Source organism: Epinephelus fuscoguttatus, linkage group LG2 (assembly GCF_011397635.1).
Source record: "Epinephelus fuscoguttatus linkage group LG2, E.fuscoguttatus.final_Chr_v1".
Classification (NCBI taxonomy): domain Eukaryota; kingdom Metazoa; phylum Chordata; class Actinopteri; order Perciformes; family Serranidae; genus Epinephelus; species Epinephelus fuscoguttatus.
The window spans coordinates 7425604-7495360 of NC_064753.1; the positions used below are offsets into that span (position 1 = coordinate 7425604).

At 41.1% G+C, this 69757-nt stretch overlaps 2 protein-coding genes and 1 pseudogene across 7 annotated transcripts in view; 1 reads left to right on the top strand and 2 right to left on the bottom strand.

Moving 5' to 3' along the window:
* The first annotated feature begins 27892 nt into the window (after positions 1-27892).
* LOC125880566 (NLR family CARD domain-containing protein 3-like) lies at positions 27893-53440 on the top strand. Of its 6 annotated transcripts, none has more exons than XM_049563157.1 (11): positions 27893-28089; positions 29472-29615; positions 30786-30870; positions 33241-33351; positions 38110-38188; positions 38298-38517; positions 38741-40535; positions 40643-40816; positions 45507-45680; positions 45822-45868; positions 50952-53440. In XM_049563157.1, the coding sequence occupies exons 3-11, from the start codon at positions 30803-30805 to the stop codon at positions 51488-51490; spliced, it is 3207 nt and encodes a 1068-aa protein (XP_049419114.1). In that variant the 5' UTR covers positions 27893-28089; positions 29472-29615; positions 30786-30802; the 3' UTR covers positions 51491-53440. The 6 variants fall into 6 exon arrangements, with proteins under 6 accessions (XP_049419114.1, XP_049419106.1, XP_049419133.1 ...); XM_049563149.1 differs by having other exon boundaries at positions 30789-30870; XM_049563176.1 differs by having other exon boundaries at positions 29472-29602.
* Positions 53441-56712: 3272 nt separating this feature from the next.
* Positions 56713-59783, bottom strand: LOC125879261 (uncharacterized; annotated as a pseudogene).
* Positions 59784-64340: 4557 nt separating this feature from the next.
* Positions 64341-69757, bottom strand: part of LOC125879269 (hatching enzyme 1.2-like) — a 7872-nt gene continuing 2455 nt past the window's right edge. The window contains exons 4-9 of the mRNA XM_049561028.1: positions 69429-69560; positions 69098-69218; positions 67435-67613; positions 66444-66525; positions 65140-65264; positions 64341-64970 (exon numbers count right to left, since the gene is read on the bottom strand). Of these exons, the coding sequence (XP_049416985.1) occupies positions 64963-64970; positions 65140-65264; positions 66444-66525; positions 67435-67613; positions 69098-69218; positions 69429-69560 (647 nt within the window). The 3' untranslated portion in view covers positions 64341-64962. The remainder of the gene's footprint in view (positions 64971-65139; positions 65265-66443; positions 66526-67434; positions 67614-69097; positions 69219-69428; positions 69561-69757) is intronic.

Sequence of the window (69757 nt, forward strand, 5' to 3'; positions counted from 1 at the left end):
CATATATATATGTGTGTGTGTATATATGTCTGTGTGTTAGTCAGTGGTCTGCACGGGCACTGTGCTGCACTGCTCCGAGGTTCAGCGATGAGCTGGCAGGGACAGATTTGTGGACGAGCGTCTTCATACAGGACAGTGTAATGAAAAGCCTCAGAGTCTCTCTGTGCTAAAGAGTTCATTACGCCCCGTCATCAATCCTTCCTCTTTCTGAAGCATTACATTCATCAGGAAAATTAAAAAAGTGTCATGTCTGCAGTGATTTGTATTCTTCCATCAAAAACACACACCGTCGAGCTGCTTCAATTTGCATATTCCCAGGATGTAATAATAACTCATTGGGGCCTGGCTCAGCCTGCACAGAGCCGGGGATGAGATGAAGTCTCTCAGCAGGACCGGGTGGAGAAGATGAGAAGACAGACCCGGCAAGATTGATAAAACCACCGAGACTGGAGTCTAAGAGGAAAAATAATCCCCACAAACTACGTTAAAAACTGTGACTAATTCATGTTTTTTATATTCCTGTCTCCTGGTGTGGTGTATGCTTGTTTTATCTGTGGATGACTGTTCAAAAATAGGATGCTTTCACACTTAACCTGTTTGGTTTGGTTCAAATAAACTCTGGTGTGTTTGTTCATTCAGGCTGTATGAAATGAAACAAACTGCACAATGGCACAAAGATATCCTTGAAATCTGACAGCATGAAACGCAGATGTCTCCTGTACAGACTAATTGATTCCTACTGTTGAGTTTTGTTAGAGTTCAGCTGGACATCAAACACCATATTAAAGGCTCTGAAACTATTGGACCCACAAAGGTAATTTGACATATTTTGGTAGATTAGTGTCAGGCGTTTGTGGGCATGTACAGGCTGTATAAGGGGCCATATACATGCTGCCCTAAAATCCATTGTCCTCAATGTAGATGCATGGCAGGCAAATGCCAGAGTGACCCTGTCACAGCACGCACACGTCCCTCAGCACCTAACTTTCAGGGCTGCGCCCTGAGATAAACTGAGTTCAACTTTTGGAACACAGCAGTGCGCACCACGTGTCATGTGATGAGGCCCAACCAATCACAGCCAACAGATAAATTTCCCTTCTACCATAAATATCATTCTGTGTTAAATATGGAAAAGAGGTTGATCATTTCAGTGCAGAGACGTACATACAAACAACGCCTGGATCAGATCAGCTCTGCACTCAGGATTTCAGGTAAATAGGCTATGATATGGTGCTTGTTGAGGTTGCTTTGCAACCTGAGACGCAGCCTGCCACCAGCTGGTACAGAAAAGGCACAAGAGTAGCACCCAGCCCCTGACCTCATGTTTTCCAGGCGGTTAAAGACCCAGCATGACATCTCCGAGACCCTCTTGTTAGCTTTTTCACAAATTACTTGTTTTACCTTCCTTTCAGTTAAACAGTATTTTGAGCCTCCATGGATGGCAATGCCAGTCAGTTGATCCACCTTTGGTCTATGCTGAAATATCTCAACAACTATCAGATGGATTGGCATTTCATTTTGTACAGATATTTGTGTTCCTCAGAGGACGAATCCTACTTTTTCTTTCACTTTTCATCTAGCACCACCATGAAGTCAATGTTTTCATACTTTAGTAAACAACCAAATGGCTGCAAAACTAATGATAATCCTATCAGCCTCAGCTGTACTTTGTGTTTACTGCTAATTAGCCAATGTTAGTATGTTAACACACTAAAATAAGATGGTAAACATGGCTAAAATTTTACCTGCTAAACATCAGCATGTTAGCATTGTCATTGTGATCATGTGAACGTTTAGCACAGTGCTTTCACCAAAGGACTCCAGCTATAGCTGAAATCAGAGTTCTAGATTAAAGAAGCTAATGTCCCTCCCCTTCCAGTCACCCCCATGGGACCTTATTTCAGAAAAAAAATATGTACAGTAGTTACATCCACAGACAAAGAATTTTTTGATCCTGTTTAAATCATGCCAGGAATGACACATAGGATGTGTCAATGTAACCACCAGGATATACTCACACGAGCAACACATTTTGCTCATTCTTTAGCTTCCCAGCTAATAAAAAGACAAGGAATCACTGGATAAAATCATAGACTGTATAAAATAAAGCATATAGCTTCTGTGACGTCATTGGTTTGTGGACTCCTGTTTTAAAGGCTCGAGTTGGCATTTTGGCCATCGCCGTCTTGTATTTTGGAGCCAGAAGTGACCATATTTGGACGAGAGGGTGAAGCTGTGGAGGAGTGAGGGGTGGATCTGACTCATAGGCTGTGACAGGTATGTCACTCAGGCAGCCCTGCCTTAAATATGATTAACTTTAAGCCTTAATAAAATGTAAACGGGAGTTATGTAAAAAAGAAAAGAAAAAAAAAACACTGTTACAGTTGGCATGAAGGTTGAAATTAGCTATGGAGACCAAAAGTGGTTTTTGTACCAGTCTGTTTATTTCTGATGTAAAGTCGGGTATTTTAACATGGGGGTCTGTGGGAATTGACTGTTTTGGAGTCAGCCTCAAGTGGCCACTCAGTGAATTGTAGTTTTTGGCGCTTCTGCATTGGCCTGGGAAGGAGGAGCTGGGGATCGACCCACCAATCGTTCGATTAATTGACGACCCTCTGACCACAGACGCCCCATCAGATAAGATAACGCTACATTTCTGTGTGGAACATAGCTAAGTTACATAGCTAGCTAGCTAGCTGGTGACGTATATTGAGCAAGAGATGTAGTTCATTGAATGGTTTCACACAAAACTAAATGATACTACAACAAACCTATCACAAACTGCTCACAGAATGGACTTTTAAATAGACAAACATCATATGTGTAATTTGTGGCACAAACAAACAGGATCAAAAATGTGTTTGTCACTGGCCACCTAAATTAAGTCCCATGGGAGACACTGTCCCATGGGGGACTTTGCCTCTTTATTCGCATTGCTGAATCACTGAATTAAAGACAAGTTGTACAGTCTAATTCTCTATTTGGATGTTTCTAACAGCAGCGCTCTGCAGAACTAATGGTCGACTTCTTGTCTAAAGTAGTTCACTGTCTTGGACCTTTTGACTGTTTATTAGCGAAACAGAATTATTTCATTGTTTGCTCTGATGATGTAACCAGAATAGATTCATGTCCATCACAGTACTGAACCCGGCCCACTGGCATGTTCTGTATGTCTTCTATAATAAATCCCACTGGTGCTGTGGGAGCCTGAAGGTGGGTGGGTGACTTGTGGTCACCCAGAGGCGGGTTGGGGTGGGGTAGATGAGGGTTATTATGTGGATGATATATGTATTGGAGGGGAGGATCAGAGATGGAGGACACAGCTGACTGAACCCATTTACATGATGGCTTTGTTAGGAAGTTCAGTGACAGATGATGCTGTCTGTTTGATCTGCCTGACAACAGACAACACATCGCTGAGATTCAGATAAAAATTATAAGAAAAATGTTATTGTTTTTTGTTTTTTTTTGTTCTTTTTAGGTTGAGAGGTAGTGAGAAGATAGGTCAAGATGTCTGAGAGATAATCTACTTCCTCCTTGTTAAAGCATTGGACATACAGAATCTGTAAATCTAACATTTCTGTACATCGTGGACAAGGTTATGGCAGATGTTTTCTTTTGAAGACAATAAGGTGAAAGATGCTAGACATAGACTTTGACATTAGATCAAAGCTCAGCCTTGTTTTAGATGTGAGTGAATGACATAAATTGATTTTTGAAGTGGCAACACAGTGATACACTTCGACCCCTTTGTTTAACTTTAGATTTTGCATGTTTTCCTTCCTCTCAGAGGCTGGAGTCACAGTGTGGCACTAATGGAAGCACCTTGTTCCATAAGCCATGAAGAAGGGCGGCGGGAAGACAAGATGGCTGCTGTAACGATATGAAGGGTTCAGAGGGAAGCAGGCAGGGCTGTCCTTTACTACCGCTTCTGTTTCTATACCTGTTCAGTGTTAATTTACATTAAAAAGAAAAGTTAATAAAGCCAAAAAAATCATCAGGTAAAACTCAGTCAAGTCATAAGAGCTCAATAGAGATTCTTTGGTGTCCTTACAGTCAGGTTTCTGGCCCAAGTACCTTCAAGACTTTATGATGTGCAAGAACTGTTAAATCTGTTGTTGGAAAGCACTTTGCATCTTCAGTTCACAGGTCTGTTTGTTCAGTCAGCACAGATATGTAAAGGTCTCGCCACATGCTGGATGAACACTCAACACTGTCGAAGCAGTGTGTGAAAAATACAACCTAGTCTTGTGTCATTTTACATTTTAACATTTTAACATATTACATTTTGATTTTTACTGCTGGAAACTGGGCTGTCTATGCAGTAGAAGGCACAAACACTGCTGAGATTGGTGTGTTATGACCAGCGAAAACAGAGAAAAGGGGCTGAGGATGGAAAGCAGAATGCATTGTGCCACGCCTGACCAGTAAACAACAGTGGGTGATTTAAATCAAGCTGCTTGTCCAAAAATGATATGGCAGCCAGCTGGTAACAAACAATCTCATATTATAATGTTGGATGAATCCACATTTGATGCTTTAGTGAGTATTATGGGCAGCAAGATGATGTGTGTGGGATTGAGTCAAAATAACCTACAGTGTGTGTATTCGTGGTAATGAAGGAACATGCCACCCAGTGTGTTTTGTGTATAATGATGTTTTTTTTGTTTTGTTTTTTAGTACAGAGCAGAACAGTATACATTGTTAATACATAAATGGAAACACACTGAACAAGATAACGCACAGTGCAGCACGACCCAGATGTGTGATAATCAGCACCCTTCCATGATGTAGTCTATTATATGACACAACAGCCTTCAGTAGATATTTTTTCTGGTGATGGTAGTGGGGTGGTGTGGATCACAATGTTTGTACTTACTTTTTATACCATGTTATCTGACTATTTGGTCTTAATCTGTGACTTTTTTCCCTCTAAAACTATAAATTTAATCTTGTAATATTCATTCATTCATCTTCTAACCGCTTCATCCTCTTGAGGGTCGCAGGGGGGCTGGAGCCTATCCCAGCTGACATCAGGCGAGAGGCAGGGTACACCCTGGACAGGTCGCCAGACTCTCACAGGGCTGACACATAGAGACAGACAACCATTCACGCTCACATTCACACCTATGGACAATTTAGAGTTACCAATTAACCTAGTCCCCAATCTGCATGTCTTTGGACTGTGGGAGGAAGCTGGAGTGCCCGGAGAGAACCCACGCTGACACGGGGAGAACATGCAAACTCCGCACAGAAGGGCTCCCACGCCCGGGATCGAACCAGCAACCCTCTTGCTGTGAGGCGAGAGTGCTAACCACCACACCACCGTGCCGCCCTAATCTTGTAATATTTCAGTTTTATTGTTTTAATATTATGACTTTATTCTCATAGATTTATGACTTAATTCTCACAACACACCTAGAATTCACTGTGTACAGTGCCTCAGGGATGGCAAATGGTCTCATCAACATTTATTTGAAGGTTACTGATGAAAGTTTACATAAGGTGTCCATATTTTGTCAGGTAGTCAAATACTAACCATTTGTCATGCCCCTCAGCATCTTGTGGTTTTAGCGTATTTGTGTAATGCACAGCTAAAACACATTGTAATATGTAAACAATGTTGTCAAAGGGTTGCAGTTAGGTTTAGGCAACAAAGCTACTTAGTTTTAAAAAGTTAACTAAAAAAACGTTTTGTTTCTTACATATCGTAATGTGATGTAAAAACCCCAGGTGAGTGATGTCAGTGCACAAAGATTCATATATGATAATTTAAGACTTGTGGTTTCACACGGAACATGGACTGTGATCTCCGGGGTGATAGTTCGGGCTTGCTTGACCCATCCACCTACATGACCTGCTCTTTATGCTACCTCAGTTGCTCTCAGCATCAAGTACTGCTGCAAATGGGAGTTACTTAAAATCTAACAAACACGCCAAGGGTGCCTTTGGCATAAATATCACATTCCAAGGGGTGTGACAAAGCATTGATGCCCTGGAAAAGAGAATAGGCTCATTTTTAATCGTATTTGGACAACAATGGAGCTCTGATGTGCAGAGGAGGAGGCTAGCTATATGAGGGTGTATCCTGTAACACCAAGCTGAAAACAGTTGTTACATTTACCTCTTTTGGTTGAAATTTAAAGACAGATCCAGCATCAGTTAGATGTGGACATTGAAGGTTTGATTGTATAATTAGCTCTAATGAATCAATGTCTCGACATAGCTGAGGATCACTGGCCTCATTAGTTTCTAAGTTACATGTAGGCAGTTGAATCTATGCAGAGGTGTACTTTGTGAGCTTCTTCTACTCTGTTTTGATTCATTTTTCTGTGTAATCTGAATCTTTCATTTGGGGAGCTAATCAACTCAGCGCCTACAAACAACATCAAATAGTGAAAGACAAGCATTTGACTGGAGCGCTGGATTCAGTCTGCCCCTGCAGTTTGTTTTGAAGTGCTGAACAGTAGCCAACGGCACGAGTGGTGAAATTTTCTGCTTCCCTTCGTTCACTGTAATTTTAATGATGCTCTTCCTCAAGCTTAAGTAAAGTCTTCCACAGTGGGCGCTAGAGCCAGAGAGGGTTTACATCCCCTTTGAAATCAGATGTAAGTATATATTTAATTTGGCTGCTGGATGGCTGCAGGCACACGCAGACACAGAGATTAATTGGCACACCATTATGTGCCCTTATAATGTTGCTGCACCTTCATTATCTGCAGAGTGAAAGATTTGACTGAAATAAAACTTTGTTTAAAAGACAGAACTCCACTGTGAGTTTTTCTGCACTACTTACCTGAAAGTTTCTTGACTTTCTCCCACTTGTCAGAACTCAGAGTGTCAGCAGCAGTGCACACTGCACGGCGGGGAGTGATGATTCCCTCGGTAAACTTCCAGCGGATTGCTTTCCATCTAGAATGTAAATAAGTTGGTGTGAAATAAATAATGTGTACAAGTATATCTCATAAATGCAGCAGGGAGATTTGCATACTCGCAGGCCGCAATTCACTGAGGCTTTTCACCTCGTAATCAAACTCTACTCTCTTTGCTCCCAAATATGTTCAATAAAAGATTCCACAAAGGGTACATATGTTTGGCTGTTTGCCTCTCTGGCGTCATCTTTGTATGTTAATGGAGAGAAAAGTACACTTTACAAAGGTTTGTCATTTTTCCGGCAGCGCTCAGTGACATCTCTGGGACGCGTCAGCCGGATCCTGTTTCAGCAGCAGCAGCAGGGACGACGCAGGGCAGAAAGAGATGAAATATTTATGCTAATTGTTGCAAAACTTCCCACAAAAGAAGACAAGAGGCATGTGATGAGGAGCTGTCAAGCAGTGCTGTCATAATGACAAGCCTGAAACCCACGGAGGAGAAGGAATCAAAGGCTCGTGCACGCAGCGCTCGGGTCCCGGACGGGGCGCGCAGAAGGTCGGAGCCCCTTTAAAAATATTTATAATGAAGGGCTGGCATCAGGAGCATGTCAGGGCGAATTAGCAGACACGGGCGTCACTGCACTGATTCAACCCTGCAGGCTAACTCTGCTTCTACCTGACTCTTCAATCTCTTTCAGCGTCTCTCTGTGTCTCAGTCAAGAAGCCAAGGCCTGACATGAAAGTCAGGATGCAGTCCTGATAAACTTTGCATATTCCCCAAGAACAAGAGCAGAAGAAAAGAAATGACGAGATTAAACATATGCAACTCAGTAGGCGAGCATAAATAAAAATTTTAAAGTTCCAGCACTTGGCTTCATTTGCATTTGGCTTTGGAGAGCAGAATGAAAGGCTACAGTCATAGAGAACAAGAGCCTTGTGTGAAATTCTGTCTTTGTTTCCACTCACAAACAAGTGTTTTTGGCCGCTGCTTTTCCTTAATGTGTGTAATGACGATTCAACAAGCTGCGACTTTCATGGATCCTGTTCGGCAGGAAATATTTGTTGTGTTATCTGCCTGTGTCAGTTTTTAGTTTTCTGCGAAACACAGCTCTCTCTTTTGTAACAGGGGGATCCTGCGAGCAGAGCATTAATCTGCGTTTAGCCAGAGGAAATGTGCCGTCGCGGGGCTCGTTCCTTGGGCGTTGCTTTGATCAAAGGCCCAGTGGAAAAACCTCCTTAAGGGCGAAGATAGAAAGGCGCTTGATCTCTGCACTTAATTAGCGGCCCGCGTCTTAATTGTTCATTTTACAGAACGGGGGAGTGTGTATGTGGCAGCTTGGTGTGCTCATCATAATTCATGACTTGAAGCCTTGATTTGAGCTGGAAAGCCACTAAATGGTTTAACTGAGAGTCTTGTGAAATCTGTTGGTTTGCATTATGCATGAATGATTTGTTATAGTCTTTTTATCTTTTCAATTTTTTCAAGATAGCTTCTTCCCTTGAAAATGATTTTGTTTAGGTGATATGTGTTGAGTTTTTTCTTGTACAAAACTGTAAGTCCAGCTGCTGCTGAATCGTTGTTCGGTGAGTAAGTAGTCAACTGGTTTACAAAATAATGGCACTGTAGCTCTGCTGATTGGTTGGAGGTGATGGTGACATCAGGACTTCCGCCGCCGGCCTGTGGCGTCGTCCAAATGAGTTGACAGAGACAGAAGAGTTTTTCTCTGTCAGCTTGAGATGAAAAAGAAACGAGGCAAGACCTTTCGCTCTCTGCTCCCTGAGAGAAAACAGAGCAACCGTCCTGATCTGCAGTTTCTGCTCATCACCATTAAAACAAAACCTGAGGCGTGATGGAGCGGCTGGGGCGTGACCGAGAAGGGGGGACACCTACCACCCATCATCCCCTCCAGGGCTTCCAGAGGGGGCTGCCAGATAAAGCTCTGCTTACAAAATTATTTATTACATAGCACAACAATAAAACATATTTATTGGTTTTGGATATGGAGAATAATATTCTTGCAGTTTTTTGCTTTTAAAGGATAAGGCAAGGGATGTTTTATATTTTCGTTTGTGTCACTACAGGTTCATGTTTACATACCTAGACCCTGTGTGTGAAAAACTGGATAGAGCTCCAGTCATTTTCGTGAAAGTTGCTCAGTGGCGAAGGGGAGCACAAAAGTTTAACTTCCCAGATGTGAAATTACCCAGATCTTCTGCATTGTTGGGCCCAGTGGTGTAGTGGAGGGGATATGCAGGTGTACAAGGTATACTCACCTCTTTTTCTGGCTAGTGACAGTATACCCACCTATCAGCCCAAAAGCTATTGGAATATATAAGACAGTATCCCCACTTTCCTATCAGTAACCTACCCATCTATTTAGTAGTACACCCACCTCACTGACTACCACTGCACTACTGACTGGGCCCATAAAGTAGAGACTTTGCTGACTGAGCGCCCAACTTCCACCAGCTAAGCTGGCTACCTCTATTTTAGCTAACTTGAATGGGGATAAAATGATATAATCATGCAACTCTTCTGGACTTTTGAAATGGTATCCGATTGAATAGATCAAATTCCAACAGTGAAACTAATATTTTTCGCCGGGGGCTGGGATGCTAGAAAATATTTTCACTGATTTACAGACGTCTCTTTCCCAATGTAAGTTTATGAGAAGTTTTTTTGGGGCCAGTGGCATCACGTGATGGACCCAGATGATGCTGTCACACAGATTGGCCACTATATCAAATTGGTTTCACAGTCGAGCACACTATCTGGGTGCCTGATTCAGACTCAAAACCAACAAAATGTCTAACTTCCTTTCTGTCTCTCAGCTCCAAGTCCATTAGTTCCTTCTGAAGATGTAAATCCCAGAAAACACACAGATTCATTTCTTTAAAAAATCTCATTACTTTCCTAAAACAGCTGGTTACCGATGCCATAGAAAACAAACAGGAAATAGTGCATTTGTTGAGGACTATTTTCAGTGGCGGATTAATCTACATTTGGTGCTGTGATGAATATTTGTGGCAGCAGGATGGTGTATTTGGGATTGAGTCAAAATTAACTACAGTGTATGTGTTCATGGTAATGAAACATGTCAGCCACTGCATCAGTGTGGCTCATTGATGTGTTTTTCATAGTTGTTGGACAGCAGTGGAGCTCTATGGCACAGAGGAAGAAGATAAATCAGGCCTTGACAAACATGTTGGTGGATATACTGTAGTCAGTGTTGGTTTGGGGAATTGATTACAGAAGAAAAAATATAGAGTATCAGCAGACTCCTTCAAACACTAGAGACTTAAATCCAGAAAAAGAAAGAAAATGTATCCCTCAATTTGTTTCATGACTGTTTACTGGATCTCATTTTTCAGCAGATTCTAGGAGCTTGCTCAGTGCTTGAGGTCCTGGATACTATGTGCTTTTTTGAAAACTTTTAGCTTGTTTTTTTTTCCTTGCCTGACTTGAAGGGCCGTGTAGTGAAGATTTTGCAGATATGAACATTTTATGAATATATTGTGTCTGATAAATTCTGTCTCACTGTCTTCAAAAACCTCTTACCATTGCAGCCGGGAGGTTAATAAACCAGCAGCAGGATCACAGAACAGCAAAAAAACTCCAAAGGTGAAATATCATCTGTCATCAGCAAATATACTTTCTTTAAAGAAATATTTTTGAAATTTCCCCGTGACTTTTGGACTTCAGAAACACTTCAGATTTTATGGTGGATTAATCTTAAACTCATATCTCTCTGTTATTGTATTTAATAGATCCTCCTCTCCTGGTTTCACCTTCAGAGTCCTTCACATGTTGTTTTTCACCATCCCAGCACTGGCGGTCAGAGGAGGAGGATGTCGGCTGACGAGTGGCGATCAGCAAACGAGCAGCGGCTGTAATTATCTCGCCCGTCTGTGGCTCCACGAGGTAGGAGAGGCTGACATTTGGTTCATGTTGGAGTGGCCGTCGTAGTGATTTCTGCTCGCCGTCTGAAGGTTCAGGGAGTGAGAGAGAGAGGGGGATGATGGGATTGAAAAGGAAGGCCAGTGATGGGATTATGGGAGCGTGACAATTGAGGATTAGCTCTGCTTTAAACAAATAACACTCGTGCAGGTCAGCAGATCAACACTCAGTGTGGAGAGCTGAAAGACAAGCTGCTGCTGACTTCATTAAGACATCATCTGTCTGTCTGTCTGTCTGTAAAAACCACGACTTGACAGTAAATTGACATGTTAGAGTTTAATGTGCTCATCAAATGCAACTAGCTAACGAGAGTTACGTATGCTCTTTATAGAGTAAAATCTTTATTACCTCTATATAATTTGCTTTAATTGTTTTTTGTCCACTTGGGGGCAGCATTCCAAGGTGTTAACACAACACTGACATCACCATCTTGTAGTTTTCTCCAGCTGCCACTCAATGTCACAAAAAAAGACATGTTTCTGTACTGTAAGTCGGAGTGCTGAGAGTGCTGCAGCTGTTTGTGTAGCTCCAAGATATTTGTTCTCTCTTTGAGGTGTTGGTTAGATGACATTTTTTAAAAATGTATTTAACCTTTATTTGTCAAGGAAGTCCCGTTGAGACTGAAAATCTCTTTTACAGGAGAGACCTGGCCAAGGTAGCAGCCAAGCAGAACACATTTATAATGCAACAAATACAATATGTAATATGTGTACAAAAATACAACAATAAAACAATAACTATTTAAACATAGTGGCCTCACAAGAAAAACAAGCACGTCTCTGTCACCACATTCTTTATGATGCTCTTAAGTTCATCGATGGATATGTGTTTCTAATTTTAGATCATTTTGTTGTAAAATTTTTAAGAAATCTGCAGAGTCTCCAAATTTTAGCCTACAAGTGCCACTGCACGGTTGCCATGTACTCCAGCAAAGTGGATTGAACTCCCTCCGGGAGTCCCTGAACCTTTTGTTTCTTTGATATACTTGAAAAAAACTTACTGTTAATCACTTAAATGTGTGTAGAAAAAATACATTCATAGTGGACTCAAACTTATTACAAATACTTGTGTCCTACATATATAGCCTATATCCCAGTGGGAAATGTCATCAACAGTGTGACAATGAACCCGGGTTTCTAACATCATTCAGGTGTCTGATTGCCTCTATAGACTGAGGTACGAATTTCACTGTAACAGACTTTCCCTTAGAATGTCCTGACCATGTTACCTTCCACAATCCGGTATTTATTGTTATTCATTTTTTTCTTCAATTCAATTCAGTTTTATTTATAAAGCCCAATATCACAAATCACAGTTTGCCTCACAGGTCTTTACAGCATATGACATCCCTCTGTCCTTATGACCCTCACAGCAGATAAGGAAAATCTCCCCAGAAAAAACCTTTTAACGGGGAAAAAAAACGGTAGAAACCTCAGGAAGAGCAACTGAGGAGGGATCCCTCTTCCAGGACAGACAGACGTGCAATAGATGTCGTACAGAGCAGATCAGCATGATACATTAACAGTAATCCACATGACACAATGAGACAGAGAGAGAGAGAGAGAGAGAGAGAGAGAGAGAGAGAGAGAGAGAGAGAGATGCAGGTAAAGACAGTAGCTTTCAACAACATTATTGAAAGTAATAATATTATAGTTATAGTTCTGGCTACTGTGGTACAATATGTTGAAAGTATGTATTAATATCTGGCAGTATACATGTGTGACAATAGTCATATGTATAATAACAGTAGAAGTATGACTAATGACTAATGATGGCAGCAGCAGCAGGAGGCATCTGGCAGGACCACGGCAGCAGCACAACCACACACGTCACGCTGTCCAGGCACCGCTGCGATATGAGTTAATCTGAGAGACAATGGAGCACAAAGGCTCCGGAGAAGAAGCCGAGTTAGTGACATCCAGAATGGCCGAGTTAGCAAGATGCAGTAATAGAATACGAGAGAGAGAGAGAGAGAGAGAGAGAGAGAGAGAGAAGGAGAGAAGGTGCCCGGTGTATTATAGGGGGGTTCTCCAGCAGACTAGGCCTAAGTCAGCCTAACTAGGGGCTGGTACAGGGCAAGCCTGAGCCAGCCCTAACTATAAGCTTTATCAAAGAGGAAAGTCTTAAGTCTAGTCTTCAATGTGGAGACGGTGTCTGCCTCCCGGACCGTAACAGGAAGATGATTCCACAGGAGAGGAGCCTGATAGCTGAAGGCTCTGGCTCCTGATCTACTTTTGGAGACTTTAGGGACCACGAGTAACGCTGCGTTCTCAGAGCGCAGTGTTCTGGTGGGATAATATGGCACTATGAGCTCTCTAAGATATGACGGAGCTTGACCATTTAGAGCTTTATAAGTTAACAGTAGGATTTTAAATTCAATTCTGGATTTTACAGGGAGCCAGTGCAGCGAAGCTAAAACAGGAGAAATATGATTTCGTTTCTTAGTTCCTGTTAGTACACGTGCTGCTGCATTCTGAATTAGCTGGAGAGTTTTTAAGGACTTACTAGAGCTACCTGATAATAGGGAGTTACAGTAATCCAGCCTAGAGGTAACAAAAGCGTGGACCAATTTTTCTGCATCTTTTCGGGTCAGGATAGGCCTAATTTTCGCAATATTACGCAGATGAAAAAATGCAGTCCTTGAGGTTTGTTTTAAATGAGAATTAAAAGACAAATCTTGATCAAATATTACTCCAAGGTTTCTTACGGTAGTGCTAGAGGCCAAAGCAATGCCATCTAGAGAAACTATGTCATCAGATGAAGAGTCTCTGAGTTGTTTGGGGCCAAGAACAATAACTTCAGTTTTGTCTGAATTTAACATCAGGAAATTGGTGCTCATCCAAGTTTTTTTGTCTTTAAGGCAGTTATGGAGTTTAGTTAATTGATTACTTTCTTCTGGCTTCATCGATAAATACAACTGAGTATCATCCGCATAACAATGGAAATTTACAGAGTGATTTCTAATGATGTTACCTAAAGGAAGCATATATAGAGTAAATAGGATTGGTCCGAGCACAGAACCTTGCGGAACTCCAAAACAAACTTTGGTACGTAAGGATGATTCATTATGAATGTCAACAAACTGAAAATGATCAGATAAATAAGATTTAAACCAGCTCAGTGCAGAACCTTTTAGGCCAATTAAGTGATCCAGTCTCTGCAGTAGAATTTGATGGTCAATTGTGTCAAACGCCGCACTAAGATCTAATAAAACAAGTACAGAGACAAGTCCTTTGTCTGAAGCAATGAGAAGGTCATTTGTAATTTTAACTAGTGGTGTCTCAGTGCTATGATGCACTCTAAATCCTGACTGAAATTCCTCAAATAAATTATTATCATGGAGAAAATCACACAGCTGGTCTGCGACTACTTTCTCAAGAATCTTTGACATAAAGGGAAGATTAGCTATTGGTCTATAGTTGGCTAACACCTCTGGATCCAGGGTGGGCTTTTTTAGTAGAGGTTTAATTACAGCTACCTTAAAAGACTGTGGTACATAGCCTGTTAATAAGGATATATCATATCTAATACAGTGGTGGAAAAAAGTTTTCAGACACCCCATGCATTTGTGAAATATTGCATTAAGAATCACTCTTAGGTCTTCAAGTGCAATTTCTTTTAGTACAGTCACAGCCAAAATACTAAATAAATCCTAAAAAAGCCATTAAAAACTTAAAATTGATTGGTTCCATAAAAATACATAAGAAATTTTGAGTAGCAGTGGTCAAACCAAACTGGTGTCCAGTGTTCCACCCGCACTGTACGTGGCCGACTTTTAGATCATGGCTTAAGGTCCTACATGGCTATCAAGAAGCCCCTGATCAATGAGAGACAGAGGTTAGCCCGGCGTCGTTGGGCCCAGGCACACAAGAACTGGACAGCCAGGAATTGGAAGAAGATTTTGTGGTCAGATGAGTCCACTTTCCAGCTTTATCTTCCTCCTACTAATGTGAGGGTACGCAGAAAGCCAGGCGAAGCATTATCTCCAACATGTACAGTACCTACTGTCAAGCATGGTGGAGGCAGTATCATGGTTTGGGGATGCATGAGTGCTGCTGGTGTTGGTCATCTCACTGTCTGTGATGGCACATTGAACTCTACCAAGTATTGTACCATTCTCGAAACCCACATGCTCCCTTCTGCACGTACACTGTTCCGTCGAGGTAAAAACTGAATGTTTCAACAAGATAATGCCCCTTGCCACACATCCAAGGCCAGTAGAACTTGGCTGCAGGAGCACAGTATCCAGGTCTTAGAGTGGCCAGCTCAATCCCCGGACATGAGCCCCATTGAAAATCTGTGGTGGATTATCAAAAGGTCTGTTTCAAAGCATAAACCAAAGAATTTAGAAGAATTAAAAGCAGTAATTCAAAAAGAATGGGACAAGATTACCCCTCAACAGTGTGAAAGGCTCGTGGGGAACATGCCAGCCAGGATTAGAGCTCTACTACGTGCCAATGGCAGGACTACTAAATATTAATTTGATGATGTGATGGTCTATTTATTTTTTGTTCAGTTTTGAACACATTCTCTGTTATTTGTTGACTTTGATACCAACAATGTTGAGAACTGACATATTGAAACTGTCAAGAATTTAGTTTTGTTAGTTTTTCTTATAAACAATAAACAAAAAAATATAATTTGTATTTGTTTGTATCTGTCTAATGCAGCCACACCTTTTGAAACACAAAAAAGATTTTTCCACAAATATTTCATGATAATATTTGAGATTGTGTAAAATTTTAAGGGTGTCGGAAAACTTTTTTCCACCACTGTATATGAGTGTTAACTAAAGGAAAGACCTCCTTAAGTAGCCTAGTTGGGATGGGGTCTAAGAGACACGTTGATGATTTAGATGAAGAAATCACTGCGGTCAATTCTTGAAGAGAAATTGGGGAGAAGCAGTCTAAATATATATTAGGTCTTACAGCTGTGTTTGAGGTTAGAAAGGTACTATCTGAGGACAGGAGGTCATGAATTTTGCCTCTAATAGTTAGAATTTTGTCATTAAAAAAGCTCATAAAATCATTACTGCTAAGGGCTAAAGGAATACAAGGCTCAATAGAGCTTTGACTCTCAGTCAGCCTGGCTACAGTGCTGAAAAGAAACCTGTGGTTGTTCTTACTGTCTTCTATTAATGCTGAGTAATAGTTTGCTCTGGCATTGCGGAGGCCCCTCTTATAAGTTTTGAGACTGTCTGTCCAGATTAAACGAGATTCTTCCAGTTTGGTTAATCGCCAATTCCTTTCAAATTTTCGCGATATTTGTTTTAACTTACGGGTTTGAAAGCGAAGGAGCAAACTTTCTTTGCTTTTTTAACTTCTTTTTAAGAGGAGCTACAGAGTCAAGTGTTGTTCGCAACGAGCCTACGCCGCTATCGACAAAATGATCAAAGTCGGTACAAGAATCCTCTGTTACTGAGGGACTTGGTATTGAATTTAACGACGGAGTAATCTTTTCCTTTTCCTTTGTGACAGCACTATCTGATAAACATCTAGTATAGTAACTGTTGCTGAGTGGCGTGTAATCGAGTAAAAAGAAATCAAAAGTAATCAGATAATGATCCGATAGCAAGGGATTCTGTGGAAAGACTTTTAGGTTATCAATTTTGATTCCATACGTCAGAACTAGATCGATGGTATGGTTAAAACAATGAGTGGGTTCATGTACACCCTGACTGAAGCCAATGGAGTCTAATAATGAGATAAGCGCGGTAGCCAGGGAGTCATTATCAACGTCAACATGAATGTTAAAATCGCTTACAATAATAACTTTATCTGATTTAAGAACTAAACTGGATAAAAACTCTGAGAATTCAGATACAAATTCAGAATATGGGCAAGGAGCACAGTAGACTATAACAAATAGAAGTGGCTGTGAGGTTTTCCAGGTCGGATGTAAAAGACTAAGAACAAGGCTTTCAAATGAATTATAATCTAGTTTAGGTTTAGGGCTGATTAACAGACTAGAGTTAAAAATGGCTGCAACTCCCCCTCCTCGGCCGCTGCCTCGAGGAATGTGGGTATTATTATGACTGGGAGGAGTGGATTCATTTAGACTAACATATTCATCTGGACACAGCCAGGTTTCAGTGAGACTGAGTAAATCAATATGATTATCTGATATTAATTCGTTTACTAACACTGCTTTAGACGATAGAGACCTGATATTTAACAGTCCGCATTTAATTCTCCTGTTTTGTCTTTCTGTCACAGAAGAGGTTTTAATTTTTATGAGGTTGTTATGCACAACTCCTCCTTGTTTAATTTTAGATTTAAATAATTTAGGTGGTCGGGGGACAGACACAGTTTAAAACTATGAAAACTATGGCTGGGTAACTGAACTAGAAGCTCAGAGAAGCGTATAGGACTGCGACTCTGAGTCCTGATCTCAACTCTGGGTTGTCAGGGATTTAAATTACTAATAAAGTTTGCCAGGTTCCTAGAAATGAGAGCAGCTCCATCCAAAGTGGGATGAATGCCGTCTCTCCTAATAAAACCAGGTTTTCCCCAGAAAGTTTGCCAATTATTAACGAAACCCACATCGTTTGCTGGACACCACCTGGACAGCCAGCGGTTAAATGATGACATGCGGCTAAAAATGTCATCACAGGTCAGATTTGGGAGGGGTCCAGAGAAAACTACGGAGTCTGACATCGTTTTTGCGTATTCACCCACCTTCAGTACATAGTTATCATATAGAGATGACAATGTCAGTCATTCCGTCACTCTGCCACTGGTCAAGACCATAGTCTGTAGCCTATATAAAGATGGACAGCCCGTCTCCACTTCCTCCCAATGTTGAATGAGAATGAAGCCAAAATATCTCAGAAACGGCACTGCAGTCTTTCAGTGGTGACATTACGTGAAGCCAGTATCTGGGTAGCAGCGTTCCAGAAGTGTAGCTGTAGTATCAAGTTTCTACCATATACCCATATGACCAAAGCATGAGCAACACCTCACCTGATTGCGAGCACACTGATTAGCACAGCTGTAAATCATAACATCACACCCCCTTTGTTTAGCATTAAAAAACTAATTCAAACCAAACTTATCAGAACAGTTAACATTTGAATATATGATGTGATAAGAAAACAATCTTTGGGAAAAAGGTTATTTGGTATGTACATTGATTTTTTTAGTTTGGCCTTTGTCCCATCTGTTAACATGAAGTGGAAGGGTTTATGACCTATACTGCAGCCAGCCACCAGGAGGAATTGGATGTTTTGGCTTCAGTTTTGGGGGCTGTCATGTTGTCCATTTTTATACAGACAATGGTCAAAAGTGAAATATCACACCAATTATTGGATGGAATGTGATTTATGTAGATTTTACAGACAAGTCATGGTTCCCAGAGGATGTATCCTAAAGACTTTTGATGAACCCCTGAGCTACCAAGAGGTTGGCAGTTTAAGTTTTGAGTGAAATGTTCATTCATGTTCCCCTCAGGATGAATTATAATAACTTTGGTGATCTTCTGACTTTTCATCCAGCACCATCATCAGGTCAACATTTTAATATTTCCAATACTTTGCTTTACAACCAAATACTTGCAGAACTAATGACATCCCCATCAGTCTCATCTGTACTTTGTTTTTACTGCTAAATAAAGCAGTAAACACAAAGTATGTTAGCATCCTAACATGCTGAACTGAGATGGTGAGCGTGGGAAACATTGTACCTGTTAAACATCAGTGTTAAGCTGCTATGCTAAACCAGGTTCATGAAAACCTCAATTGCAAAGGCTAGCAAGTTCACTATGTGTTGCATTAAATGTGAGAAATGTACCTGGACTTCTCTGGGTGAGTGTGACCTTTCCTGTGTGGAGGTTGTGTTTGGTTGACTCACCGCAGCTCCCTCCGACTGGGCACAGTTAGTCAGTCCAGTCGGCCAGCTCGTGGTTACTTTGTGGTTGTTCAGAGTAAAAGTGTATTTACATGGATGATTCATTGTGGTGGTCAATCGCTTTCTCTGTCTCTTTTTGTCTTCAGAATGTCTTGCCTCTGGCGTCTAGCCTCTGGCATGCCCGTTCAGCTCAAAGGGGTCTCTGGCTCTCCCCCTGGTGTGGTAAATAGTGGCTAAAGTGTCAATGCCACCAACCCCATAGTGTGACATCAGTGCTGACCATGCCTCCTACCACCTGCCTAAACCACACCCACATCTACAAAACATTCATTAAACTACAAATAAAGCTAACATCAATCAACAGGTTAGCGTTATCATTGTGAGCATCTTAGCATGTTGATGTTAGCATTTACTTCAAAACACTGCTGTGTCTATAAGTGCAGCCTCACAGAGCTGCTTGTGTGACTCTAGAATCTTTAACAGCTGGATAGGATTATTATAATATTAAGACAATGTGATTTGTATCACAGATGCCCTTTAATGGTTTCCTTGGGAGGGATTGAACAGGATTAAGAGCCTCTCTGCATCTCCAACGTGTGCATGGTATTAAACTTTAAAAGCAGTAGCTGAACACAGCATCAAGCAGCATCCCAAGTGAGAGCAGCCTGGTCTTAATAATTATTTTTTTAAGATTATTATTCTGTCAGATTCAATAATGATGGCAACAGCTTCATATCTGTGATTGTACGTGTTCAGATTCAGTTAAAGGTTCGATCTGTCTAGATCTAATCCCATCTGATTCACTTTCACCACCGTCGTCCAGCCTTCAGTTCCTGCTCGCTGTGTCTTAAAAGAAAAGAGTGAGACATCCTTGTGAAATCAGACCGTCTTCAAAGCTTCTTCACTGTCTGTCTTTTGTAGACGAGAGGCTTCATTTCTCACTGTGGACTGTCAAACAAGAAGCTGTGAGACTTTGCTGCTGTGAGCTGATGCAGAGAGACAGCTGATGCGTCTGTCTACCTGTCCAACAGGAGATGATATAACGATATACATCTGCAGCTAGAGAAGTGTATGCGAAGAGTTTGATCAAAAGGACAGAATCATTGATTTTTCCCTCACTCAAAATGGTCCAGAGTGAGACATATTCACATCTACTGCAGTACAGCAGTAGCTCAATCTATGAGGATTTGGCTAGGGAACCAGAGGATCACAGGTTCAAGTCCCTGCATGGACAGAGAATAGACTGGAGACTGGTAGCTAGAGAAGTGACAATTTGTGTCCTGATTACTTCTGAGATGCCCTTAGCAAGGCACCAAACCCCCAACTTCTCAGGTTGCCTGACAAACATAGATGATCCACAGATCTGTTACTCAAACTGGATGTCCTGGACTGAATGTCATGTCTTAATGATGCCTAAAACTACACACCAACACTAACACAGCCTCCTAAATCTTCTGGATGGATGGACGGACTGGTTAACCAAGCAGTTGGAGGTTTGGTGCTTAAGGGCATGTTTTTTCAAATATGAAATATGATTTAAACCCAATCAATATTTTATTTTCTTGCCTTACTGTAGGGCCTGCAACTTTTTTAAATTATTATTATGAATGAGTTTAGTACATGAAATAGGGGGAAAATCCTATTTACCAGAGTTGAAGAGATCTTTAAGCTCAGCAGACCAACAAACAAAGATACACAGTTGATCCTGAATACTGTCATCTGAGAAGCTAGATGGAGATAATTTTTTACATTTCTGCTTGTAAATGGACTAATGTGATATATCAATCATCACAATACCTATAGAGTAATTACCTGTGGATGAGGTAAAAATTCAGGTGTTGCACCAGAGCAAGGACAGAAATAAATAGCCTACAAATAAATCAAGAAAATAAATTATTAGAAGTATTTTAAAAAATAAACTAGAAACTATACAAGAGCAATTGAAGTCAAAATTACAAGCCAGGCAGTGCACACACACACACAGCACACATACATGGCCAACACAACTGGATCTCCTCACCTAGTTGCTCGTCACCTCAGGCTGCAGACAGACAGACAGACAGACAGACAGACAGCTAGACTGACTGCCAAATGGTTGTCTAGCCTCGAGCTGCGCTCTGTAAAGGCCGAGCAGACAGATGCGCTAACGCTCAGTTTGAATGAAGAAACACTGCTCCACCCACAGCTGACAAAAGGACTTCCTCCTCTGATCCATCAGGTCAGCTGTTGGACAGATTCAGTCAAAGACTACGGCCACACTCAGCTAGTTAAATCTGAACATTTATGTTTTTTATTTTGATATTTTATACGATCAGTCACAGAGATGGTAAGAGAAGACAGGAAGTTCTTAAATGTGAGTTCTTAAAAAGCTTTACCTGACACAACTGGAGAGAGGACCCCAGGTCACACATAACCACAAAATGTTAAAGATAACACCATTAAGTCCAAGTCTTGTTTCCAGGAGTCCAGATAGGCTACGGTTGTATGGTTGTTTTTGTCATTTCCGCCTGAATGATCTGCTGTCATGAACACTTGTGCAGCAGGTGATCTGATTGGTCAATAGTTACTTTACTCCCAACTATTTAACGAATCACTGTATGGCTCACCAGCATGCTTTGCACTTCATGGGGAGGAGAGGTGGAGGAATACTGCAGTGTCTCTGTTCTTTATGATCATCAGATTAATCTGTCAAGTCATAAATCTCTCAGTCTTTTCTCTCTTTGCACTGTATTTAATATTTTATTGGTGATAAACATAAAAGCTGCACAACAGGCTAATGTTCACATCAAGATTTTTATTAAATGATAATAAATTTGAAGAGGTGTTACAGTCCGAGGGGAGTTTCCTCTGGGATAAAGGGTTGTATTTGTTACAGCTGATGTGTTTGGTGGCCTCACACTTTGTCATTTTGAACAGAGAGAGCAACAGACTCTGGATCCGTGGAGAACAAACATAAAGCTGTAGTTTGTAACTTCTATAAAAAAACAATTTTTTGTCATATTTGCTAAAACTGGTACTATATTTAGACAGCAATACCTGAGACAGATAATCTGTGAAAACAATTATGTTTCTCCTCCACATAGTGCTTCTAGAATGGAAGAATGCACCACTGCAGAACGAAAACAACCAATCAGAGCTGAGGAATCTCTAATGCAGCCATTGATCATGTCAATCACTGCTGGTGAACTGTGGTCAAACTGTCAAGCTAGACAGCACTGATCAATCTAGAATCCAGATTCTGTTACTGCATTGCCTATTTCTCTTCTCAAGTGTTTTCAGAAACGTTTTTTAGTGAATGTTAAGCTGTAAGATGAGAAAGTTTGTGACCTGGCTGCCATGTTCAATCTCTCCAGGATCTCGCGGCAAAATAATCTTGAATTTGCAGCCAAAAACCCTTGTCTGAGTGTCACCCAAAATTTGCGGCCAATTTTGTCAAAAATTGCGGTGAAAATTGCACAATTTTTATGTGACTTTTTGCATTAAAAAAATTTAATTTTTTTTTAAATTTAATTTAATTGCATTAAATGACAAAAATTACGGCTAATGACAAAAGGAGAAAATTAATGTGATTTTTTCAAATTACTACCTCCAAAAAAATAAGTCATGTAATCACTTGCTATAATAATCATATTGCAAAAATAGCTGCAAATGTTTTTTTTAGTTCTCTTCTTTAGTTTTATTTAATTAGTTTCAAAATATGGACTCCAATAATGTTGCAAAAAACCCTAATGAATACTGTAGCTCTCAAACCACACAATGTGACTGTAAAACAACATGTAAGCTACATCTTCTGTAAACATAACATTTTAATACATTCAACACATATTGTATGCATTTAAACAGTGCAAATTCTTATGTCAGTAATGAGCGTTTCTCCATACTGCAATGCCATTAGTGCATTTGATGACGTGTCTGATGACGTTTCAAATGACGACGCATATGCGCAACGTCTTCCGGTCAAAAATCGCGGGACTTTTGAAAAATTGCAAGCCCCCGCAAATATTGCGGATTTTTGTTGAACTTGCATCAATTATTGCGATCGCAAGATTGCGATTTTCTGGAGGGGCTGCATGTTGAAAACAGTCAAGCCAAAACAAAGCACCGCCCACCGGCTGAGCAGACTTTATTATTTTACAGGTAAACAGTGATGGTGTTTAGACATAATGCTTTTCATAGATTCCCAGTCTCATGTACTACTGCCAGGATATAGTGATAAGGGGTGGGTGAGAACACTGTTATCTGTATCTGTATCTGTTCATCCAGCTAAATTATCTGTGTCTGTAACGTTATCTGTACTGGGAACAAGCCAAGTTTGAAATGGAGTTGGGTGTGGCTTAAACTGGACATGGTTGGGCTAAACCAGAAGTTGTTATTTTAAACCTGATATTGATATGGTTTGATCAGAGGTTGCTATATTTAATATTTATTCAAAAACTACTGACAGAACAATGTTTGTTAAACAGCTGCCTGTTGCTTTAGGACTGTGGGGACTGATAGGCCAATCAGCAGCCAGCCGAGGGCGCACCTCCTGAATTCCACCTAGCAATATAGTAGTAGGAGACAGGCTTGCTAGCAGTATGGGAAGTGTTTGGAAAGAACTGCTAAATTAATAGCAGCTGTCAGTCTTATGTCAAGGGGGAGTTGTGGGTCCGTGGAACCCAAACCACAAGTCCTGCCATCGCAATCAGGGTAAAATAAATCTTAACTGCAATAAGGCCTGATTATTGGACCTGCTACCTGTAAAGGTAAACCCAGAGTTCTGACCAGACTCTACACAGCAGTTTGACCTATCAAACAACCACCCAACACATTCACTCCCTTTCAGTGTTAAAACTGAGCTTCAGTTCTACCCAATCTACCCAAATGATGATTTTCCCTCATCATGAGTGCAGATACTGACACATTTTGCAAAGATGATACTCAAACTCGCACATTATCTGTACTAGGTACTTGTTTCATCTGAGTACTTGTTTCAACCCTAATAGTGACACTTTCAGCAAATGAAGTCATTTAAATAAGAATTACCAACTTATCAATAATCAATCAGAATTTTAATTTTTCACATCACAATTTTTCATTTATTTGGATTTTATGGTGATTGATTCTGTATATATATATATATATATATATATGGATGGATGGATGATGGGCTACGAGTTGTTTCTTTGTCAGCCTAGATGTTGGGTTTCGAAGCATCCTTATATCCCACAACCTCTACATGTAGCCCCTCTTCCTGGGGTTATTTCTATAGTAGCATTCCAACAGTTCCATATTCTCTGCTTTAGTAGGCTACATCTATGTTTTGTTCCAGTAGCCCATTTCTCATCAGGTTGTCATGGTTACTCAACACCTGACGCGGACCTTGTTGGCACGGGCAACGTCCGCGCCATTATGACTCTCGTGTTTGTGGTTGAAAACCTTGCTTTGCATCTCTAGATCTCAAGTAGTTAAGTCAAGTCAATTTTATTTCTATAGCCCAATATCACTCATCAGTGCATCATGGGGTTAGAGTATGTAGAGTATAGGACACCCTCTGTGCTTTGACCCTCAACCCTGGATCCATTTATGAAGAATGGATCTGGGAGGATGTCAGTTTAATCAGTTTGTCGTTTAATCTATTTATAATATAAAAACATTGATTTGTGCAACTTTATTATTGATTTTTTTTTGTATTAACATAATATTCTGCTTGTTTTCTTTCTGCTTTTTTTTTCAATCTGAACTGATGGACTCACAGCTTGACTCCCTCTCCTCTCTCTCAGTCTCAAAAGCAGAATCTATGTGTTTTTTTTTCTGCAGCAGAAATGCAAATTAGCGACTGTTGCTGGAGGTAAAATTAGCATCTTTAATTAAAAAATTAGCAGCAAACAAACAATACAAAACATACGAACGATTAAAGGAAAAACAACCTGAAGGAGCAGTGGAAGAATCTTTTTATCTGACTTCCACTGGATTTAATTATCAAATATGAATTACTGTGAGATTACACAAACACACATCACAAATATGTGTCTATGCGGGTCTGCTGGGGAGTAATTAATAACCAATATTTTCACATCAAATACCGACTTTGATCCAACAAACACTGATTCATCCTCAGGAGGAAATCTAACTTTATTATGAAAATAGGATTTTTTATTTCATCATCACTCTTTAACTTTTTTTAATTTGCAGAATATAACTTGTCAATAAAGGACGGGGTTTAATGCGCTTCAACGGCTTTTCAAGGAATCGCAGGCCTGTCACGTGTTCTCAGAGTGGGACAATGTTGTACTTGGACAGACTTTAGAGATTTGGTCCAAAGTAAACTGGGGCACACAGACTTGAGGCAACAAACTTAATTAGAGGAATAATGTTTTGACGCCTGGTGCATCTTCATCAGTCTTGACTCTGACTCTTGACTTGATTTTAATCTCCAGTATACCGTCATAATTTATCATCCACCTGACATTTATATGGAAGCCTCAAGAGGCAAGGTGAATTAGTTTTTTTTTAGTTGTTTTGTTTAGTTTTGTTTGTCTTATTCTCTCCTACAACAACAAACTTTTCACCTTGCCTCTCAGGGCTTTGGTACATAGACCTTAATGTTTATAACAGTAAAATTATTACCAAAACTTTTCTAAAACTTTTTCACAGAGGCTTCTAGTCCTTAACGTGAAAAGAGGCCTCATTGCTGTGAAAGAGTTTGTGTAACATAATGAGCCCAGAATCAAACTGTCTGATCTTGGGACTGTAAGATATTTTAGAGCGACTCAGATGTTAATATCACCCATAATGAATCCAGGATCGACTGCAAAGCTTTCTCTCCTGTCTGTTCATCTGACTGCTGATGTTTCTTGCCCTGTTAGACTGACGGTCAGAATTACAAATAAAAACAAAGCTGTAATAAACCAGAATGATCAATTACAGTCTTAAGTCTCACCATGATTTAAATGAGAAATTTAGTCTGATAAACATTTTTGAAGTTTGATATTTTACATCATCAGTAGCAAAGGGCACATGTTGACCTTCATGACAGTCAGGTTTGAGAGTTAGGAGGTCAGATTGTTATTATTACTTTTAATCCCACAGTTTATTTATTTATTTTCCCACACCCACAAGTTCTTCTGTCAGCAGTTTGTACGGTAAACTGCTGGCAGAGCAGAGACTTGATTGCTGTGAGACCTAACGATTTGACATCAGGTCTCGAGTTTTGGACAAATGTCTTTACATACTTGCTTATTTCAGCCAGTTTCCACCACCGTGTGTAAAACTGCCCTGGAGACTTGGACTCTGCCCAAAACACTTAAAACAGTTCTGTATGATGTGACAGAATTCCATTTAAAGAGAATCCCTTCACTATAAATGATTTTAAGCAGTTTTTGTAGGTTTTTTGTTTTTTACTTGGAGGAAAATAAATTGTGTCCTCCAGACCCTGAAGATGAAGTTAAAAATAGACTCTTGTTAACAAAAAAAATACTATTTTTTAATCATTTATCATTTTACTATTTTATTTTAAGTATATCTAGTATATGATGCAACCACGTGAAACCTGAATCTGAGTGGAGCTGCAAGTAAATGTCTTATAAGGTGTTTTTTTTTTTCACTTTCAGAGGAACGCTTTGACTTACTGTGTTACTGTGAATCTGTGCACCAACTTCCTGCAGATGTCTGAGTATCACACTCGTGGTGAAAAGGCAAATAAGAACCAGCATGTATTCCTGTAGTGAATACCATTACAGTGTCTTAAATGCTTTCTTTTACAGGTGCATATACAGAGCATTGAGTGAAACACTTGTTATTTTGAGTGTGTCTCTGGTGCCCTCTAGTGGTCATTTGATCAAACAACAAAAACAAAAACTGGTGTAGAGTAGAAGCTATGTAAATAAACCACTTCTAAATTACTTATTTTTGAAAGAATAGTTTAAGCAAAATGTCTTTTCATTTATTTTAAATGTTACTCTTAAGGTGAGACTCACTTAACAGTCAAACTCATTGCTTATTACAAATAGTATGAAATATATATATGTTTTAATTTAATTCTTGATTTTTGATTTTTTTTTTTTTAGTTTCTTTTGGGGTTCACAAATTCCCTTTTCCAACCAACACTGAATCTGGATCACTGACTGATTTTTTAGGATGACAAGGTAACTCTTGAAACCATACATATATTTGAAACTTCATTGCGTCACCTTAATGCATGAGAACAACGGATGAGATAAAGGATATCACGTCATGATAACGTATTATTCTCAAATTTTCTACACAGAATGATTCTGTTATTACAACATGTCACTTTATCTTTTTATTACATGAAACATTCTTGGTATTACACAAAATCAACATCATGGCTCCTGTAGGTGTGTTGACCCTGTAGACGTGTGGCCCCTGGAAGTATAGGGCTACTTGAGGTCTGATCCCACTGAGATGTTGCACCATTTGAAGTTCTGTTTGACATTTCAAAGTGCTGTGTTACCTTAAACCAGCTTAGTATTTCTGGACTGCACCTTTTTGTTACTTATTGATCGACATATGTAGAGTTCTGCATGATGTTGCTGAGCTGATCTTTAGATCATTAGATGGTCAGTCAGCACCATCTAGTGGACAGATAGTAGAACTCCATCATCTCATGTGTTACTTCTCTGACACTGGCTGGGTCTCTGCGAAAGATTGGATTGGCTCTGACATCAGTGATGGGAAGACCAGCTCTTTTCAAAGATTCGTCGGTTTTGGCTCAGCTCCCTTAGAAGAGCCTGCTCTTATGGCTCCCAAATGGCTCTTCATGTAGTATCACTCTAAGCCTTCTATTTTAGCCTAATTTAGCAAATATGAACGGTTTGAGTGTTGGTAAGTAATTGTTCATTTCATAAAAGCCTAATTTTTATGCATTTTTTCGTTACAAGAAAAAATTGCACAGTGCCCTCTCTCCTCCAGTTGCATGGATGGGTGGGCGGTTCTTACATGTCAGTGCAGGTTTGTTGTTGACCCTGTTCTGATGGATATTTTCATTTTACAAATTCTGCACTCAGCTTTGCAGTATCCAATATAATACAAATATAATACAATACCGCTCCCCCTTTCATAATGGTATGATCCTAGACTGTCCTCGCAAGTGATTGGCCGCATGGTGTGCCCATCGGAAAAAAAAGACCCACCCCTGCCTGCATGAAGCAGCAGCTGAGCAGCTGAAGATTCGGCTCTCTATGACGGAGTCGGCTCTTCTCGTTCGCTACAAAGAATCGGCTGTTAAAGCCGGCTCGTTCGTGAACTACACAACACTATCTGACATTACGCCTGACTGGTACTTTTTATAAGTGTGTGACAGCCACCTGAGTTCAAATGCACAGCACACTGCCGCGGGTGAATGAGCAGCTTCTTCTCTCCAGCACTCAAGGGTGGAAAGTGTCTGTACACTGGCCTGAAGTGAGTTCAGCAGGTGAGAGTCCTACCAGAGGAACCTGTAAATGTTTGATGAACAAGGTCATTTTAATCTCTTTGTGTTGTATCAGTGTTTGACTGTGCAGTATAAATGTTTCTCTCTGGAATTCTTCAGATTTTTCTGTGAGGTTTTGGCTCTTAGAGGATGCATGGATTACTGTTCAAAATCCTCGGATAGAACCAATAGCAGTCTGAATGTAATCTGAGCTCACATCATCAGTGAAAAATGCAGGACATGTCAAAAGAGGTCATACAAATCAACTTGTAGTCGTTAGCATTTTGCATCTAATATGACCTGCCTGGGCTTGACTGGAAATCCAAACTTATCTGCAGCTTTTAGCGCACTTGTTCGCACTTGCTGTTATGTTTTTAACCTGTGTTCTAACTTGCAAGCTAGGACCACTGATTCTCCAAACCTTTTTTTTTTATTTGTGTAGTTAATAAGTAATAAAATACTGAAGACATAGAAATACATAGATGCAGGAGTAAAACTATAGTAAAGTACTTTTACCACAATAAATACAAACTGGTCCACACCCATTGAGTGCACAGTTGCCCACGTACAGTTTCACATGGTGTGTGTTTGGGATACAGGTCAGAGGAAATTGCAGATTAAATAGTCAACTGAACCCATTAAGAAGAGCAATGTATTCAGACAGAGTTTTTGTGAATTTGATAGTACAATTGCTTTATTGAAAGTACAGTAGTACCATTGCCAATAGTGGGATAGTTAGTGGGCTAAACTAGTAGTTGAGGTAGCACGTTGAAAGGCACATAGTTAAAGTTATTGCCTTATAGAAGCTCAGTTTTAGTAAGTTTTCCAACTTTTGCCAAGAGGGAACTTTAGATACTGGTCCCTAGATTATGTTCACTGAGTTTCATGTAGATCGGTCAAACTTCCAAGGAAGAGATCGGAAAGTGTTTTTCCAGAAATTCAAAATGGCAGAAAATATATAGAACCGGAAGTTTGTTCGAAATTTGTTCCTCATGAGGAGAGGCATCTCTGTGCAAAGTTTCATGTCTCTACGACATACGGGGCATGAGATATGCCCACTCCAAGTTTGCAATTTCAATCGGTTGCTACAGCGCCCCCCTTTGGCCAATTGATATAATACTGCTTCATTCGCATCCTCCCATTGCCCTCTACCACTGTGCCAAATTTCACATGGATTGACCAAGTCAGTGAGGAGAAAAACGTGGAACAGACACACACACACACAGAGCTAGAGTTTTCGTCATTATATAGTAAGATGTATTGGAGTAGAAGTATACATTTCATCCAGGAAATGTAGTGGAGTAAAAGTCAGCACAACCTACTGGTCATAGACCGCCATCATCTCATGTGTTATTTCTCTGACACTGACTGGATCTCTGCCAAAGGTTGGACTGGTTTTGATGTCACTCCTGACTCAGTTCAAATGCAGAATGCCGCAGGTGAATGAACAGCTTCTTCTCTCCAAGTGTTTCTTTGACACATGAGGGTGGAAAGTGTCTGTGGACATTGACCTGAAGTGAGTTCAGCAGGTGAGAGTCCAACCAGAGAAACCTGTAAATGTTTGATGAACAAGATCATTTTGATCTCTTTGTGTTGTATCAGTGTTTGACTGTGCGCTATAAATGTTTCTTTGTGTGGAATTTTCTGTGGAAAAGTGAAGGTAAATGCTGGTAGTAAAAAAGCAAGTGGTTAGAATTCTGTGGATTATGAAGTTAATTTTGTCCTTACATGTACATCACCTTAAAAATGGAGTGTACATACACTTGAAGAAAAACAAGGTCTTTTCGAAACTTAAAGGATTTAAATAAAACCTTTGTGAATCCAGGGCTGACACACAGCCCCATGCAGTGGGGCAGTCAGTGCACAGTTACTTGTCACAAATCTTTTTCTTATTAATCATTACTCACCCTCACTGCTTTTTGCATTTATATGCCTCCACCATGAAGTCAGTCTCATTGTTGAGTGGAATGTAGTCACTAGCATTATGCATGTTATCTTACCTGTACCCTAGGAAATCTAAACTTATCTGCAGCTTTTAGAGCACTTGTTTGTGCTTGCTATTATATGATTAACCTGTAATCTAACTAGTGCTGATTGGCCAAACTTTCCAATTTTGTTTTTGTAGTAACAAAGTGACAAAAAATGCTTAGGACGTAGAAATATAAAGTTACTAGAGTAAAACTGGAGTAAAGCTAATTTTATTCCAATACACAGAAATGTATTTCAATCAGGAGAGACACGTTTTTTGGTTAGGAAAGAAAATATTTAATTACAAGTGCACATGAGAATGAAATGTGAAAATGTGAAAAGTCTTTGGCGATTAGACCCCTTTGAGATGGTGAGCTGTAAGGACGGTGATGGATCCGTAGCCAATTAGGGAACAGCTAGAAGAGTGCACGCCTGGAGGCAGCTGATTGGAGGAAGCAGTGGGAGTGAGAGAGAGGGATAATTGTGAATAAATGAGCACGGAAAGGTGTTCCTGATTGAACTTACGCTGAGCTTCGTAAGAGTAAAAGTATAATTTTCATTTAGGAGATGTTGTGTAGTAAAAGTGAAAGTTGACAGAAATTAACACAAATTTAATTACTGCAACAAAGTATTACTAAAGTCTTGTTACTTTGTTACATTGCACCACTGATGAGAACTGGTGTGTCCTGTGATGAAAACCTTGTTGTGGTGACAGAGTGCATCCCTCCCAGCAGGTGTGGACTCTGTGATGAATCAGTGTGAGGACAGTAAAACTGCTCTGTGTGGAGAATATAACAACCAGATCAAAGCTCACAGGTAAGATTACGATCTCTTACTGTCCATGATTCTTCTCTGTAATGAAAAAAACAAAACAAAACAAAAAAAACAGGTAACAATCACAAGAGTGAAACTGATGTTTCCTCAGCAAGAGCTCTATTTTTTTTTCACAAAAATACAGAATAACAACTTACATAGGAGTACAAGCACAGGCAAAAACGTCTTGTCACAGAGAGTACACACCCTCTTTTCTGTTACAACATGCACAGTATTTACTTGAGATATAATTACTTGCTTTCTTTTATATTACTCAACACAAAGTATCTTAAGATCAATAAACTCTCACAAGAGTCACTAACATGATGCATGAAAACATTACACAGCCACTGGTGCAGAATAAACTACAATACATGTGTACATATACACACACAAACTTTACCACACTCAGCAAAACCAAACTCTAATTCACTCAAAATGTCACACAAACTCTCCTGGAAACTCCTAAAATTATAACAAGTTATCACAGCCATGTTAACTTTGATTAACAAAAGCAAAATATCTGAAAAAGGCTGAATCATAATCATGAGAATGTATGGCATGCTTCCTCAGTGAGAACTTAAACGAGAAAAACACCGGCATTCCCCAGATATGTGGATGGAGACAGTTGATCTCAGGATCTCAACTTGTAGAGCAAAGATTAACACACTTTTACATAAATAAATAACACAATGAGGAAGGCAGTGAAAATTAATGTTTTTTTAGCATTTTAAACATTTCAACCATGTGAGCAATTTTCACTGTTTTACCCAATTTAATGATTTTAGCTAATCCTTACAAACTGTTACTCAGAAATGCATGTCTTAACCTTATTACAGATGTCAACATTAGGATACAACCCATGAACTTCCTTGGCCCACTTGTCACATCAGTGACTGAATTACTGACTAAATGTAATGTAATGTAATGTTGCTGAGTGTAATGTAATGTAAAAGGATTCAAAGAAAACCTTAGCTGACACACTACAGTGGAACAGTCATCTGTCACAAAATTTTACTTTCTTGAATTAGTACTCCCCCTCTCTGCTGTGGGATGCCATTTCCTGCTTCCATCATCAAGTCAGTCTCATTGTTGAGTGATATGTGATAGCTAGCTTGTTGCATGTAATCTGACCTGCAGCCTAGGCTTGACTGCCTATCCAAACTAATCTGCAGCTTTGAGACTACTTGTTTGCACTTGCTATTATGTGATTAACCTGTAAGCTCGGACCACTGTTTCTCTAAACCCTCAGACTTTATTTTTGTAGCAACAAAGTAATGATGAAGCTTAGGACATACAAAAACATACTGTAGACACAGGAGTAAAATACTTTTACTCCAATAAATATAAATGTATTGAAGTAAAAGTATAGAGTTCATGCAGGAAATGTTGTGAGAAAGCTTTGTATAAAGAAAAAAAAAACACAACGGAAGCTCTCGCCCCTTCACTCGGATTCCTCTCCATACCGGGCTACAGCCAGGTAGCTCATGTTCTTGTCAGTGCTCTGTGGTGGATTAACTCTTAACAGGTGATGATGTTTCTAAAATATTTCAAACTTAGTTTTGCATCTCTGGACTGCAACTTCTTGTTACTCACTGGCCAACATATACATTGATACTGATATATCTGCAATAAACTACAGTTGTGCGAATGCTTTTACAAAATTTGCATAGATCAGGGAGAACCAACAGCAGTTTGATTACTAATCTGAGCTCACATCATCAGTGAAAAATGCAGGACATGTCAAAACAGGTCAAACAAATCAACTTGGCTGTGGTGCATTTTATCCCGAACACAACCATCTTTCAACACTGAGACAGAGGCGGTTTGGCTGAAAGCTATTTGCACAGCCCTTCTGTCAACTGTCGCAGAGGCTGCAGAGTCCTGACCTGCTCAGTGTATCTGATGGAAAGAGAAACTGATTCAGTGTTTTCTGCAGTATCTGTGAAATCTTAGAGAGAGAGCAGTGACAACCAGTGGTGGATGAAGTACCCGAAAGCCATACTTAAATAAAAGAACAGATATTTCATCAGAAAAAGACTTTGGTAGAAGTCAATGTCACCCATCAGAATATTACATGAGTGAAAGTCTTGAAGTGTCTGATATTTACTATATTGTACTGTATTTACTATATATCTACTGTGCCCACTAGTCACATCAACCACCTAATTATTGACTAACAGGTCACAGTAATAATTAACTTCTGATAATAAATGTAAACAAATACCATATCACTGATTAGTGAGCTAATCAGATGAAACAGCATCTTTCATCAGATCTTGTTTTGATAAACAGAAGAACATTACTCATCCACTGTCTTCTTACTGATTTAGACCTAAACTCTTTCATTAGTCAATTGTTTGTTTGTATCAGGATGCAGAAGCTGAGCCCAGACTCTCCTGTACCCAGTTGTGTGTCCATGAAGAGTGACTGGTCTATGGGTCGTTTTGTTGAGTTTAAAGTTGGACAACCTATTGATAGAAGGTAAGAATTTAAACTAGTGTTTATGATCTGACTCTCCTCAGAGAAGGAATCATGTCTTGGTCCAGTGTAGTGTAAGGAAAGGAAGCCATATCCCCTGTGGTGTGCAGCTGGCTTTTTTCTTCCCTTTTTGCAGTGTCTAACAAATAGAGGGCTATCTCATGCCACAATTACCTGTATGCAGCAGCCATGTTTTCCTGCCATGAGGGATTTGGTGACAGACTGGTCTTTACCTACCCTCTTGTGAAGCACTTCCTGCAGGGGATATGCAAAAAAACACCAGGTGATGTGTGCCTCCTCCCTGCTATGGGACCGGACATTAATATTCGAGGCCTCGGTGAAGAATCCCTTTGAGCCTCTGGAGTTCTCTTCAGTGAAGGTGTTGTCATTCAAGACATCTTTGCTGTTTGCCTCAGCTAGAGACTGTGTGAACTGAGCAACTTGTTGGTGCACCCCAGTTGCTTGCTTTTGTGGCGACCACAGTGGGGCTACTCTCAGATCAAATCCCTCCTTTACTCCCAAAAGCGTAAGGATTTTTTGTTAGGTTAAAAGTTGTACAATTAGATTATTTTTGTCTTCAATCCCATGAGGGGGTAAGGGAGCATATTGCATCAGCTCTTTCCAATTCGTGTTGGGATGTTGGCATGTTATGTTGACCCCTGGCCCCCGTCTGATGCACTGTTTGTGTATGTTTTGGTGATGGTGTGGCTGTTAAGGCCCTATCCAAGAAACACTTTGCGTGATATCTTCGTGAGTGCATCTCCCAAGCCTACGGGCAGGCAGGGACCCTCTGTGGTTCACATACACTCGACACATGGTGAGGCACTGTCAGCAGAGTTGTTCACCAGGGTAGGTGTCAGTTACATATGTACAGTGGAAGTGTGGTCTATTCCCTGGCTATTCATACTGTTCTATCTCTTGGACATGTCTCTGCTCGCTGGAACAACACAGGACTGGTGAAAGGGACTGGGTGTATTTCAGCTGTGTTGCAACTGGCTCCCCTCTAGGCATGATACAACAACTTGTTTCCTTGCTCCTTTATGACCCGGAAAATGCCACTGTGGTGGCCTAGGTTATAAAGAGAGGTCTGGAGTGGAATGAGGACCATCACTGGCTTCAGGACCAACAACCACAGAGGAGTTGAAGGCAGCGTGGACAGGGCCAATGAACTGAATCTGTTTTTTAACAGATTTGACACTGCTGGACCTGCCCATTCCCCCCCCCCCCCCCCTCCCCGACTCTTCTGCAGTCTGTCTTGGTCAACCATCTCCCACTCCACCCTCTTCCCCCACTCCTCCCTCTCACACCTCAACACCCTCCTGCTTGACCCCCCCTCCTCCTCCTCCTCACACCTCCTCCCCCCGTGGTCACACTGACTGCTCTCTCCATCATGAGGACTACACCCCCCCCCCACGTGTCATCACCTCCACAATGTGCTTCACTGCTGACCATGTGAGAAGACAGCTGATGAGACTCCACTCAAATAAGGCTGCAGGCCCTGATGGTGTCAGCCCCAGGGTGCTCAAAGCCTGTGCCCCCCAGCTATGTGGAGTACTTCAGCTAGTCTTCAACATGAGCCTGAGTCTCCAGAGGGTCCCCTTGCTGTGGAAGACATCCTGCCTCGTTCCTGTGCCAAAGACGTCGCGTCCCAGTGGCTCCAAGGACTACAGACCTGTGGCATTGACCTCCCACATCATGAAGACCCTGGAGAGACTCGTCTTGGAGCAGCTCCAGCCCATGGTCAAGCCACTTTTGGACCACCTCCAGTTCGCGTATCAGCCCCGACTTGGAGTTGAAGACGCCATCATCTACCTGCTCAACCGTGTCTACACCCATTTGGATAAGCCGGCGAGCACTGTGAGGGTCATGTTTTTGACTTCTCTAGTGCGTTCAACACCATCCGTCCAGCTCTACTGGGTGGCAAGCTGACAGCAATGCAGGTGGATGCCCCCCTGGTGTCCTGGATTGTAGACTACTTGACTGGCAGACCACAGTATGTGCGCTTGCAACGCTGTGTGTCAGACAGAGTGGTCAGCAATACTGGGGCCCGCAGGGGACTGTCCTCTCCCTTCCTCTTCACCCTCTACACCACGGACTTCAGCTATTGCACTGAGACCTGCCATCTTCAGAAGTTTTCTGATGACTCTGCTATAGTTGGATGTATCACCAAGGGTGATGAGGATGAGTACAGGGCTGTTGTGGATAACTTTGTCACATGGTGTGAGCAGAACCATCTGCAGCTCAACGTGGCAAAGACAAAGGAACTGGCGGTGGATCTGAGGAGGACCAAGACACCGGTGACCCCTGTTTCCATCCAGGGGGTCAGGTTGGACATTGTGGAGGACTATAAGTACCTGGGGGTACACATTGACAATAAACTGGACTGGGTTAAGAACACTAATGCTCTCTACAGGAAGGGCCAGAGCCGTCTCTATTTTCTGAGGCGACTGAGGTCCTTCAACATCTGCCGGACTATGCTCAGGATTTTCTATGAGTCTGTGGTGGCCAGTGCTATCCTCTATGCTGTTGTGTGCTGGGGCAGCAGGCTGAGGGTGGCGGACGCCAACAGACTCAACAAACTGATCCGCAAGGCCAGTGACGCTGTGGGAATGGAGTGTGACTCTCTGATGGTGGTGTCAGAGAGGAGGATGCTGTCTAAGCTACGAACTATCTTGGACAATGTCTCACACCCACTCCACCATGTGCTGGTCAGGCACAAGAGTACTTTCAGTGGGAGACTCATACCACCAAGATGTACCACTGAGCGCCACAGGAAATCATTCCTGCCTGTGGCCATCAAACTGTACAACTCCTCCCTCTGAGTGGCCCTGTGACTATTTCACACACTGCAATAATTTAATCTAACTTGTGCAATAACCCCATTCACCCTGACTGTATATATTTTGTTTGTGTAAATAATCTTGTTCAGTTTACAATATATATATGTATATATATATATATATTTATTTAAGTTTATGTTTGTTAATAATTCCTGTTTATTTAACTCTATATTTGTTAATACTAATGTTTAAATTTCTTATATTTTCACGTATATTTCCTCTCTTGCAAGGAGCAACTGTAACATAAACAATTTCCCCTCGGGGATCAATGAAGTATTTCTGATTCTGATTCTGATTCTGAAGAAGTAGGCAGGCTACAGTGACTAACCTTTAGCTGATCAGGATCAGTTTGTCTGGGTCGATGTTATATCGCGACAGAGCATTCATATATCGGGCTCCACCCACTATGCTCATTGGGTCCGTCCCAAGTCTCTTAAATTACTGCTAGTGCTACTGCTAGCCGACTTTGCTAGCTGTTTAGCCCCTCCCACCTAGGAAAAAATGTGAGGAGCTAGCGCTAGGAGCGATGAGCGAGCATTGTCGGTTTAAAAGACATGAGACATCATACAGTTTTGCATGTATTACCATTGTTACTGAGTCATTTGCCAAAGTTTGTGGCAATTAAAGAACGGTCTGTAGCCCTGCCACTGTCACTGTGATGAGCATCATTGTCATTATTATTATCATCATTATCATTCCAACGCCATCATTCAACAAGTCAGCTGCTGAGTGAATAAGACATATCAGACCTGTCAGTCTACCTCAGTCAATTCAATTTTATTTATACAGCCCAATATCACAAATCACAATTTGCCTCACAGGGCTTTACAGCATACGACATTCCTCTGTCCTTATGACCCTCATAGCGGATAAGGAAAAACTCCCCAAAAAAACCCTTTAACGGGGGGAAAAACGGTAGAAACCTCAGGAAGAGCAACTGAGGAGGGATCCCTCTTCCAGGACGGACAGACGTGCAATAGATGTCGTACAGAACAGATCAACATAATAAATTAACAGTAATCCGTATGACACAATGAGACAGAGAGAGAGAGACAGAGAGAGAGAGAGAGAGAGAGATGCAGGACAGGTAATGACTATTGAACATTCCGCTCACATGACATGCAGGACAATTAATGATGGGCAAATGTGTGCTACTGCTAGCGAGGAGCTAGCAGTAGCACTATAAAAATAAGAGACTTGGGACGCACCCATTGAGTCCAGTAGAGGGCCCCACCTGTGTGAGATAGAACAAAGGTTACCATATTGTAGCCCTTGCTCTATTAGCACAGGAGGAGCCTTCTACCTAGGGGCCTTGTCATTCCTACACCGCTCACTGTGGAGGGTGTAGGATGCTGACAGCATCAGACAGCTCCTTTACATACTGTTGGCTCCGCACGTAATCGGGTAGGCACATCTTGATTGGCAGGCTACATTTATGCAAATTTCAGTGGGTGAATGTGTGCTCGTGATTGGAAAAGGGTATTTTCCAGAGAGTCCAGTAGAGTGCCCTGCCTATGCTAATAGAACTGGGATTACAAAATCATAACCTCTGTATCTCACTATGTTCTGACAATTTTTTTTGTTTAATAAAAAGTTTTGGTGGCCAGTCCAGCATTTCTTTGTTTTTTACTACATGTGTCTGTCTCCGTTTTGTATGTATCAGACTGCAGCAGCAAAGACCAGTCTCTTTTGAGGCCAGCTGCGTGTCCATTAGGAGTGACCAGTCTATGAATATCCCTTTTGTGTTTAAAGTTGGACAATCTTCTTATGAAACGTAGGCATTTGACATCCAGAAAGCCCATCACATCCAGGAGCAGCATTTACTTTGGAGTTCATATTGACATCATGACAGAACATCTTTAACAAATTCTGTGCAGATTTGTGTCATTGAATGTCCTTGAACTTGATCATATGTCCACAGAGTTCAGCAGGAGGGCTTGGAGATTCCCATTGATCAGTCTGTCCAGCAGCATCAAACAAAACTGCACTCCATATTTATGGTGAGTACGTTGCTCTGTTTAGACCAGCAGGCCTTCAAACTAACAGATGAATAACATGCTGTGCTCTACCACTTCAAAGTAAGATTTTCAGCTTATTATTCTGTTCCAGCTGCTGGAGGAGGACATCATTGCTTTTTCAAAGACTGAGCTGAAGAGAATCCGAAGGGTTCTGAGTCCAGATTACCCATTAGACCTGTGTGAGGATGAGGAGGTGTTAGACAGTAAAGATGAAGAGCAGAGGAGAAGCAACAGAGAGGCATTTCTGATGATCACACAGCACTTCCTGAAGAGAATGATGCAAGAGGAACTGGCAGACTGTCTGCAGAGCAGTAAGTGGATTTTAACAGATTTAATATGATGGAAAGAAGAAATTGAGGCAACATGAGAGAATTTTCAATTTCAAACATCTACTGTAAATATGCTGCATATGTCTGCATCAGATCAAAGGCTGTTTGTTATCCACTAATGACCTGAATAGAACACTATACCACCAAATTCTCTGATTTTGTGTAGGGTTCACTCACTAATTCCATTTGTTGTTTGTTTATTCAGGAACTCATAGTGCAGTGTGCCAACATAAACTTAAATCTAACCTGAAGGAGAAGTTCCAGTGTGTGTTTGAGGGAATTGCTAAAGCAGGAAACCCAACCCTTCTGAATCAGATCTACACAGAGCTCTACATCATAGAGGGAGGGAGTGGAGAGGTCAACAATGAACATGAGATCAGACAGATTGAAACAGCACTCAAGAAAAAAGACAGACCAGAAACAACAATCAGATGTGAAAACATCTTTAAAATCTCACCTGGAAGAGATGAACCAATCAGAACAGTGATGACAAAGGGAGTGGCTGGCATTGGGAAAACAGTCTTAACACAGAAATTCACTCTAGACTGGGCTGAAGGCAAAGCCAACCAGGACATAAAGTTCATGTTTCCATTCACCTTCAGAGAACTGAATGTGCTGAAAGAGAAAAGGTACAGCTTGGTGCAACTTGTTCATCACTTCTTTACCGAAACCAAAGAAGCAGGAATCTGCAGCTTTGAAGAGTTCCAGGTTGCGTTCATCTTTGACGGTCTGGACGAGTGTCGACTTCCTCTGGACTTCTGCAACAATGAGATCCTGACTGACGTTACAGAGTCCACCTCAGTGGATGTGCTGCTGACGAACCTTATTAGAGGGAAACTGCTTCCCTCTGCTCGCCTCTGGATAACTACACGACCTGCAGCGGCCAATCAGATTCCTCCTGACTGTATTGACATGGTGACAGAAGTCAGAGGCTTCACTGACCAACAGAAGGAGGAGTATTTCAGGAAGAGATTCAGAGATAGGGAGCAGGCCAGCAGAATCATCTCTAGCATCAAGACATCACGAAGCCTCCACATCATGTGCCATATCCCAGTCTTCTGTTGGATCGCTGCGACAGTTCTGGAGGATGTTTTTAAAATCAGAGAGAGAGCAAAGCTGCCCAAGACTCTGACCGAGATGTACATCCACTTCCTGGTGGTTCAGACCAAACTGAAGAACATCAAGTATGATGGAGGAGCTGAGACAGATCCACACTGGGATCCAGAGAGCAGGAAGATGATTGCGTCTCTGGGAAAATTGGCCTTTGAGCAGCTGCAGAAAGGCAAACTGATCTTCTATGAATCAGACCTGACAGAGTGTGGCATTGATATCAAAGCAGCCTCGGTGTACTCAGGAGTGTTCACACAGATCTTTAAAAAGGAGACAGGGCTGTACCAGGATAAGGTGTTCTGCTTTGTCCATCTGAGCGTTCAGGAGTTCCTTGCTGCTCTTCATGCCCATCTGACATTCATTAACTTTGGTGTCAATCTGCTGTCACAAGAACAATCAACATCCTTGTGCCCTGCAGTGTTAGGATGCAAAGCAACACGTTTCTATCAGAGTGCTGTGGACAAGGCCTTACAGAGTCCAAATGGACACCTGGACTTGTTCCTCCGCTTCCTCCTGGGTCTGTCACTGTCAACCAATCAGAAACACTTACGAGGCTTGCTGAAAGTGGCCAAAAGGAGCTCACAGACCAATGCGGTAACCACTGAGTACATCAAAAAGAAGATAATGGAGAATTTCTCTGCAGAGAAAAGTATCAATCTGTTCCACTGTCTGGATGAACTCAACAACCGTTCTCTAGTGGAGGAGATCCAACAGTCCCTGAGATCAGGAAGTCTCTCAACAGATAAGTTGTCTCCTTCTCAGTGGTCAGCTCTGGTCTTCATCTTACTGTCAGAAAAATATCTGGATGTGTTCGACCTGAAGAAATACTCTGCTTCAGAGGAGGCTCTTCTGAGGCTGCTGCCAGTGATCAAAGCCTCCAACAAAGCCCTGTATGTGCACACATAACTATTCAGATTAGATGCCTTTTTCTTTAATCAGAAATGTAAACAGCTCATGTTTGTAACTGTTTTGTCTTGTATTGCTGATTCCTCTCCAGGTTGAGCAGCTGTAAACTGTCAGAGAAAAGCTGTGAAGCTCTGGCCTCACTTCTCAGCTCCCAGTCCTCTAGTCTGAGAGTGCTGGACCTGAGTGACAACAACCTGCAGGATTCAGGAGTGAAGCTGCTGTCAGCTGGACTGGAGAGTCGACAGTGCAGATTGGAAATTCTCAGGTCAGTAGTCAGTTGTTTCTAATGAACACTTTTTTGTCATTTTTATGATGTTTTATAAAGCATGGTAGCAATAATGTTCTGAAGGGTTTTGCATTCTCCCAAGCTGGTTATGAGTATAGTGTTGTGGTTCTGTATGCAGAAATTTGACTTGGATATATGAAGTGGAGGTTTCTTAACAAGTGTTTGGTCTAAAGATAATAATCCCCATGATGAGCGGGAAATAAGAATAACAAAAAGAAAAATAGATGGAGCTGCAGATGGCTGTTGGTTCTGTAGTAAAGTTCAATTTGATATTACAGTTGTCTAAGTGAAGACTATAGTATAAGCCAAATCATGTAAAAGACTACTCAAGTTCTATAAAAGCAAGCTAATTACAGTTTGTACTGCCCTAGATCAAAATCAAATCAAATCAAGTTTATTGACCAAGCTGACCAAGATTACTAACATGCCAGGAATCTGTCTGGTCAAACTGACCTCCACCCCCCCAAAAACTATTTGTAAACAAATAAACCGATCTTTGTCCTGAATCTAAAATCAGTGGAGGCAACCAATGTGAGATTAAAATCGTCAATCAAATGGGCTTGCCTTCCCAGCTAAACCTTTCACATGGAGGTTGAGCAATATCATAAACTGACAGTTAGAACACACCCTAACCAGTTTTCCACCTCCAGAGACTCGCGCGTGTCAGGGCTAGTCTCATCTGCCAGTCACCTTGCCACATTGAGTGCCTCTGACCTATCTCACTAATAACCACCAACAAATACAGTTAGATTTGGTGGGAAAAGTCTCTGCTCCCTCAGGGTGGCTCTGAAAGAATCTCACCAACAACAAGGATTCTGCTGTGAGAGCTAATCCTCCAAAACAAAATGATTGCTCCCTGCTTGATAAGTATTATCAGGGATTCGTTAGAGCTCCCAAATCAAAACAGTCACAGTGATCCACCATCCAAAATCTATACAAGAAGAATTATCTTCTCAAGGGAAATACACTAAACTAATATGTTACTAACCTATGTGAAGCAACAACATGTTGCGATTTCCCTTAAAAGCAAGCAAGCCCTTCTTATCTAAGATGTAACTCAATTATATGAGTCATGTCAGATGAATATACGGCAAGACAGACAGTATTTTGATGCAAGGAGTCTCACTGCAGCATTCTGCATGAGCTGCAGGCGAGACAAAGATGACCTGCCAACACCGAGGTATAGAGAGTTGCAATAGACGAGCCTTGAGAAGATTAATGTAGCGGTTACAATCTTTTCACTGGAAGGGTTCACAGGGTTTACTAACATGCCAGAAATCCATCTGATCAAACCAACCCACCAACCCCCCCCCCCCCCCCCCCAAAAAAAAAAAAAAATGTCAACAAATAAACCAATCCAGCAGCGGATCTTTGTCCTGAATCTAAAAGTGGAAACTCCCATGATTCATCAGCTATCATTGCAAAGAGGTGGTCTATTGTTTTTATGCCAGGGAATGAATCTGCTGTGCTGCTCATAAATCTGAGTTAGTCAAACAAATGGGACTGCCTTCAAAGCTAAACCTTTACACGGAGGTTGAGCAACGTCATAAACTGACAATTCGAACACACCCTTAATTTCCCCCTTTTCAAATGGGAACCAGTTTTCCATCCCCACAGACTCTCATGTCAGGGCTAGTCTCATCTGCCAGGCACCTTGCCACAGTGAGTAATTCTGAATTATCTCACTAATAACAAACAACAAATGGTTATAGTTAGATTTGGCGGGAAAAGTCTCTGCTCCCTCAGGGTGGCTCTGAAAAAATCTCACCAACAACAAGGATTCTGCTGTGAGAGCTAATCCTCCAAAACAAAATGATTGCTCCCTGCTTGATAAGTATTATCAGGGATTCGTTAGAGCTCCCAAATCAAAACAGCCACAGTGATCCCCTATCCAAAATCATACAACAAGAGTTATAATTTTCTTCTCAAGGGAAATACACTAAACTAATATGTACAGTAGCTAACCTATGTGAAGCAACAACATGATGCGATTTCCCTTAAAAGTAAACAAGTCCGTCTTATCTAAGATGTAACTCAATTATATGAGTCATGTCAGATGAATATATGGCAAGACAGACAGTATTTGCAAGGATGCAAGGAAAATATTCAAAATGAAGCTCAGACATCACCCTGGCAGGAGTTAAAGGAAGATATGGCAGGATACTAACAGTATCCTGATTTGAGGGCAATATTCTAAGCTAAACTGTACATATCCAATGTGAAGCAACACCACACTATGGTAACACTAGCTAGCAGAGCCCTTCTCCTATGAGACGTTACTTGGGCAGTACACCTCAAAATAACTTTTTGGCAGATACTAATAGTATCCCCATCCAAGGGATATATTCTAAACTAAAAAGCAAGAAGGAGATTGAAACTGTCTTTAATGTCAGTGAGCCCCTCTCATCCAAGATATAACCTTATACTGAAAACTCTCTGATGAATAAAAGGGAAATATTCCACAACTAAAATGTACATAAATGATCTACAGAAACCCTACTTTTATGCAAATGTGTAGAAGTGCAAATAGTTCATGCTTATCACAAATTGGACCTGAACAGTAACGGCACAGCAGCAAAGTGAAACTGAGAAAATAACAAACAACAATGCAGCCACAGCTAGCTTGTCAACATTACCAAGCAAACACAACTTGCACTGAGCCAAAACATGCCATGTCACTAGCAATGAACAAAAGCATAAGAAGCACAGCAGCACTTACTTAGCTTAGACCCATGCACAATGGTGAGTCAAATCTGGCATGTAGGTGAGTTGTCACGGTCCAACAGCCAACACAGGAAATCCCTGCTTTTCCTAGTATTTATGCTTTTCAATGAAGTCACCCAAAACGAGAGGCAAAGACTGTGTCAAGTAAATGGCAGCAGCAAACAGCATTGGCTTGAACGTGCGTAATAAGCAGAGTAACAGTGATAGTATCATATTATAGTGTCCCCACCTGCATGAATATGGTTGGATACTACCAGCCACACAGTGAATGAGCCCATGAGGCATATCGCAAGCCGCTGATGACAGTCAGCCATTACAAGCAAGACTTCAGCGCTCTGCCTGACCAGCACTGTGCTCTATTAGTGTCAGTGACAGTTACAGTCTTGGACTAAACTAGAACTCATTTCAATTCAGAGAGTTTACACTGACTCTGTGTGTGTGTGTGTGTGTGTGTGTGTGTGTGTGTGTGTGTGTGTGTGTGTGTGTGTGTTTTGTTAATTTATTTTAAAACATTGAATTTCCACAGTATTAAATGGGCGAAAATAAATAAATGAAGAGAATAAACTGGCAGACAGGCAATTAAAAGCTAAAATGTGGTAAAATAAAAGGACTTTTAAAATGGCTAAAATACTTAAAAAATGCCCAAGCACAAGATAGTATTAAATAATTTAAAAAATGATTAAACAAGCATAGTTCATATATATATATATTTATACAACAGTTAGTTCCGGCCCTGCAATCTGATTGGTCGAGAGACAGTAAAACTGTGACGATATTGGAGTACAACATCACGGTTATTTCACTGTGTATGTATCACTCTGCCTCACAGCTGATTGCAGTCAACAATCAAATCAAAACTGACGGTTAGTGTCAGTTAGGTCAGCAGTTGCGCTGCATCCCTGGAAAAGTATTTAAACAAACTTCCACCAGATGCAAATGCCCTTTATCTGAAGCCCAGGATGACAGCAGCTCACACAGACAATATCTGGTACGCTAAAGCTCCGCTGGGAATAAACTCACTCACACAGATGCTGCCACAGATGTGTAAAGAGGCAGGGACAACAGCTATCTACACCAATCACAGCCTCAGGGCGACTGCCATACAGAAGCTGTCAGATGCGGGTCTTGAAGCTAGGGAGATCATGACAGTGAGTGGGCACAGGCATGATGTTGTTTTAACGTAGCCTATGTGTAAAGATAGTCTTCTAATTAGGAGTCGGGCCCTAAAATATACCTTTTGTCTTGCACGTCTGAGAGCTCGTCAAAAAGCTACTGGAAGCCATTCATCCACAGTCCACCATGCAGTCACCAGAGACTTATTTCACCAGCTGCACAATTAATGGAAACGTGCAGATAAATGTGTATAAAGAGTAGGTGTCTGGCGCACCATGTCTGCGTTGCAACGGTGACAGCGGAGTCCTGAGGGAACTATTTTTGTTGGAGGAAGACAAATAAAATGCTTAAATTATCTATTTTGTCCTTATTTTTCAACATTTCTTAATCAGCCTTGTTGTGATTGTCTTCACCTCTGACCAAATCACAGCCATGACGATATACGAGTATAACATCACTCCCTCTCGTGTGATATTGCTTAAATATACAGTATATATATATATATGTGTATGTGTGTGTGTGTGTATATATATATATAGTAGTAGTAGTAGTATATTGTAGTATATATATATATATATATATATATATATATAGTTTACAGTTAATCACAGCAGTTTCTAATCATCTTAATCTTCAGTCCAACATGCAGTATAGGACAACAAATCCATAAAAAATATGCATGCAACACATATAAATCAGTAGCATATGTATATAATATCATGTATGAATACTGATAAATATATACAGAATATAATTTAAAACATGCAAATGTTGTGATCAAGTGGAAAAAAAACTTTGCTTAAAGGAATGTCCCACTCTCACATGTGTTTAGTCTGTCAGGCTGTATGATCACAGAGGAAAGCTGTGTTTCTCTGGCCTCAGCTCTGAGCTCCAATCCCTCCCACCTGAAAGAACTGGACCTGAGCTACAATCATCCAGGAGATGCAGGAGTGAGGCTGCTGTCTGCTGGACTGGATGATCCCCATTGGAGACTGGACACTCTCAGGTATGGACAGATGGCCAGACAATTACAACACTCACACTGTCTCTCTGCCATTCTGACTCAATAAAGAACTCTGGTTCATGTTAAATGGTGGATCTGAGTGTAGGCATTTGAAGGTGGTTGTGACTGTGTTTCGTCCTGCAGGGTGGACCCTGGTGGACTGCAGAGACTGAGACCTGGCGTGAGAAAGTGTGAGTGTTTTTTAAGTTTCATTCATTACACTTGAGCTGCACATGTTAGTCTAGAATTTTACATTTCCTTAACTGAAGTACAGTCACAAATTTCCCCAGAGTTTCAATCGTGATTTAGCTTCTGTTTTTTGTCAGTGGGGTTGGAAAGATGTTAGATTTCAACACAACAAACTGAACACAATGATCCAACAAAGCTAATGAATACATTCCATTAAAGCCTCCCCCCAATCAGTGTTAATTCTTGTTTAACAGTGACATTCTCTATTAAAAATAGATGCCAAAGAACCTATAAACGAAAGATGGGTCATTACATCTGTAACAGCGTTCAAATTTTGCATTGGTGCTGGTCTTTGGTGCCACTTCTGTTGAAGTAGATGGGGTGGGCATGGCAAGTCCCACTATAAGCCATTGTAGCGTTTCGTGCTGTTTCAACTTGAAAAATGCTTCCACAAAATAAAAATAAAAACACACACATTATGGGATGTTGACTGATGGTTTTATCTAAATGTGTGTTTGTTTTCCTTGTTATTAGTCTCCTAACAGATGATGGCTCTGTCCGTTAGCTGCATATTTCAACTCAAGCCTGTATGGTGCAGTACATCATGATACATGACCAAACGGGGCAGGTCCAACTTATTATCACTGACCATACTACTACAACACCTTACAGTTTGTCTCAGGGATTTACATTTGTACTCTTTTGATGTGGAGTTGGACTGCAGCTGTTATGTTTACATTTTAGAAAATGTAATTAATATTTTGTAGTGTAGGCGCATTGTGAAACCACAACAGTAGGGGCATCTTTGAATAATATGTGTAATAATGTTTCAATAATACGCCATTTGAAAAGCAGGGGAGATCTACAAAATACCTGAAGTTAAGATTTTCCTTAAAGTCCAAGTTAAGGTTTCCTCAAAATAAAATCTGTTGCATAAAACACCATTAAAATGTTTACTTAAGTAGTTATGCCTTTCTCCTTGTCTCGGTCTTATATACCTAAGGGATCCCTAGACTGTTGCACAAAAGAGCTTAGCAACAAAAGCAAGGTAAAAAAAAAAAAAAAGGTACCTCTGACTCTGATCTGTACTGCAAAAAAAAAATCACAAAAAGTTTATGGTGATAAGTGAATAAACTAACACACCCCCAGAAGAGTGTTCTGTGACCAGGACAACCCAGTGGTTTTGATTTTACTCTATAGATTTGACTAAATGAATTGTCATTGCAACTTCTTTCTACAATCCTTTTCTGTTTTCTGCTATTTGGGGATCAATTATACTTTGCAGTAGCAAATTTATTCCTCCAGAAAATTTTGAATAATTCCATGTGATTTTAACATACTTTGAGAAAGAATGAACACTCGTCTTCTATTATTGGGTTGCAAAACAAATTTTGGTTAAAACCTGTTCAGTTTCAGTTTCAGTTTATTTTATTTATAAAAAGGACAGTACACATTAATCAACATTACTGTAAATGTTTTAGCCAGCCGGCTAATTTGCAACTGTAGTCCTCAGGCAAGATGTTATGAAACCATAACCTAAAACAGAAGCATTAAGAGTAAGATACAGTATTTACAATATATACAGAACAGGACAACATAATAATACATAATAGCAATGCAAAAAGCATAAAACAGCAGCATGCAGTCTAATAGCAATCAAGCCATATAGTTATCCATGCAAAGCAGCGATAGACAGGCAGAGCAGCAGAACTTGAACAGCATAATGATGGACATGCAAAAAGCACAGAGCAGCAACATACAGTCCAATGGTAATCAAGCAATATAGTCAGCCATGCAGAGCATCAGAACTTGAGCAAAATAAAATACAAACTAGGTATTAATCAGACTATTGGGTGTTAGTACATACCAAGCCATGCAAAGCTGGGGGCCTGACAATGGACAGAGACATTTAGCAGGTTAGCAGCAAGTTGATGAACAATGGTAAAATACATCATAAACTAGTTAGGAGTGATCATATTTTTGTTTTTTTAAAAGCCAGGTTAAAGGGATAGTGCACCCAAAAATGAAAATTCAGCCATTATCTACTCACCCATATGCCGGGGGAGGCCCTGGTGAAGTTTTAGAGTCCTCACATCCCTTGCGGAGATCGGCGGGTGGAACGGATAGCGCACCTAATGGCAGATGGCGCCCCAGACTATCGTCCAAGAACACAAAATTGAATCCACAAAGTATCTCCATACTGCTCATCTGTAGTGATCCAAGTGTGCTGCAGCATAAAAAGTTGTTTCGAAAAATGTCATATGAACTCTGTTTTTAGCCTCACTGTAGCCTGTAGCTCTGACTGCTTCTCTGTGCTCCGCGTTCATGTGTGCGCGCTCAGGGTGATTGGTGATGCACGGTCTCTGAAGAGCAGAAATCATTTCGCCGAGCCATAGTTGTAAAATTTCTCTTACCGTTGTTGTTTTGCCGTGAAACGTTAATTTGGCCATACGGTACGTCCCGGTAGACTGACATGTTGTGCTGCATTCAAATGAATCTGGGTGAACATGATGGGCTTTAGGACCCGTGGGGGGGCATAACAATGACCGCATTCAGCAGCCGGCACCTCCCCCACAACTTAGTTTAGTTTAGTTTTAGTTTTATTAACACATTCTTAAAGAAAATTCAAATATAAAAGCAACAAATACATCACATGTGCAGGTGAGGTAGAAACCCATTACGGGCTTATCTAAAAATCCCACCTAGAAAAATTAAAATAAAATTAAAATAATAACAGTAATAATACTAACAATGCAGTGTGAAGCATCAACAAAATATCTTATACCTAATTAATATTAAATTCAGAAAAAACATAAAATCACAAAACAGCACACATGTTGAAAACATAAGTTTTCAACATGTCAGTCAAGCCTCTACAATACCAGTCAAGCCTCTACAATACCAAATCTCTTTGACATCAAAGCTTCCTTGAGTTTCATTTTATATCTAGATAGAGACATAGAATCGGTTAATAAATGCAAATTTGTATTCCCTAATTGGACTCCACGGTATCTTAATGAAAACTGTCCTCGAGATGTATGATACATTGGTAGGTACAAGTTATTGATTTGTCTGGTTGAATAATAATTGACTTGAGAATTACAAATGAAAAGTGTTTGGAAACTTTGTGGCAAGTCTGTACCCATGTACTTCAATTTAAAAATAAATGTACATATTTGAAGAATATTTAAATCAAAAATAGCCAGTAGATTACATTTCAAAAAACAGTGGAGCGGTTGGGGCACATGACTTGGAAAAAGTAGCCATTCTGACAAAACGCTTTTGCAGCAGTAGAATTTTATGAAGATATGTGGGGAAAGTACTGGCCCATACAATATTACAGTAGGTGAGATATGGATATACCAGACTATAATATAATGTTAAAAAACAAGATGAATGTACGAAAGCGCAAATTTTTCTAATAATCCCCAGAGATTTTGTGACCTTGTTGCAAACAAAACTAATATGCTCTTTCCAAGTAAGTTTCTCATCAATTAATATCCCTAGGAATCTTGTTGATGAAACTTTAATCATTACTTCGCCATCAATATGCACTTTCACTGAATCCAAATTATAATTCATTTTCCCTGCAAATATCATAAAATGAGATTTTTTCACATTTAATGCCAATTTGTTAATTTGAAACCATTTTGAAAATGCATGAAGGCCATTGTTTAAAAATGAACAGCGTTCTGCTGACTCTAATTGGCTTACAGTGCTGTCAATCTGGTGTTGGTGGGTATAGCGTCATTCTATTGGCTCTAACGAATCGAATGAAGTGTCAGTCACTCAAATCGACCGATCCGTTGCGGAGATACCAGCCTCCAAAGCACAGAACAGTAAATTTGCTTAGAACATGACGCTCTTAAATACTTGATTCTGACTGGTCAATCATCAAAATTCTGCGGTGTTTATTTCTTGAGGTATCATCGCTGCTCTGCTGCTCCATTGCTAGGGACGTCATAGCAACGGCCTTAGACTGAGGAGCATCAAAATCAGTTAACGTTAGTCCACACAGGCCAAACAGGATCGGAGTGGCAAAATGCAGTATTTTCAGGACATCACTTTTAACATTTTTGGAGATGACAAAACGCTTGATGTTTGGCTAAAAAATGACGTCCCCTGAAAAAAAAAAAAAAAAAAGAAAGGAAGAGAAACTCGCAGGGCCGTCAGGAGAAAACTGGCACCAACAACTAGAAGAAGTAAGTAATAAGTCATGTTCTGAGCTGCGCGTTGGGGTTCCATTCCCCTGTCGGACTTATTTTTCAACTGTCACCGGCTCACTATACATTATCCCTTACTTCACATTTAGATGTGTGTGTGTGTGGTCAGTTTGGAGTGGGAAATACATGGAAAAAACGAAATGGACAGTTGTACGTGCATATCCTAAACATCATTAGGGATTTACAGAAACAAAAAATCAAACATGGTCATGTACATATGCCATGTAAGCCGGTGTGACAGTGAGTGTGTTGTGTGTTGTGTGCTACTGTCCTGCATGCGTTGCTGTCTGTTGTCCCGTGCCATGGACTTTAAGTTGGAAACGAGGTGCTTTATTAGTTAAAAAAAAAAAAAACAAAACAAACAAAAAAAACACAGAGGCTTAAAAGATCCAGGGCTGAGCCCAAAAGATCCAGGGCTATAGCTGGGAATGTCCAGATCTAATGACGTCCATGCTTTCTGCCACCTCAAAATAGCAATAGCAATATGCCAACAGTGTGCCTGACCACACCTCCAAGACTTACGTGCCCATTGGCACACTGATTTACATTTGCTGTTTACACAGTGTGGGAGCTGGTTGTGAAAATAAAAACTGTGTCCGTCTGAAACACGCAATGACAGTTACACTGTGCTGTGCACCGCTTTGGTTCAGGTCTAAGAATTAGCCCCTCAACTCTAATGCTAAGTAACTGTTATTGCTGTTCTAACTGGATTGCTGAATTTCAAGTTAATTTTGTCAAACATCATTCACAGTTGAATATGAAATGGAGGTTTGTATGATTTACCTTTGGTGATTGTCAGTCAAATTGTTGATACATCAACATGATAACTTGTAGCTGTGTTGTGTCTTGATCTCTCCATCAGATGCCTGTGAACTGGAACTGGACACAAACACAGTAAACGGAAACCTCAAACTCTCTGACAGCAACATGAAGGTGACAAATCTGAAAGGGAATCAGTCATATCCTGATCATCCAGACAGATTTGACCACTGGCCTCAGCTGCTGTGTAGAAATGGTCTGACTGGTCGATGTTACTGGGAGGTTGAGTGGAGAGGAGGGGTTTCTGTATCAGTGACTTACAGAGGAATCAGAAGGAGAGGAAACAGTGTTGACTGTGTTTTTGGAGGGAATGGTCATTCCTGGAGTCTGTACTGCTCTGGTGATGGTGACTTTGTCTGTCACAATAACAAAAGAATTCCCATCTCCTCCTCTCCTTTCTCTGTCTCTTATAGAGTAGCAGTGTATGTGAACTATCCTGCTGGCACTGTGTCCTTCTACAGAGTCTCCTCAGACACACTCATCCACCTTCATACCTTCAACAGCACATTCACTGAACCTCTTTATCCAGGGTTTACAGTCTGGTCACCTGGTTCATCAGTTTCTCTGTGTTCTCTGGTCTGAGAGTCTCTCCAGTGTACAGAAACACTGCTGACTGAAGATCAGCTCCTGAGCTTCCATCACACACATTAATGTTTAAATGGGATCTATTATGCTTATTCATATTTTGTGTCATACATCGTTACAATGAAGGATGTTCATATCAAATGTGGTCAAAGTTTAAAATAATGAGGCAGCATTTGTTAAAGTAATCCCTGTGAGCCAAAACCTCAGGCTTCAGACCGTTTTATATACAGTACTCCGTTTCCAACTGCTTTTCTTTTACTAAGGCTAGAGTATAACATCATAGGCTATGCCTGGTTCACACTACACCACATTTCTGTCCGTCCGGGAGAAGTAGTGAACGATAAAAAGAAAACAAGCTAGACTTTCTGTCAGAATGTCGAGAGGTGTCTCACTCGTGGCGTCGGTTGTCGTCTATTATGACACACTACAGGAGATGAAACGATGGATTATCGTGTGCAACACTCATTGTCGTTCACAATCCGACACCGTATGTTCCTACGTCTTTCTATAATTGAGCTGATATCGTGTAGTGTGAACCAGGCATTAGTGTGATGTCTTTATATTGTCATCTTTTCCAGGCACGTTGCTGCAGGTGTTTACATAATGTAGCCTACACTGTTAAATGAAGCTATATGCTAACGTTACGGGAACATGTTGTGAATTTCTCCCTGATTTTGGATCATAGTCCAGCTAGGACATGTCAGATTGTGTTTAGAGGCTTTTATTGGTGATTTTTTTTTACTGTAAAAAGAGACGCTGTTTTCCGTCACAGTCATGAGAAACACCAAGAAACATTGACCAATCAGAGCAAACTGTTCTTTTTTTTCTTAAAGAGACAGGAGCTAAAACAAAGACAGAGGGAGAATATAGGAGTTCCAGCAAAGATAGCATGAGAAAAATGAAGTGTTTTATTAGATTAAAGCATGTAAACATGTTGTAGTAGAAAGCTTAAAAACAAGAATGACCCTGAAAATGAGCAAAATAGATCCTCTTTAAACACACACACACACACACACACACACACACACACACACACAACCTCACCAATTTATACTTGAATCATTCATCATTTGTGTTACAGAAAGTACATAGTTTCTGATCATGTTATTAAAGAATAACCTAACCCTTCTATTAATGTTGTCTTTGCTAACCTCCAGTGGTTTACCTTCTCAGCTCTCTACATGTACAGGTGTGCTCCACAACACTGTCACATTACTGCCGGGTGCAGTTCCAGCTGTGGTAAAGGCAGTATAGGCAAATACTAAGGGTGCCATCATCCAAAGGGGGTGCCACAAATGAGGGAAGAAAAAAAAATCAGAATTTTTATCTTTTTTTATCTTTTCATCTTTTATCTATTTTTTACTCATATTACTACTTTTTTATTTAACATCAGGTGAAACCTAAAACACTACATGAAAACAAAAAAAACATTAAATCCGTGTTGAAATCAGCAGGAGGAGAGCTAGTTATCATTCAGTCTTGTAAAATCTAGCTTTTGGTGAGAAACTTGAATAAATCCAGCTGTTTGATGGAAGAAATTGTTGATGTTTTCACAGCACTATCGAATAGCTGTTAGAGAGGGAACTGTGATATATCATATAAAATACAAAGGCTTTTTGCTTATTTTTTTGAAGATGTTTTTTGTGTGAAAGAAGGTTATGTTAAAGGTTGTTTTATGGATGTGTATTATTGAATTTGTGCTCATTCAAAGGTAGCATAATAAAGGAATGAATTACTTTAAAACGTACAACAAAAACCAAAAGAAACAAGAATATGAAAACATCGGTATCTGCTATTGGCCAAATTATTATTTTAAACATTGGCCCATTTTGAAATTGGTGCATCGCTAGTTCAAGAAAGTTAATTTGTATATTTTATTATTATTTTACAATGTCATATATGATTTTATTGTTCATTCTGCTGAACTACTTAATTAAAATAAATTTTACTCATTGACTATTGTTTCACATGATCATTGTAACACATCTAGGCTACAACATGTTACAGAAAGCAACTTATATAGGCCTAGCAGTTAGTTCAGACCGAGTAATTTGATTGGACGAGAGGCATTCTGTGAGTGCTGATATATCACTGGGACATGTAACAGTAAAATCACTCCGCTCACAGGTGCTATAAATATAAACACAACCGTTAATTAACCAGCTGTCACACTCGCTACACTGACACAAACTGATACTATAGCGTTACACAAGAAGATGGATATTTTCCCCAAAATTATATTTGAATTAAATTACGAGTGGTCGTCAGGAGAGGACGAGGAAAAGGAAAGCCAGGACTCTTCTGTGCAGACCTCCAGGTGTGTATGAATCCGGCCGTGCCAACATCCAGGTTTGCCAACGTTTCATCAGCCGAACTGGACGAAGTTACACAGCTGCAGGTCAATGTAAATACAGAGTAGCTAGTGAGTTCCTGGCCTGTGTGCTGCGTTGCCTGGCAACAGACTGGGGGAACTGTTTTTTTTTCGCTACATAACATAGGCTGTATCTGAAACCGCATACTATACTAGTAGTACGTACTGATATTGCCAAAATGTAGTATATAGTATGCAGTATGCAAACAAAAGCAAAATCTGCAGTATACAAAAAATACCCGGATGTCGTACTGATTTGGAAAAATTCCACAGTATGCATCAGACCAGTCTACCTCGCCTACTGTTTCCCACAATGCAATGCGCCCTTGACCGGGACCAGTCAATTGTCATAATGGCGGACAAGAGTGATCAAGCCGGGAATACCGCGGAGATGTTATTATTTTATTAAGCATCATCCCGTACTGTACTGTGCACGTGATATTATTTTATTAAGCGTCATGCCAAATTTTTGATACCTACCTGACTTAACGTACGTAGAGATGCACTAAATCATGTTGTCTGTAATGTAGCAATAATAAAAACCCAAGCTTGTGTAGCTTAATAAGATAAAACGAAATTCAATATAGACTGATCTGTTCATTTTAATACATTTATATTTATTGAAATTGTGATGTCTGTACATAAGAGCCCCAGAGGCAGCACTGCTGTTCTGTTCAGTAAAAACATGAAGCTTCACTTTATATTCAGACAACCTAATGTGGCAGCTACAATTGTTAGATTTCATCTATGAAACCAACATTTATCTTCCAAAAGGGTTTAAATCAGCCAGCGGTGAATCTCCAAAGAGCAGCAGGTCAGTTCATCGGATTGCTTTCTCCCCGGGAGGTTGACCGGCGATCATCTCGGTATTCCAGCTGCGAGCTGCTTGCTGCTCCTGGCCAGCGGCTCCCACAGCGGCTCCTCTCACCCCTGGATACGTCGGAGCAAACGGTTACTTTTACGCCTGAAAAAATATTAAAACTTAATAAAGTGACATATTAACAGCTTCTTGCCTGCTTTGAACTCTCTGCTTTCGCTGTCGGCTGGTGTGAAATGCATTCTGGGATACTTGGCTGTATACTGCATACTGTGAACGGTCTGCTGGTATGGCATACTGCATATCGTAAGTTATGAATATAACTATGGATCTGTGAGACCGAACGACGGTCACTACGGTCTTAAATGAATGATCGCCCTCGTTCCGCCTACTCTCGAGACCTTATGTAAACAAAGTCATGCCCATGACCCGGAGGCGGAACCTCCCACACTATAAAAGCGGGGCCTCTTACCTTGAGTGTTCCAAGCAACAAGGATAGTGACGGTCATCGTTTGGTCTCACAGATCCATAGTTATATTTATAACTTACGATCTGTTTCGACCTCACTCTGACCGTCACTACGGTCTTAAATGGATGACACATGCCAAAAGGTTCGTGAGGAACAGAACTAACTAATCAGCTGAACCTCGCTGGGCAACAGACAAAACAGCAGCGCCCACAGGTGTTGAACAGGTCACATTAACCCTGTAAAATCTTGTAAATGTACAAAGGGAAGACCATGACGCCGCAGCACAAATGTCCCCCACAGGAACACCCTTCAGCGCCGCCCAAGAAGTAGCCATGCTTCTGGTCGAGTGGGCCCGAATCCCTGCATAAGCACGGGAAATAACTTCAAGCAGCCAATGCGACAACGCTGCTTGGTAAGTAGCAACCTCAGCCTCGTCTTGCCATAACAAATAAAAAGCTGAGAATGAGCCCTCCTCAGAGGCTCCGTGCGTGACAAATATGCACACAATGCCCTTACTGGACACAGGGTAAGCAACTCCACTTGCTCTGTCGGAGAAGAGGAAGAGGGTTGAAACTGACCCAACTCCAGTACCTGGTTCATGGACTGAGAACTGAGTACCTTGGGTAAAAAGGCAGGGTAAGGCCAAAGCGGAGAGGGCACGTAGCTCACCAACACATTTAGCAGAGCAGAGAGCCAAAAGAAAAGCGGTCTTGAGAGACAGAGCATTCAGATCTGTATCAGCAATGGGCTCATATGGGGCCCTAGTAAGAAATTTCAGTTTTTTAACTTCAGTTTTAGCTACTTGTGGAGATATGGGATGGGAACCTCCAAACACCAGACATAAATGTGAAATGCTTCGACTGTGGAATAGACTTGTAAGGATGTCAGATCAGAGACTCACTAAAAAGATTTTTATCTGGGACATTTTACATGGTCATCCCTGGGCTAACGAGATGAAATCCTTATTTAATTTGAATGATTTTTCATTTATCTTTCATAACAGGTTACTTTGTAATATTCAGGAGTTAAAGAATAATATGTTTCTCAAGTATAAGGAAAAGTGGTCTGTCGATATATGGTATAAACCAAAATTACGAACTTACTGTCTCATAAAAAACTGTTATGATGTTGAAATGTATGTGAAGTATAATTTAAACAAAAGACAAAGATCATTATGTGCACAGTTACGTTCAGGAACATTACCCTTGGCTTTAGAGACCGGCAGGTTTAATGCCATTCCAGAGGAGGACAGACTTTGAGGTTTTACTGTTTACGAGGACTTGAGGGATGTACTTTTTATTAAAATGTCCTCTATTTATGCTGATTTCTTTTGGCTGGATGAGTATAAGAAACTTGAGTTGTGTTTTAGAAAGGGAATCTGTTTGTTGCAGATTTTATTTGTAAAGCGTGGGAGAGAAGGCAGAATATTCTGTTTAAAGTCTGAGCCAGAACAGGCACAGAACAGGTTACGGGGTTAACGGCCATGCCCGAACACCAAGCTGAGTAACCAGCTCGAGTAGAAGGAGCTCTAGCATTATTCAAGGTCTCCCAGACAGCCTTATCTAACTGCTGAGAGACGGGCTCTGCAGTGGCCAGACCCACAGGCACAGGGCAGTTGGGTTCGGGTGCCAAATCTGGCTGTCCACCTGTGACAGAAGGTCCGCTCGGGATGGTAATTGCCACGGGCAGCCCTGGACCAACTGAAGCAGGTCTGGAAACCACGGCCTCTCCAGCCAGCGTGGAGCCACCAGCAGAACTCTGCAATGACCCACTCTGACCCTCCGGAGGACAAGAGGAAGCAGGGGGAGAGGAGGGAAAGCGTACAATAAGTCTGTTGGCCACTCTTGTGACAGAGCATCCAAGCCCAGACTGCCCTCCTGACATGATAGGGAGTACCATTCCAGGCAATGGGTGGTGTCCCTGGACGCAAAAAGATTGACTCGGGGGAACCGTATCGAGCCCAGATCTGGGCCACTACATGCAGGTGCAACCGCCACTCTCCCAGAAGAGGCCCTGCCCTGGACAGAGTGTCGGCTGCCTTGTTTGCCACACTTGATATGTGGACTGCCCTCAGAGAGGTCAGTCAAGGCCATGCCCATGTCCACAGCTCCTTGGCCACCTGGAGACAGCGTAGTGACCTGGTTCCACCCTGGTGATTTATGTAGTACACAGCTCAGGTGCTGTCTGTTCTCACCAGCAAATGTTTGTAGCGTATGAATGGCAACAACTCCACCAGAGCAAGATGGACGGCTCTCAGCTCGAGCACATTGATATGTTCTGATGACCAGGGGGGTTCCCACACATCCTTCACTGACCTGCCCTCCCAGACAACTCCCCAGCCTGTCAGCGATGCATCCGTTGTGATCACTGACCTTCTGTGAGGCAGGTTCCCCAGAGGGGTCCCTCTGAGAAGGAAGTCCCTGTCCCTCCAGGGAAGCAGGGCCCGCATGCAGGAGCATGTGACAAGCAGCCTCCTTCTCCTGTCCCTCCTTGGATGGAGATGAAAGGAGTTGAACCATCGCTGAATGGGACGTGCCCTCAGCAGGCCCAAAGGAATCACTGCCGCTGCTGCTGCCATCAATCCCAGCAGTTTCTGAAAGTCGTGAACTGTCACACGTTTCCCCAATTGGAAGTGATGTAATGCCCTCTCCAAACTGTCCGCCCTCTGAGGAGTCAGACACACATTCACTGACACTCAATTGAAGTGGAGACCAAGAAAGCTCACCTGTTGCTGAGGCTGCAGGTTGCTCTTTTTCCAATTTACTGTGAACTCCTGGGACTGAATATGAGCCAGCACCATCTCTGCGTCCCAGATCACCTGGTCCCGGAAGGGGGCACAGATCAACCAATCGTCTAGATATGGTAGGATTTTGAGACCCCGTAGCTGGAGGGGAGCCAAGGCTGCCGAGACCACCTGAGTAAAAATCCTCAGTGCCAGTGACAGGCCAAATGGCAGAACGCTGAACTGGAACACCTGGCCCTGGAAACCAAAGCGGAGAAAGGGTCTGTGGTCTGGAAAAATCGGGACGTGGAAGTACGCGTCCTTCAAATCGAGGGACGTGAACCACTCCCCTGCACTGATGGACTGCATTACCAATTTTGTATGAATCATTTTGAATGGGAGCACCTTTAGATATCTGTTGAGACGCCTCAGGTCGAGAATAGGCCGATGACCCCCATCTTTTTTCGGGATGATGAAGTAGGTGGAGTAGAACCCAGTCAGCTGTTCATTGGGAGGCACCTTTGAAACGGCTCCTTTTTGAAGTAGACTTTGGATTTCCTCCACCAATATGGGCTCTAGGAGGGGGTCCCTGACGATGGTAGTTCGGACCCCTGAAAAGGGGGGGGCCGCTGCTGAAATTGCAGTCGGTAACCATGAGCTACGGTGGATAAGACCCACAGGTCTGACACAATTCCCTCCCAACTGGCCCGAGAAAGTTGGGAGGGACAGTCGACGGCCGGCCCTTGACCCCTATGCAGAACCGCCGCCACGGTCTGCACCCCTGCCTGAGGTCTTCTGTTGCCCAGTCCCTCGGTACTGGGGCCTTCTCTGGGGGTTTTTGGCAGAAGTCTGACCATGAGCTCGAAAGTGCTGCCCCTGAACCCCACCCGTCTGTCTAGGCCAGCCAGACTGCTGTGACTTGGAGGGTGGTCTAAACCCCTGTTGAAAAGCCAGGGCTGGCTTACGACAAGCCCGTTGGACAGTTTCTCTCAGAGTAATGGACCGCTCTGCCCTGTCCAGCACCTCCTGAGAACCTGAATGAAAAACCTGACCAGGCGTCACTGGCAGATTCATCAGCTCAGCCTTTATAGCATCTGGCAAGGGAGTCTGAGCCAGCCACACCTGTCTACGACATAACATGGCTGATGACATAGCCTCCCCCATGTCACGTGTCAGTTGTGAGTGCGCTGACAGAGCAGACTCAATAAGAGCTTTGGAATCGTGATCCTCCACACTCATGGTTCTGCGTAACACTGCCAGGAGGATAGCCAAGGTGTTACCCATACGAGCCGCACGTGCAGCAGCATTAAACGAGCGTGAAATCAGACGGTCAGTCTTGGCGCACTCTTTCCTGGGGCAGCGAGGATTAGCAGACATATGTGCTGTCCTCAGCATGGAAGCATAAATCTGCCACTGGAATACATTTGGTGGGGAACCAGTTTGTGATACGCCCTCCCAGACGCCTCCCACAGGGATGGGATTGGACATGGGGGGCTGCAGACCAACAATTTTTGCTGCACTAAATACTCTACCAACAAGAGCAATAGTGGAAGACTCTCCCACCACCTCAGAGTCATCATCAACCTCTGCCGTATCTGAATGGGGATCCCCCCAGTGGCTTCCCCCTTCTGAATGATGCACATCAGACAGAGAGTGAGGGGCAAAAAGAGACAGTACATCTGTATCATCGGCAGCTGCCTCCGCAGCATGGCCCTGGGGTCCAGGTGGGGGAACACAGCTCTGGCCAGGAGTGAAGGATGAAGAGGAGGAGGATTGATGAGCCTCAAACCTGTCCACCCTCTGAGACAAACTCTGAATAGCAGAGAGAACCTTAAGGTGCATGTCTGAACTGCCCCCCCTCTGCTGCCGGAGCAAGGGATGAACAGCTAGCAGTGTCGCACACCTCCTCATGGTTCAACCTGGGAGGGGATTCTCAACGACGGTCACGAGAGCTCTTACGAGAGCGTTCATGACCAGGCCTCTCTGGGCCCCGTTCCTTCTCCCTACCACGCTCAGCAATGTGAGCTCTGGTAGCACGACGAAGTCGCTCCTCCCTAGGCAGGTCACAGGCTGCACTGCAGGGATTATCCACATCCTCCTTTAAATGAGCCATCCCCAAGCATGAGGGGCATTCCCGGTGCCCATCACGGGGATCCATTTTTGACCGGCAAAACGGACAGCCATGTGAAGCCATGCTGCCCCTGCCCAAGCAAGTTAAGGCCAAACAGTACCCCACCAACTGCGAACAGTAGTCAAGGGTATAAGAAGCCCACACCAAACCAAAAAGGCCCACACCAGTGCACGAATGCACCTAGCAGGACCAACACAAAACCCCACCAACTGTGAACAGTGATATAGGGCACAATAGAGGCTACAATACTCACCAATACTTCTTAATGAAAGAATATCTCACTATGTTACACTGATGGATAGCTCTGAAAGAAACCACAAACATCACAACACAGTGGCCAAAGTTAGCATGCTAACACTAGCTTGCTAACAATAACAATGAAATGATGAAATATTAGCTTAACATTACCATGTGGATGCTCCACCAAGTAGCCTATAATGTAGCTTAACCACCACAATTCACATGGACACAAGGCGCCTGCACCAAATAGGTGATGAATTGAAAGGTGAGAAAATGAGAGTAAATCAGATTCTTACCTGTACCTGGTCTTTGAGGCGAGAAAGGCAAAGAGGTCGAGCCGGAAATTGTCCCCACTTTTATAGTACGGGAGGTTCCACCTCCGGGTCATGGGCATGACTTTGTTTACATAAGGTCTCGAGAGTAGGCAGAACGAGGGCGATCATTCATTTAAGACCGTAGTGACGGTCAGAGTGAGGTCGAAACAGATACATTTTGTATGCAGTATGCAGTACATACTGATGTAGTATGTAGTATGTAGTACGTTAGTATGCGGTTTCGGATACAGCTATAGCCTACTTAAATAATTTCTTTCATCACCTTTTGTTAACATTTCCTTACATTGCTGTTTAAGCTGCTGTTGAACTGTTGTATAAAAGCAATATCACACTTGAGGTCGTGATGTTGTACTGTATATCGTCACGGCTGTAATTGTCTTCGGCACAAGGCCACAGCCGTGACGATATACAATACAACATCTCTCCCTCTCCTGTGATATTGCTAAATTAGCATATAGGCCTATTGTTGTCAGCTAGGTTGTTTAGGTGCATTTTGGGGCCAGGAGGAGGTCCGCCAAGGGCACCAAATGTGCTAGGGCTGCCACTGGCTGGGTGTGGTTACAGGTGCAATACAGCACACTGCTGACCACAGCCCCAGTCCTGTACTACAACACAGTACTGATGTTAACTTTCTGTTTGGACATCTGTGGAATTTAAAACTTTACTTTGGCTTCATCTGGTGGTCGTATGAGGAATGTCAGGCAGCAGTGCAAGCAATTGATAATTATCCCACTGTTATCATTAGTCATGCTTCTACTGACATTACACACATATGATTATTGTCACATACATATACTATCATATATTAATATATACTTACAACATACTGTACCAAAATAGCCGTAATTATTATTATAATATTATTACTTAAATTAATGTTGTTGTAAGCTATTATCATTACTGTCTGTCCTGTATCTCTCTGTCTCTCTCTCTGTCTCCCCTTCTGTCTCATTGTGACATACGGATTACTGTTAATTTATCATGTTGATCTGTTCTGTACGACATCTATTGCACGTCTGTCTGTCCTGGAAGAGGGATCCCTCCCTTCTACCGTTTCTACCATTTTTTCCCCGTTAAAGGGTTTTTTTGGGGGAGTTTTTCCTGATCCGCTGTGAGGGTCATAAGGACAGAGGGATGTCGTATGCTGTAAAGCCCTGTGAGGCAAATTGTGATTTGTGATATTGGGCTTTATAAATAAAATTGCTTGCTTGCTTGCTTGATTGATTGATTGATTGATTGATTGATTGATTGATTGATTGATTGATTGAAACTAATTGTACACAGAATATAGCCTACTATTTTTATGATATTAGAGTTAGTACACAAAAGTCAGTATACTTTACTTTTTAACACAAACAGAAAATCAGACAATATGTGTGCCGATGAGTCAAACTCTGAATTTCAAGATACTGTTTTTCTGTTTCGCCACCATGCTTAATTAGTTTTAATATTTTCAAGCTGTGTGCAACTCCTCCATTTACCTCTTGCATTGCATTGCGGGACATTAGTGTCCATTAATAGCACAGACTGATCATTAAAGATCTATATGTGTGTGTCTAGGGCACCTATATGTCTGAGATCATTTAGGAGCTGTGGCCCCTGGAAGTTTTAAGCCCCTGGAAGTGTAGGGCTTTGAGGTCTGGTCCTCTAACGTTGTTGCACTGTTCCAGGTATGGGGGTCTTGGAGAGGCCAGGAATCTAGAGGTCTAAAGTTCTGAAGACCCTGGAGTGTAGAAGACCCAGCTGGTATGGGGCTCCTAGAGATCTGGGGCCCTTGGAGGTATTGTCCCCTGTAGGTATTTGGCTCAGGCTGTAATTCTGGGTGTCCTGTTGATTTGTCGGCCGTGTAGGCGTGTTCTCAAGGCAGTTGGTAGTCCAACTTCTATTGCTGTATCCTCTCACAGTATGATTACAGCAGGTATGGAGCTACATTAGGGTCAAATGTTTTGTACTTGAATAAATAAAATTTGAAACTGAAAATTCATGTGTTGATCTTGAATTTTGAAAAATACAACAATGTATTCAAAATAAAAATAAATGTATGAAACATTTTTTCAGGTTAAATATAATTTTGATTCACTTTGGTAATTCTTTTGAATGAATAATTTATTTTCACTTTTCACTTCCATATATATTTTAACATTTGAGGTCTTATTTTTTTTCAGTTGCATGTTTTATCTTTTCAGATTCAGATCTTATTTTTTTACAGTTTCAAATCTTTCAAATTCAAATTTTTTGATTTTTGGTTTTTTGAGTTTCAGACTTTTGACCCTGATGTGGCATGGGGGGCGTGGCATCAACTGAGAGGGGTGTGGAATCATGAGTGACAGTGCCTTCAGGGAACGTAGGAACTAAAAAAATTCTGACTCAACACTTACATACACTATATTCATGTGACTGGCAGTGTAAAAATTGATGCCAGTGACAAACTTCCATTTAGAAATCTGCTTTAGACAGTACTGAGCACCAATTGCGGTGTAAGAGCGATAAATTATGCCAGATTTTGCAGATCAACAGCCATATTTTAAGTGCTGATATGTCCAATTTCCACATAGCACTGTGAACGCCGCGTAGTGTCCATTTTGCTTGTGATGATGGCCTTCAGTCGGTCAGGTCAATCTGCTGGAGCCCATACATCCAGCACACAGATGAGAAATGTTAACTAAGCTTTCGGAAATCATAACAAGTATTAAGGGGTCGTTTCTGTGACAGAATTTTTTTAGTTCCTGCGTTCCCTGAAGACACTGTCACTCATGATTCCACACCCCTCTCAGTTGATGCCACGCCCCCCATGCCACATCAGGGTCAAAAGTCTGAAACAGAAAAAACAGATTTGAAACTGAAAAAAAAGATCTGAAACTGTAAAAAATAAGATGTGAATCTGAAAAGATAAAACATGCAACTGAAAAAAATAAGACCTCAAATGTTAAAATATATATGGAAGTGAAAAGTGAAAATAAATTATTCATTCAAAAGAATTACCAAAGTGAATCAAAATTATATTTAAACTGAAAAAAACGTTTCATATACTTATTTTTATTTTGAATACATTGTTGTATTTTTCAAAATTCAAGATCAAAACATGAATTTTCAGTTTCAAATTAAGTACAAAACATTTGACCCTAATGTAGCTCCATAAGCAGGTGCGTACTAATGCATTACCAATATTAAACATAAGTAAAAAGTAGCTTTTTTTAAGTAACAAGTACTTTTCATGTTTATTTTTTTATTTTAAAATTTACTTCTACTCTTTACTCAGGTCAGGAGATGCCATCAAAGTTAGACTTTTGTTATTGTTTTTATTACAATGTGTCTTTCTAGTAATTACACATCTCTTTGTGGTTTTGTGTCTCTTTGTAGGCATTGTAAATCTCTTTTAGTTGCTCTATGTCTCTCTGCAGTCTCTCTGTGTCCAGTAGTGATTCTTCAGCCCCTTTTCATAGACTTTGTGTCACTTTGCAGTTGTTGTGCATCTTTTTGTGGTCTCTCTGAGTCTGTATGTGATCATTTTCAGTCTCTTTCATGTCTGTACATGTCTTTTCGAGTGACATTTTGCAGGTGAAGGCCTGGGGGGGCCTGATACTTTGGGCCCCTGATCTAAACTGCAGTGTACATCTGTTAAAACAATAGGAGTGCTGCCTTCTTTTGGTAGAAATATATAAAAACACATATTTTTATTTTTTTGTAGATTTTTATTGAACAGATGTCCCACTTCATTGTAGAAATTAATATAAATCACAATTGGATACATTTCCAGTACAATCAAAGGACAGAAACCCCCAAATTAAAAAAAAACACACACACAAAAAAAGATAGAAGACATTTGGCCATAGAAGTCCTGATAATATTATTACTTATTATTGCAGAGTATTTCAGAGATTTTCTTTTCTTTTCTTTTTTTTTTAAATTGTGAGCTAGCTGTACTTTGGGTATTTCTATTTTATGATATTTTATATTTAAACTCTATTGCCACTTTTCATCATAAACATACAATCACTATCTTAAATCTGATGTCTTGTCAGAGATTAACGGGATATTCATGCATACTTTTACTTTTGGTTTTAAGTTCATTTAGTCAATAAAACTTATGTATCTTACCTCACATAACCCTGAATATAGAACCTTTACTCTTAATGAAGCATTTTGAGCACATTTTAAGACTTTCTTTGCAAGCAAAACAATAGCACTGGTTTGTTCATACGCCTGTAAGGTTTGCCTTTCTCAGACAAAAACTTCCTGTGGCTGGGCTAAAAATGACCAATAACAATGACTTTGTGTTGCTTTGAGGTAATGTTCTTGCAGTACAACAGATCAAGGCCTTCAGCTGAATCATATGAAGCAGAGAGTTGAAGTATCCACCGGAGGCCAACTCTTTCTTCTGTCATTAACGTGCTGGTTAGGAAGAAAAAAAAAATCCAATTCTGATTGATCAAACAGCCTTAAAAATATATGATATGTCAACACTGTTTTGCTGCTATAACATGGCAAACCAATCAGTAATGAGATGTATTTGCTGTGTTTTAGTTGTACAGTTTTAGAGATAGTGTTAATTTCTACTTACGGCAACTGTAAAGCGTGTTGACGCGGGCGATGTCATTGGCGCTCATCTGTGTGGCACGCCCAAAGTTAAGGTTAGGGTTGCTCTTAGAGACGATGGTTGGCTTCCCGTTTTTGGAGAAGGCGTATCTTGAGGACACAAACACAACATTGTTGATATATAGAGCTGCACACACACACACACACATTTTGAGGTCACTGTATGTATGTTTAGTATTTCCATTTTATGCTACTTAATACTTTTTCTCCACTACATTTTAGAGGCAAATATTTAAGTTTTTACTCCACTTTTTTGGCAGCATTGCTACTTTTTGCTTGTTACTTTTCAGATTTAGATTATTAATACAAAATGTAAATCAGCTCATAAATTATGAATTATCATGGATGAAACTACCCAAAGGAATATAAAATAAATTTAGTTCCACCAGTTGCAACATGTAGGTGATGAACACATTAAAGCATTGATAATTATGATCCAATATGTAAGATATGTAAGATATTAATATTATGTAAGTATAATGTAAGATATTTTGTTTTAAAATGGGCCATTCTGCACAATTACCTTTTCTTTCAGTGTTTTCAGTAGATCTTGATGCTAATACTTTTGTACTTTTATTCCAGCACAAAATGGGAAACAAACAAAGGGGCTTGGACCAACCACACACCACCAGTCAGCAACATGAAACCATTCGTGCTCATGTATAGAAACTGGGCATGGCCAGCCAGGTCTCATTCCCACCTTGTTAAATATCACTGCTTTTTCACTGATTTCAGTGTCAGACATCGATGCAAAAAGGCACCTTTCATCAATATGATACAGCAGATATGGGTGGCATCAGGTTGTAACACAGCTAGCAACTACGTAATATAAAGAGCTGTAAAGTCCCTATATAGGGCGAACGGGAGAGGAGGTGGATGGGTCTAACAAATCGTGGACTTTCAGCTTGGAGCTTGCTGTTTGCTTTCCATGTGAATGTTGAGCCAAACCATGATGTTTTTTCAAAACCTAACCACGTGCTTTTGTTGCACAAGGAAATGAATGTTAAAATGAGGTGTTTTAAGTCTATTTTGAAAAAGACTATATGCATTTTACATGCGAAAATTGACATGCAGTCCCAGAACATCTACAACAGGTTACGTAGCGCATCATACAGTATTTAGACTTGAAAGTCTACTGACAAAGTGGTGATATTTGAGGAGTTGGGATGAGAACGCATTGGAATGGCAGTGAATGTAAGAAGAGAAGGCAGTGGGAGAGAGAGGGAGAGAGTTTAGAATCGCTGACTGTGTTCACTCATGAACACTCACTTGCTGTATTGCATGACAGAGTTGAAGTCGTAGGGAGTACCCAAGATGTTAGTGTCCTCCTGATCAAAGTTGTGTTCCCTTCCTGTACAGGAGAAGACAACAGATTAAAGTATTAAGCACACTTTTCACTTTCTTAGTTTTCTGTTACAGTGGATTGAAATTGTTTGCCTGTGGATGCACCTGTTTTCTGCTTCTTCTTAGTGTTGTGATCACTTTATTTCTGGTGTTGACTGCCACAACCACAAACATTATCCCTGCACCATCTAATCTGTAGTGTTTCATTAACTCACTACCAGTCAGTGTTTGGAGAATATTTCTCCTACCTCTATGTCTATCTGCCATTTTTCCTCTGCAACAGAAACTCATAAACCTCCTAAAAGTCCTCCTCCCTACTCCTAACAGTGTTTCACCTTAGGGGCTCTCTTTAGGGCTAAAATACTTTGAGAATCATTCCTTACCAGGACCTAGTTTGAACTATAAGAGGAAATTCTTGGAAAATGTCAGAAGAGTTTTCTTACAATTTAGACACTAGGAGCAACTCTTTGTACCAGGAAGCTTTGTAAATACAGCCCCTAGGCTTTATCCACAGTGGTTGTGAGGTCACATTACTGGCATTAACTGAATAAGAGTGAATTTATAATTCTGTGACTGCGAATGCAAAACAATATGTTATGTAGGATGTAAGATGCAGCCTTGCCTCCAGTGGCCACAAGAGGCTGCGTTTGACCGCAGGAGGACCAAGAAACTTTTTTTCTCAGGAACAATGAACAAAATAACGAGAGGAACCTGGTTCCAGTTTTCTGGGCTAGAAGTCCTGCTGCCCAAAATGTATCTGCTAAAATGTGATACTTTCCAATGGCCCAAACATTCATTCAGACTGTAAAAACTTAGCATTTTATGGCTAGATTTTATCTAAACTTTAAACTCACCCCTCTGTTGTTCTTATCATTTTATAACCACGACATAAAACATATTTTGTGGCTGAGCTGACCTGGCAGAATGTTCTGGGTGAGGATGGCGACGTATTGGTCTCTGTCGGAGCGGACGTGCTCGTGGTGGAAGCCCAGAGCATGAAGAACCTCGTGCTGCACTATGTCTGTGTACAAACAACCGTTTTTCCTCAGGGAGACCAGCTGTCCTCGTTGTTGACGGCCCAGGTAGGACCAACACCTGGTACATACAATCATACACACACACGCACACGCACACACACACACACACACACACACACACACACACACACACAGTGAAATCGTAGCACAAATGTACCATTTGTATTTTTCTGTTATTGCACTGCATGTTTGTCATTGTACTATATGTTTGTGCCTTGTCTTGTAGCTTATTTTGTACCTGTTTCACCTTACATTCATTTGTTCATTATTTTGTTTAGCACTAAGACAAGGGAAACCATTTTCTTCCTCTATGTACCATACTGCATTGTATAGAGACATGATAATTAAGTCTCTCTCATCTCTTGTCTTATGCAAGCTACACTCACAAAAGCAGAACATAGACAGTCTCAGAAAATTGCGTTACATGTTTCTGCAAACCATGGGTGCATTACATTTGTATGTTATTTTGTGGTGGATAAGTTCAATAACCCTGTGGTTAGGGCGGCTGTGGTGGTTAGCACTGTTTATCACTTATTAGATTCTAAAAACAGTTGTCTACCATAATGTTACTCTCTACATTTTGAAATGAACAAATTACAAGCATGATTTAATATGACCAAGACACCTAAAAGTACAAACAAGGCCGTTTTCATCAACTTACAAGCAAGTGCGCATCAGACACAGCCTACTGTAAGTGAATGGGTTTTCTGGTAGGAAAGGTAATGCCCACATGCCCCACTAGAGGGCGCGTGAGGCTTAACTTCAGCATACCACTGGAGTCAATGGAAGTGTCGTCACTCTGGTATTGTAGAGGTTTAACCCAAGCAAGCTCCTTCTCAGCGGAGCTCTAAAGGTTTTCTTCTTTGGTGAGGGCAGGTGAAGGGGAAGGATAAGTCATGATGATTGGCTTAGGGAGAGTAAAATTTCATCATAAACCAATCAGAGGCAGAGTAGGGCGGGTATTCACAAGCAGGGTTGTCAGGTCCGTGACTTTGGACATGTTTTTTGTGAAGTCGCTTACAAATATTGGTAGTCGCGGGTTGCGGTTTGTTCGCGTTGTTTTCAAAGTGGAGCTGCTTATTTGAGCTTGCTCTCTCTATATCCGTCTAATGAGTTATTTAAACGCATGATAGTATGTGGGACTGCACGATGATTCCACAACTCCGCTCCCTCCGCCCCTCTCCTTCTCCGCATACACACAGGTGATGGTCAGTCAGTGAGACTTTTCACATTTAAATTGCGCGATTAATGGAGGTTCTTTAACTAGTGTGAATACGTGTACAATGTTTTATAATAATGATTTATTCTATTAAGTGTCAGTTTCATACATAGGCTCATACTTTTTCCACACTGACAGAATTCACGATGATGACCAAACATACAGGTGATCAGAAGATACATATGGATGTAAAAATTACACTAATGACTGTAACAAAGATTTAATTGTGACAATATCTGGGGAGGACTTTGCATTAAAGAAAACAGTGTGTGAGAGTGTCAGTCCTGTCGTGTTATGTTATGTGTGTTTGTGTGTGTTCCTACCCAGATCCAGAGTAGAAGTACAGGTAATGCCTATGCCAGTAGCGCCTCCAGACAAAGCGAATACAGGTGGATCTGTGGAATGTCAGCAGGCCTCTGATGATGATGTTGCGCTCGTCTCTGGCTGCAGAGACAAACAACAGGCTGCTGACGAACAAGCCAGTCCCCCTCTTCAGGCATAGTAACACACATTTTCAGCTTTTCTATTCAAATCTCTTATGTTAGATGGTAAATACAAGCAGATGAAAAATTTCACATAAGGTTTGTGTGTGTGTGTGTGTGTGTGTGTGTGTGTGTGTGTGTGTGTTGAGATAGTAGCAGCGTTAGGACTTACTGTATCTGGAGGAGATGTAGACAGGCACTATGACGTAGCTTCCACGTTTGGGCCACATGCAGCCTCTGGTCACACAGGGATCTGCATTCCTTTGTAAATTTGGCACAATGTCGCCATGTGTCAGGGGCGTTTCTGCAGAACAACAAATAAACAGGCACTTAGATTAATATTAAAAACAGGGACCTTGATTTTCATTAGTTTGATGGACACAGACCAATGAGCAAAGGCTGCACATTTTTAGAGGTTAAAAAAACTGTCTGACCAGCAGTCCAAAATCCAAAGATATTCATTTTACATCAATGTAGAAAGAAAATCAGAAAACCCTCACA

What these genes read in the sequence shown, in the direction of transcription:
- LOC125880566 (XM_049563157.1), top strand. Translation starts at nt 30,803, where the DNA reads ATGAATCAGTGTGAGGACAGTAAAACTGCTCTGTGTGGAGAATATAAC. An exon ending in GGCAGACTGTCTGCAGAGCA is followed by an intron (nt 38,518 to 38,740) that starts GTAAGTGGATTT and finishes TTGTTTATTCAG; the next exon opens with GAACTCATAGTGCAGTGTGC. An exon ending in TGGAGACTGGACACTCTCAG is followed by an intron (nt 45,681 to 45,821) that starts GTATGGACAGAT and finishes TTCGTCCTGCAG; the next exon opens with GGTGGACCCTGGTGGACTGC.